The sequence below is a fragment of the Microchirus variegatus genome (genome assembly GCF_963457635.1).
Source record: "Microchirus variegatus genome assembly, chromosome: 22".
Lineage (NCBI taxonomy): Eukaryota > Metazoa > Chordata > Actinopteri > Pleuronectiformes > Soleidae > Microchirus > Microchirus variegatus.
The window spans coordinates 8,614,757-8,686,845 of record NC_139823.1 but is presented as its reverse complement, the minus strand read 5'-3'; the positions used below and the strand labels follow the sequence as shown (position 1 = coordinate 8,686,845).

At 41.2% G+C, this 72,089-nt stretch overlaps 4 protein-coding genes across 4 annotated transcripts in view; all 4 read right to left on the bottom strand.

Moving 5' to 3' along the window:
- LOC310943351 (polypeptide N-acetylgalactosaminyltransferase 3-like) overlaps window positions 1-1,470 on the bottom strand; it is a gene marked incomplete at both ends in the record, with an annotated part of 6,531 nt that extends 5,061 nt beyond the window's left edge. The window contains 2 exons of the mRNA XM_083908899.1: window positions 533-705; window positions 1,052-1,470. Of these exons, the coding sequence (XP_083765025.1) occupies window positions 533-705; window positions 1,052-1,470 (592 nt within the window). The remainder of the gene's footprint in view (window positions 1-532; window positions 706-1,051) is intronic.
- A 16,379-nt stretch (window positions 1,471-17,849) lies between these two features.
- On the bottom strand, window positions 17,850-24,474 carry galnt3 (UDP-N-acetyl-alpha-D-galactosamine:polypeptide N-acetylgalactosaminyltransferase 3 (GalNAc-T3); the record flags this gene model as incomplete). The annotated part of the gene is made up of 10 exons (XM_083908281.1): window positions 17,850-17,963; window positions 18,084-18,236; window positions 18,329-18,430; window positions 18,662-18,793; window positions 21,012-21,212; window positions 21,347-21,464; window positions 21,569-21,803; window positions 22,008-22,157; window positions 22,816-22,988; window positions 23,978-24,474. 10 exons carry the CDS (start codon window positions 24,472-24,474, stop codon window positions 17,850-17,852), a joined length of 1,875 nt encoding a protein of 624 aa, XP_083764407.1.
- Window positions 24,475-26,837: 2,363 nt separating this feature from the next.
- On the bottom strand, window positions 26,838-40,212 carry ttc21b (tetratricopeptide repeat domain 21B; the record flags this gene model as incomplete). The annotated part of the gene is made up of 29 exons (XM_083908925.1): window positions 26,838-26,915; window positions 26,998-27,065; window positions 27,149-27,269; window positions 28,054-28,278; window positions 28,589-28,784; window positions 28,870-29,031; window positions 29,101-29,251; window positions 29,389-29,470; window positions 29,567-29,677; window positions 29,901-30,089; window positions 31,856-31,962; window positions 32,081-32,219; window positions 32,303-32,413; window positions 34,385-34,457; window positions 34,747-34,985; window positions 35,068-35,292; window positions 35,545-35,702; window positions 35,792-35,921; window positions 36,047-36,247; window positions 36,453-36,550; window positions 36,635-36,827; window positions 36,927-37,025; window positions 37,181-37,265; window positions 37,778-37,935; window positions 38,400-38,522; window positions 38,617-38,783; window positions 38,867-38,977; window positions 39,722-39,851; window positions 40,189-40,212. 29 exons carry the CDS (start codon window positions 40,210-40,212, stop codon window positions 26,838-26,840), a joined length of 3,954 nt encoding a protein of 1,317 aa, XP_083765051.1.
- A 6,630-nt stretch (window positions 40,213-46,842) lies between these two features.
- Window positions 46,843-65,451, bottom strand: scn1laa (sodium channel, voltage-gated, type I-like, alpha; the record flags this gene model as incomplete). Its single annotated transcript, XM_083908460.1, has 26 exons — window positions 46,843-48,032; window positions 48,137-48,407; window positions 48,514-48,611; window positions 48,767-48,908; window positions 49,437-49,493; window positions 49,587-49,856; window positions 51,730-51,852; window positions 51,969-52,142; window positions 53,563-53,717; window positions 54,076-54,208; window positions 55,578-56,060; window positions 56,207-56,563; window positions 56,648-56,821; window positions 56,913-57,151; window positions 57,248-57,380; window positions 57,869-58,240; window positions 58,801-59,070; window positions 59,759-59,968; window positions 61,728-61,869; window positions 62,010-62,073; window positions 62,173-62,379; window positions 63,029-63,120; window positions 63,316-63,444; window positions 63,548-63,645; window positions 63,814-63,924; window positions 65,188-65,451. 26 exons carry the CDS (start codon window positions 65,449-65,451, stop codon window positions 46,843-46,845), a joined length of 5,958 nt encoding a protein of 1,985 aa, XP_083764586.1.
- Window positions 65,452-72,089: the final 6,638 nt, after the last annotated feature.

Sequence of the window (72,089 nt, the reverse complement as noted above, 5' to 3'; positions counted from 1 at the left end):
TACATACATGTACATATTTCCGATTCATTTAATGTTATATTCATTGAAAAAAGTGCTTTTCCTTAAAAAATGAGAACATTTCTAAGTGACCCCAAACTTTTGAACGGTACTGTACATGAGCAAGTGCTTCATTGAGAATGAACGATTTTCCAAAATAATAGGACGTATAATATTCGCAGCCTTCAGTAAGACCAAAGAGACCAGATGTGTTTTCCTAACATCTTCAGCAGGAGAACTGCAGGGAACCACATTCTCTGAAACCTCTCCCTTCTCTAGAATTTTGTTTCCTACCTATACCCAAGTTACCTCTGAGGCATTTTTTTTTTTTTTTTTAACCCTAACCCTTTTAAAGCAAAATCACTGGTAATTCCTCTAAGGAAAGTATTAATCCTCCCACTGCTTGCTGTAACCCACCTCAAGGGCCACAGAAGGAGCAGAGAGCCCAAAAAGACCTACCCCAGCCAGCATGCACCATGAAATGAAAACCCAATAGAGAACACAGCAGTCCCAAAAGGCCCCCATCAAGTTTTACCGTCCACGCTGGCGTCGTCCACCAGGATGATCTCCTTGAGGAGAATGGCAGGGGAGGTGTGGAGGACACTGTACACTGTCCTTAGCAGGGTGCTCCAAGCCTCGTTGTGAAACACAATAATCACACTAGTGGTCGGCAGGGGGGGGCACCGCTTGAAGGTTTGCTCGATACATCTGCGATAAGAAGGAGGAAAAAGGCACAAAGATGTGACTGTCCAGTACAGTTCCTGAGCGGCACAATAGTCTAGTTATTACATCTACACACTCTCCCCGGTGGGGTGTCCATTTCAAATGTGACACAGCATGTGTGTGTGGCAGCCTTTGAAATACCTGCCACACCAGATATGTTGAATTTGCTCAGGGGTTAGACGGCGAGTTCTGCCTTACCCTATTTATAAAAGAACATGAGTGAGTGTTTAAGTTACTTTTTGGGACATGAATCTATGGTAAATTATGTTCTCAATGGTATTCAACCTGACAGCTTTATCAAAAATCATGGAGATTATATAGGCTGACATACTCTGGTGGTCTTGTGTCTACACCCAGGTCTCTGCTTAAGGAGATGCGGTCACTGGCGAACAGGTTAAAGCAATGCTTCTCTTCTCCCCTCTCTTTCTCTTTCTGCTCCTCTGGACTTAGCGACTTTGTATGGAAAGGTTTCCCAGAAGCTCCGGGGGCAAGAGGGTGCTGAGGTGGCCGCTCCAGGGCCGGCCTGAGCTCAGTGGCGGTGTAGTGACCTGGCAGACAGGATGCGGCGTCTGCCTGGTCCTGCTGAAGCACGGAGGCTCTAAACTGCATCTTTGGCATGACGTCCTGGAAGTTATTCAAGCTCCCCACCTCCCATTGTATGAAGACGACAAATGTGACAAAGACGAGGGCCACGACCACCAGTTTAAGTGGGTCCAGTCGCCTCCGGAGCAGTCTGTGGAGCGCTGTCATTCCTTAAAGCTATACTTACCTTTCTTGCATGTCTCACAGCACTTCGTAAACATTTGAACATGAACAACTCCGCCTCCCTCAAAGTCCCACCCTCCAGGGCAGGAACAGCCATGCGCATGCAGGATTCATTAGCAGCCTGGAGGCGGAGTGCAGAGGTCGTCTCTGCTCTGACTGTAGGCTGGAACTGTGGAGGTTACCATGCTTTGGGAGGTGATCCCGGCAACACACGCTGCTTGTTGAGCACAGTTACTGCGGAGTGATACATGCTTTTACGTGAGTCTCCAAACACCACAAAAAGTCTGCAGATTTAGCGAGAAAGTCGCCGCGTTGGCAACACTGCTCTGTCAGAGATGCGCTGACTCGCAAGCTGTGACAGCAGTCGGCGAGGCGCGCGACAGGTGATAGACAGGAAGCTCGGCCAATTATTTTATTTGGTCCGAATAATTTAATTAGTCATACTTTTATCCAACACATCCAGCACGATCTCAAAGCAGGCCGAGCTTTGCCCAGGATGTCCTTTCTCATTTTTGGATAGTTTGGGTGAGCAGCCAGGACCTGTGGATGAACGCAAACAAGATTAATGGGATTAAAAACAGTTTAAAGCTGTTGAAACGCTAAACATCCTTAGGTGTCTCTCCTTATGACACACGTTTATGGCATCAACATGCCTCTTTGCTTTTAAAGTAGTTGAAAGCAAGCTTGTATCCTGATATATAAAGTACAGAAAGTAACGCGCGTTACCGCATGACACGTTTCCATGACGACTGACCGGAAAAAGACGAGCTCCATTAGCTGCATTAGCTCCTTTTAACGCCGTTAGCACGGCTACAGTCGAACTGGAGCTGTCTGTTTATTAAACGAAAAGAGCAGTGCTACAAATAACCAGCTTACCTGTGTACTGCGTATGTGTGCCTCTGTTTTTAAAGTTTAGCGTTACTTTACGGACTAATTTTAACAATCCGGAGTCATGTAAACATGACGTCACGCGGGTCTTTTTCCAGTGAGTCGTCATGGAAACGCGTCATGCGTTAACGTTTGACAGCACTAACAGAAAGTAAACAGTAAGTCGCGCAATCAATTTTTTTTTTTTTTTCACTCCCAGAACAGAATGGGTTTGACTCACCAATAGTTGGGTTAGTCTCCATATTTCCAAGTCAGTTCATAATTGAGTGCTACATCACTGAATGCCTGCTCTTTTTCAATTACGTAGCCCAGATATTCATAGGCTTGACAGCACGACTGCGGAGAAAAATACCAATATTATCGCTGTGATCAGTGTTGTGCAAGTTCACACTTTTCATGAACTCGTTCAAAGTTCAGTTCACACATGTTCAAAGTGAATTGTTCACGTTCATAGTTCACCATTTCAAAGTTCAGTTCATTTTGTTTAGGTGACAGATGAAAATGAAAGACTGAACTTGTTTTTCAAACTATGACTTCAATCACTATTTTTTCCTTTTTTCCTGTTAATATGACTTTTATTCTGGGATTTATTTACCTGTGTTTTGACTTGCGATCTGGAGGTGTGCTTTGTTTGACACTCTGGGTTTAAGTGAATGAATAAACGTGAGTGCTGTTCCTATCATAGTATTTAACTGCCTTGTTAACTAATTAATATGTGTACTTTCCTGTAACTTTAAAGCTTTTTATGTGTAGCTGCGCGTTGTTTATGAAGGTTAGTAGTATTCTGGTACGATATGTGCGCAGTCTGTGGTGAGCGCTCGTTTTCGATACCCACTTAGTCAATTGAGGGCGGTGTTAAATGATGTGCTCCGTGTTTATATTGATGTTTAGTGTGTGTTTTTTGCCTAAATTCCCTGAAACGAATCAGCTGTAGTCGCTTACCTCACAATGGGAGTCCGGCGTTTCTATGCTCGATGTTATGGCTTGTGTGCGCAATGCACGGGTAACGTAGTGTGAAGCCGTGTAGTTTAGGAGTAGTTTAGGTCATGTCACTCGACTCATTAGAAGAAAACAAACTCCCTATCGTTTAATTGGACCTCAAGATTGAAGTTCGTCGTTCATAATACACAATCTGAACTAATTCACGTCCGTTCTTTATGTACAAATGTGTTTCGTTCAGTTCAAAGTTCACAGAAAACATGTTCAATGAACGCAACACCGACTGCGATACATGATTAGAATGGCTTTGAGACGGGCTTTAAGACGGGCTTTGAACCCCCCCCCCCCCAATTAAACTTCATTTATTTTATTTCATTTGAATAATAATTCATATTGTTAATAGTATTATTGTTGTTTACATTAGTCTGGTAGCTGTGCGAGATATAGCAGAGAAGTTCAGGATGTAAGTGTACCAGTGGTGGAGGAAGTACTGAATCTCAGTACTTAAGGAAAAGTACAAATAACCAGAGAAATATTTACTTTCGTAAAAGTACCAGAATGACAACCCTACTTAAGCAAAGTACGTGATTTTAAATGTACGTTAAGTATTAAAAGTAAAAGTAGAAGCATTTTGCAAGGTTTCAGCATAAATACCACGTTACTAGCTAAAATAAATAGCACTACAAAAGCAGCGGGACATTAACTATCACATTACTAGCTTAGCTAACGTCAATGTTAGATAGCTAGCATAACAACAAGTTTGCTTACCTCGACATGCTTCTTCAAATTTGAAGGAGAGTTCTTGAAGGCCAGCAGCTCGTTTTTTTCTGAATTGGAACCTCCACAAGTCGTTTTTTGCTTCTTTAAATTCGAATAATTCTTGTAAATATGGCCACAGGTCGCTTACTGATTCAGGTTCTGACTCCATGTCTGCTAAGACACCGCACAAGACTGCGAGAATGCGACCTTTGTAAAAGCTGAAGGACTCTAGAACAGGGGTCTCAAACTCAAATGACCTGGGGGCCAATGTGCACCTATTGTGGTCAAGAGGGGGCCGGCCTGGAGAACAAAAGGTGGGGAAAACAAACTGTACAATATTATATATTATACAAAATAATACTATTTATAATGCAAAATTAATGTATTAATATCAAAAACTGAAATTTATTTTATATTACATAAATAATAGTGTGGACAACTAATTAAAATTCGTACCAGGAGCCGTTTCGGCCACCGATATGTGGCTCTGGCCCTAACAAGCGTATTTCTATATGTAATTGAATGTTGTATATGATATGATAATAATGGGATAATTATGACCAAATGTCTTATTATTACTGTTATAATAAACATTGCTAGCAAACATATATTATATTCTATCACCTCGCTGGCAGCTGTGCCTCAGCTACACACTGTGTTTAAAAGACTGTGAGGTCGTGGGCCATGTTTTCATTATAACATGATATTAAGTGGGGGGCCGTATGCAAACGATTGGGGGGTTGCATGTGGCCCCCGCGCCGCGAGTTTGAGACCCCTGCTCTAGAATCTTTGGGTAACAGGATCATACCTGATTGGGTCAAAGACTAGCGTTCTATATCTATGGCAACCAAACTTCACTGGCGAGTCACATGTGTGCTGATGGCCAGGAAGAAAGTAGAGATAATAAAAGTAAAAAGTATGCTCTATTTTATTATATATATTATTCTCCTGAAGTCAAGTACAGATAGGGGAAAAATGGCAAAGATAGGGAAATATTGCAGTTTATATTCTTCATTATTTGTATAATTATGTTGTGCAATGCAGAGAGGATTTCAGGAATGTTATTGAAACAGAAGTATTTGTGTTTCTTATCAGCGTAAATATGACAATATGTATTTTTGGTCTAAAGCGGTCATGTTTCTGTTTACAGAATAAAAATGATCGTTCAATACCTAAAGACTGACTGGAGACTCCTTTTCCCCCATTCCACGCGTGTAACACATTAAAAACAAAAGAGGACTTCATGGTAATGATCGTTTTCTGAATTGAAGATCTAGTGTGAACGTTACTGCCTAAGTACGTCTGTGTGAGTGTGCAATCGCTTTAAAATAAAACTTTTTAAAAGGCTTTTTGCTTTATGGAGGCCGCCCATCTTGTGCTGCCATGTTCCCGCAGCAGCCACAAATGGACATGTGGTTTTGTGCTTTGTGGAGTGGAAGCTTACTACGCAAATGAAGGAAAAGTGGCTCCGTCATAAAACATAAACCTGATGCTTAAACTAACAAAGAAGAAAGACCATCATGGTACAGTTTGTTTAGATACAGTATGGTGCAGTTTGGAACGGTAAAAGCCTTGGCCCAGGCTTGCGTTCCGACTGAGAACAGCATCTTTCACTTGGTAGGTGGAGTGTGAGCTGTGCCCGATGGCTGCGTCAGCGAGATACATAGTGTGACGTTGTAGACGCCAAGACACCAAGCTTTGTATGAGAATAGAATCCGGGTGTTGAATAAACACCAGTTGCAAGGGAGTGACACATCTGTGTCGCCGGATCAGCCGACTGTCATTGGTCTCGCTCTACCCGTACTGTAAAATTACTCAAATACCCCAAGGGAAGGAAAAAATTGAATGGTCGGCAGCAGTTATTTTGGTGCTATTCTATCATACGATGCGTACAGAACCCAACTGTTCCACTTCAATCTCACCATTAGATGCCTCTAATTGCCTTGAATTTTCAACACTGACCTTATTATGATTGAGGCACCTCTTTAAGAGGTCCCCGGCCATGTCGTACTTCCCCCAATGGATGTAGATGTCTGCCAAGAGCAGTCAGCTCTTCTCAAACTCATCAGTGTCAACAATGCTCCAGTTCATCTTGAGAGATGCGTTTGAGTTGGTTCCTGGCTCGGGGAGTTTGTTTGAGCATCATATGACGCAGGGACGTAGTCTTTCTAAATCCAACCAAAGAATTTGGTTTAGACAGACTTAATCTGAAAACCACACCGACATAATTTTAATACATGCAGTTAAATAAAAATGCCCTTCTAAGAAATAGAAAACTGAACTGCAGTAAGTGTTTGATTCAGCCCAACACAGTTGTCAGGTGTGCAGTTTAATATCAAATGGAATAACTAACATTAAGAGAGTGTAAATATACCTTCCAGTGTGGGTTTATTGACACAAGAGCGTCAGGGCGATATGAATCGTAGGCACTGTCTGTCTGTCGTTTGTTTACCTCGTTGTTTGTGTTGCACACTTGAGCACAATACTCTCACGCGCGCATGAGGTCAAAATCCTCTGCGTCTGTAAAACACAGAAACACAAACGTTAATGCAAACACAACATGAGCTTGTGCTCGCACCCTTAGCTAACACACTGGCAACATTTGGCACATTCACACAACTCATATCTCACTCGGTTATGCCAGGTGATGTCAGGTGACGCACATTTTCACAGTCACATTACTGCACACTCTATATCACGTGTCAAACTCAAGGCCCGGGGGCCAGATGTGGCCCGCCACGTCATTTTATGTGGCCCGCGAGTGATTAATTGGTCTTAAAAAAATCTGTGTTCAAATAGGTCTATGCTGCTTTAAGGCGTGTTGACCATAAACTACATTTCCCATAATGCATGGTGATTGCTTTACCCGCAAAGTGCCGGCAGCCTGCCACTAGATCACAGTGACATCGCATGTCATAACTTTATATTCCTATACTTTTAGCTCACCTGCAGTGGTGGACAAATATTACAATTACTTATAATACTTACAGTTGTGTTGAAAAAGATTTGAGCTTCAACAGTTCAGTGACGGTGACATCTGGTGGACAACTGAAGCCATAGCAACCTCTCACGAGCCCGACTGAAGCACTGACACTGTTTACAAAAGACTGTTTTGTTCATTCATGCTGGCCCATACTGTATACGAATACGTTTAAATGATATGAAGGATTAAATGTTGGTTAAGGGTTGATTTATTTGATCATGGTGTGCAAACTCAGAAAAGATAGTTTTACACCAGTGTCCAGATAAGTGTTTCCCAACCCTGGTCCTCAGGGAACATTGCCCTGCCATGTTTTACATGTTGCCCTATTTCAAAATCACCTGATTCACATAAATGGTCAGTTCTTCATCAAGCTCTGCAGAAGATAACTTGATATTTTTTTGTCATTTTCTTTTCGAATAATTTAATGTTTCAACTTTTGTTTAAATAATAATAATAATAATAATAATAATAATAATAATAATAATAATAATAATAAATAAATAAAATGTTTCAACTTTTGTCTAATAATTTAATGTTTCAACTTTTATGTAAAAAAAAAAAAAAAAATGTTATTTCAACTTTTGTCTTTTTTTTTTTTCTTTCAAAGATGTAACATTTCATCCGAATCAGGTGTGTTGGAGCAGGGCAACATCTAAAACATGGCAGGGCAGTGTTCCCTGAGGGCCAGGGTTGGGAAACAATGGTCCTGATAATAGTTTGTCATAGGCTGTTGGAGCTATTTATTTAGTTGTAGTACTTAGTGCTGTTTAGTTTATTATTTTGTTTAGTGAGTATTTAGTTTTTGGTTATTCTCAGTCAATTTGCTTGATTTCATTATGATTAGATTTCTATTAGTATTCTAGTTTATTATTTGTTTACTTTAGGTGTTTCTTGTTTATTATTTGTGTTTTGTTTCATTTGGGCACGGTAGGGGGGCACCTGAAGTTATATAGGTAGGCTGTCGGTAAGGGACCAGCATGCACCTGGGTGGGCAAATGGTTTTTTACCGGAGCGGGAGAGGCACAGGAATTTTCTTTGTTCTTTGTTTGCTCGCTGTTTGGTTAAATAAACCACGCTTTTTGTTGAAACTGGACATCTGTTTGGACATTATGTTTTTCCCATCCGCGTACACCACAACCCATGGTGCAACAGTGGCCCTTTGATTAGTATAATTTGAAGTTTGATTTGATACTTTTATCTGTTTGACAATCGGCTGCTACATAAGTAAAAAACCTGCCCTTGGACTCAAAGGAAATAAGCTTCAACACTGGACTTGTTGCATTGTGCGCATTATGGACGAATGGAAAGCAGAGATTGTTTAATCACCTTTTGGACTCAGCCACGGCGCGCATGCTGCTTCTGGCCCAGATCGACAAGACGTTCAACCTTCTCAAAGAAACCGGTATGTGATATAACTGTAAAAAGCTGTAATGGAAAACGGCCAAACGAGTGGAGTTTGACACAGTATCTCACAATACATGGAGTTCAATGAGTGCATGGTTGAATCGCTACATGTCTACTTTTACGCACGGCCACGGCGCATTCATTCATTCATAAAAAGCCGGCCGCAGTGTGTGTTTGTTTGATGAAGAGGATCTGTTGGTCAATAAGCATCGTGTGTTTGCAACTTGCTCTTATGTGCGTTTGTGGACTGTCATTGGTGTAATAAAAAAGGAAAGAAAGCAATTAAAAGAAACGGAAAAATGTCTGATGTTGCTGCAACGGAGGCTGAAGAGCCGTCATCAAAAAGAGTTGTTAAAATGTCTTCTAAAGGAATGGAATACAGTGTGATAAGGTATCAGGAAAAAAGGAGTGCAAAATGCAAACAAGCTAAAAGATGCATGGAACATATGAGTGCGTTGATGGCATCAATACAAAACGTTGATTCAGTAAAGAATGAGCTTGCTGTGTTCATGCAATGTTACCAAGACGCAAATGAATCCCATACATCTTTTATGAGTCTACCTTTGCCCAAAGATGAAGTTGAAAGGCAAAGCAAATACTTCTTGGAAAAAATGACAATGTTTTGTGATTTCACTGACAACGTAAAAGGCTGGCTCTTTGATGCGGGTCATCCATATGTTGAAACAAATAAAGACGATCCTGACAATCAATGTGTTGCTGATGGAATACATCCTGAAGATAGTGCCTCCAATGTTGCAAGTATAAAATCAAGTTCGCTAAGATCACACTCCCGACTATCACGGAGTTCATCAATATCATCTGCACGCATCAAAGCTGAGGCCGATAAGGCAGCGCTTGTGGAGCGCATCGCTGCGCAAAAAAGGAAACATCAAATAGAAGCGCAACAGGAAAAACTGAGGAGAGAAAAGGAACAACTTGAGCTTGAAACGGAACTGGCAGCAACAAAGGCAAAGCTTCAAGTCTTGGAAATCCGTTCACAGTGTGGCTCAAAACATTCAAACGGCATGAACTCTTATTTTGAAAGGAACAACTCTCATGGTGCGAGTGAATTAAATCCCCATGCCAACACCTTTGTGCCTGATAAAATGAATAAAAAAGATCATGCTCTTGGTTTGTCTGCTCCTGAACTCCAACCACCAGTGGTTAAGCCTAAACAAAAACAGATTAAACAAATGGATGAAATGACATTAAAGGTTGAAGCTCCAGTTCATGTGATGCAAACTGTAAATGGAACTCAAATGGGACATGCTCACCATCAAACTGCTCTGACTGACAACCATCAAAATGACATTGTGAACATTATGCAAAGACAAAATGACATTGCTGCGTTGCTTGTCCAACAAAATCTGTGCTCTAACCTCCCATCTAGGAATATCCCTGTTTTTGATGGAGACCCACTCCAATACAGGTCTTTCATCAGAGCTTTTGAAAATGGAGTGGAGGAGAAAACAGACAATTGGAGTGACTGTTTGCACTTTCTTGAACAGTACACCAGGGGGCAGCCAAAAGACCTGGTGCACAGTTGTCAGCACTTGCCTTCAGAGCAGGGATACCACCGAGCCAAGAGTCTTCTTGCGGAGCACTTTGGAAATGAACACAAAATTGCAGCTGCATACATGGAAAAAATACTTACCTGGACACCTGTAAAAAGTGAGGACATTAAAGGGTTGCAATCATTCTCTTTGTTTCTACGTGGATGTTCAAACTTAACAGAGCAACTGATGAACATGAAAGAGCTGGACTTACCATCTAACATGAGGAGCATCATTGTGAAACTTCCTTACAAGTTAAGGGAAAGATGGAGAAATGTTGCTTGTGATCTGCAAGAACGAAGAGGTAACAGAGCAATGTTCGCTGATCTTGTTGGTTTTATTGAAAGACAAGTCAAAATTGCTTCAGATCCAGTTTTTGGCAACATTCAAGACCCACAGCTCACCAACTCCAAAGCTTCCACTGTTAGTCACTTCAAACAAAGGAAAAAGGGAAGCAGCTTTGCTACTAACGTCACTACAGTAAAGGATGGAGTCATAACTCAACATACAGGAAACAAGATCAAGTCCTCCACTCTCAACTGCCTGTTCTGTTCACAAGTTAATCATTCAATGGACCAATGCTCACAGTTCAAGATGACAGTACACAGGGACAAGATTAATTTCATTAAAGAAAAAGGAATCTGTTTTGGTTGCCTGAAAAAAGGCCACACTAGCAAATACTGCAGGAGTCGTTTGGATTGCAACGTGTGTCACCAAAAGCACCCAAGTGTCCTTCATATAGAGCGTCAGGATAAAGCCACACCCTCTGATCAACAGTCTGTGAGCTCTTCAAATGTTTCACCTGCAGTGTTTCAGACCTGTGGCCATATTGGGGCCGGTCATGAAGATGCCTCCATTTTTTCTATTGTTGCAGTCAAAGTCAAGAGTCAGAGGAGCAACAAAACTGTGCAGACGTATGCTTTCTTGGATCCTGGGAGCTCAGGAACATTTTGTACGGAGAACTTGGCAAGAAAATTGAACGTGAGAGGTAAAAGGACAAGTATTCTGTTAAGAACAATGGGTCAAAAGAAGATAGTAAATGCTCATGTGTTGTCAGGTCTGGAAGTGTCTGGTCTGAATATGAATGACTTTATTGAGTTACCTGATGTTTTAACACAAAAGAACATGCCTGTCTCATCACTCAATATTCCACGACAAGAGGACGTTGATCAGTGGTCGTATCTCAAGGCTGTTCAACTTCATGACATTGAGGAAGGTGTTGATCTGCTCATTGGAACTGATGCACCAAAAGTGATGGAGCCTTGGGAGCTCATAAACAGCCAGGATGAAGGACCTTATGCTGTCAGAACCAGGGTCGGTTGGGTCATTAATGGTCCACTTCGTGGTGGGAGCAACAAGAATAAAAGTGACTGCTCTGCTGTAACATCCAACCGGATCTCTGTTGAACATCTTCAAGAAATGCTGGTTAAACAGTTTAACCATGATTTTAATGAGAGGTCATCAGATGAACAGATTGAAATGTCCAGAGAGGATGTCAAGTTTATGAATGTTATGAATAACACCACAAAGTTAATTGGAAGCCATTACTGCATTGACTTACCCTTCAGGCAGGAAAACCCTCTCATGCCAAATAATCGTCATGTTGCAGAACAGCGCCTCCAGAGCCTGAAAAGAAAGTTTGCCAAGAATGGTCAATTTAAAGGAGAGTACATCACATTTTTAAACAACATGGTGGCTCAAGGATATGCTGAAGTGGTGCCTTCTGATCAACTTAAACAGAGTGATGGAAATGTATGGTATATCCCTCATCACGGGGTTTATCATCCCAGAAAAGGCAAGCTGTGAGTTGTTTTTGACTGTGGAGCAGCATACAAAGGGACGTCACTGAACTGTCAGCTTTTACAGGGCCCTGACTTTACCAACTCTCTAGTTGGAGTCCTTGTTCGATTTAGACAAGAGGCCGTTGCAGTAATGGCCGACATCCAAGCAATGTATCACCAAGTTCATGTTTCTGAAAAGCACATCAACTTTCTCCGCTTTCTCTGGTGGCCTGGGGGAGACGTTTCACAGGCTCCAGTGGAACATCGCATGAAAGTTCATTTGTTTGGAGCTGTGTCGTCACCAAGCTGTGCAAATTATGCATTGAGGAGAACAGCAGATGACAATGCCGAACATTTCCCCCATGAAGTGGTCAATACAGTAAAGTGTAATTTTTATGTCGATGATTGCTTGAAATCAGTGGCCTCAGAGGAGGTGGCAGTGCAAGTGGTCAAGGATGTGACTGCGCTTTGTCACAAAGGAGGATTTAATCTTTCCAAATGGATCAGCAACAGCCGAACAGTGCTGCTGTCAATTGCTGAAGACTGCAGAGCAAAGGAAGTGATGGAGCTGGATTTGGATGTGGACCAGCTTCCGATGGAGCGAGCTTTGGGGCTACAGTGGTGCATTGAAACTGACAAATTCAAGTTTAGAACCTCAGTGCAAGAACAGCCACAGACAAGAAGAGGTATTTTGTCAGTGGTCAGCTCACTTTATGACCCCTTAGGTTTTTTGTCCCCATTCACCATTCCAGCCAAGCTGTTGTTACAGGAGCTTTGTAGGAGAAGCTTGGGGTGGGATGAAGCTATTCCCCATTCTCTCTCCAAGAAGTGGTTTGAGTGGTTGGAGGATCTTCAGAAGGTGGCTGAATTCAATGTGGATCGCTGTATGAAACCCAGAGACTTTGGAGACCCTGCCACTGCACAGCTTCACCACTTCTCTGACGCCAGCCAAGTTGGATATGGAACAGTGTCCTATTTGAGACTGGAAAAGGATGACAGCGTTCAGGTTTCATTTCTGTTGGGAAAGGCCAGAGTTGCTCCACTTAAGCAGACAACAATTCCTCGACTGGAACTCACAGCAGCAGTTCTTGCAGTTCGAGTTGACAAGATGCTTCAGAAGGAGTTGCAACTTAAGCTGGAAAAGTCAGTTTTCTGGACCGACAGCACAACTGTTCTTAAATACATCTGTAATGAAACCAGACGATTTCAAACTTTCGTGGCAAACAGAGTCTCCTTCATCAGAGGAGCATCAGATACTGATCAGTGGAGATATGTTTGTTCTAAGGAGAATCCAGCAGATGATGCATCAAGAGGAATGACGGCAGATAATTTCCTGACAGGCAGGAGATGGATAAATGGGCCGAAGTTTCTCTGTGAGCCAAAGGAGGTTTGGCCTAAATTGGATGCTGATCTTCATGTTATTCCTGCAGATGACCCAGAGGTCAAAAGGGAGTTGACTGTAAATTCTGTTGTTGTGGATTCTGAAAGTGCCACAGATCGCCTGCTCTGTTACTTTTCATCCTGGACGAGACTAAAAAGGTCTGTTGCCTGGTTGCTGAAGGTCAAGAGAACTCTTGTGTTATTGGGACAGAAGAGAAAGGAGCTGTGTGCCTCTAAATATCTCAGCCAGGACAAGCTGGAGCCAAAAGAGCAGGAAGTGAAAAGGAAAATTCAGAGCTTTAAAGCCACACTCAAAGGACAAATCTTGACTCCTGAAGATCTGGAAAAAGCAGAACAGTCAGTCATTCAGTATGTACAAGAACACAAATTTAAAGCTGAAATTTCCTCATTGAAGAATGGTTGTAAAAATGTTGCAAAAGGGAGTCCTCTGTACAGACTGGATCCGGTGATGGATAATGGAATCCTCAGAGTAGGTGGTCGGCTGGATAAATCAGCATTACCAACAGAGTCCAAACATCCAGTCATTTTGTCCAAAGATTTGCATGTATCCGTACTGATTCTGCGTCATATTCATCATCAACTGGGACATGTAGGAAGAAATCACATGCTGTCCAGGCTGCGGCAGAGGTACTGGATCATCAATGCAAACTCTGCTGCAAGGAAAGTTATATCTGACTGTGTTGTTTGCAGACGCAACAGAGGGAAACTCATTGAACAGAAGATGGCGGACTTGCCTGAGGAAAGAGTGGTGCCTGATAGAGCCCCTTTCACAGATGTTGGAGTTGACTATTTCGGGCCCATTGAGGTTAAAAGAGGCAGAAGTCTTCTTAAAAGGTATGGAGTGCTTTTCACCTGTCTGACTAGCCGTGCTGTGCATTTGGAGGTGGCACATATGTTGGATACAGTTTCCTGCATAAATGCTGTCCGGAGGTTCATCTGTAGACGAGGCCCAATCTCCACCATCAGGTCTGATAACGGCACAAACTTTGTTGGAGCTAACCGGGAGCTGAAGGAAAGTCTGGCTGGTTTAAATCATGGCAAAATTCAGAGAGCGTTGGTCCAGGATGGCATAAAATGGAGCTTTAACACACCAGCAGCTTCCCATCATGGTGGTGTTTGGGAGCGCCTGATTCGCTCTGTGAAAAGTGTTCTGACTTCAGTTCTCAAACAGCAAATTCTCGATGATGAAGGGCTCCAAACTGTTTTTTGTGAGGCTGAGGCCATATTGAATGACAGACCCATCACTAAAGTCTCTGATGACCCGGACGACCTGGAGGCACTCACACCTAACCACATTCTGATGTTAAAGGGCAAGCCAATCATGCCACCAGGACTGTTTGATCGCAATGATTTGTACATCAGGAAAAGGTGGAAGCAAATACAATACATGGCAGAACTGTTTTGGAAGAGATGGATTGCTGAATACTTACCAATGATGCAAGAGAGACAGAAATGGACAAGACCAAGGAGAAATCTCGTTCCTTGAGACATCGTCCTCATTGCAGACACTGCAGCCCCAAGAGGATCTTGGCTGATGGGGAGAATCTTGGATGTGAGAGCAGATGCAAAGGGCCTGGTACGCTCTGTGCGCCTTCGGACCAGGACCAGCATTCTGGAGAGGCCTGTGACGAAGCTCTGCCTGCTGTTGGAAGCAGGAATGTGACACCATGGACTTTCTCTCTCTCTCCCTCTCTCTTTTTCTCTCTCTCTCTCTTTTGTTGTTTCAGGTACATCATAAAAAAGAAAGTGAACTGAAGCTAATGCATGAACTGTCTTGTCATAGATTGGGTGGAGGGAATAGCTCCTTTGATAAATTAAAGTAATTGTGATTTAGTGCACAATTAGGGGCCGGAGTGTTGGAGCTATTTATTTAGTTGTAGTACTTAGTGCTGTTTAGTTTATTATTTTGTTTAGTGAGTATTTAGTTTTTGGTTATTCTCAGTCAATTTGCTTGATTTCATTATGATTAGATTTCTATTAGTATTCTAGTTTATTATTTGTTTACTTTAGGTGTTTCTTGTTTATTATTTGTTTTGTTTCATTTGGGCACGGTAGGGGGGCACCTGAAGTTATATAGGTAGGCTGTCGGTAAGGGACCAGCATGCACCTGGGTGGGCAAATGGTTTTTTACCGGAGCGGGAGAGGCACAGGAATTTTCTTTGTTCTTTGTTTGCTCGCTGTTTGGTTAAATAAACCACGCTTTTTGTTGAAACTGGACATCTGTTTGGACATTATGTTTTTCCCATCCGCGTACACCACAACCCATGGTGCAACAGTGGCCCTTTGATTAGTATAATTTGAAGTTTGATTTGATACTTTTATCTGTTTGACAATCGGCTGCTACATAGGCTCACAACGCATAAACACTACGAGCCAATGAAACGCACTGACACACTATGAGCCAATGAAACGCACTGACATACTATGAGCCAATGAAACGCCTCAAAATATTTTGAAGCAATGAAACACAACAGAGCAATGACAACAAAATAATCAGAATATAGTACTAAGAATGGGGGGTGTCCCCATATATTGCCTACATAACGATGAGTCCCACACTTCTCTGTGAAAATACTGAGGGCTCTCTCTACATTGGCCTTCTGCTTGGTTGCCATAATGCAGTAGTTCTGCAGGATGCTGAGCTGTATGTGTCCACCTGCTGTCTGAGGCTTTAACTCCTTCAGCAGTTTCTCTGCTGTTCTCACGGCGCGCAGCTCCAACTCCTGCTTCTCTGTGGAATTCCTGTTGAGAGACACAATTGAAAAACTAAACCTTGTGTTGAAAACTCTGTGGGTTGTAATAACATGTTTACTTTGTCCCACTGCTGCTCACCCAACGTCACCGTCGAGATTCTCAAACACCTCCCCTCCCGTGGTGTCATTTGTCAGGGTTAAGGATTTCAGGGTTAGATTTTGATCATGTTGTACACAGCATTTTGACCCCAGTCATTGTGTTTCCGTGCTTTGTTGAAGTGTCTCAAGGCATCGCTCGGTTCCGCTGTGTACCTGAGGAGTGAGCACAACTTTAGTCACATAATGAAATATACCAGAGGAAGCATACTTAGCCACACTTACCAGAGATAAAGCCCTTTGCAGTAGTTGAACCCTGGGTCAAACTTAGTCCTGGAAGAATGTTTTTCTGCCATATCAAAAAATCTGGGGATTTCCTGTGTAAAGGCTGGACACAATGACACAGCATCCATTTAGGAATCCGTTTAAGTCGAGTTTACACTATTTATTATGAATGATATATTGAAATGCGTATTTATTGTGGTTTTTCCCCCAATGTGTTGTTTTTTTGTAACGGCAGCTTCACTCTTGTTTGCTTTTGAAATGTTTCATTAAAATTTGATGTACTGATCATAATTGTCCCCGATGCAGTATTTCCACACAGCAGCATTGATGCTGTCACTGATGTGCCGTGTTGTATACGGCTCTGATTTCTTAGTGCAAAGCGCCCCCTGCAGACCGATAAAGCAATCAAACAAAGTGTCTCTAACCAACAGAATTTATTGAGCTCAAAATCACCTCTTAATACCAAGGCACATTTACAGAGCACCACGTCTCCATTTTCAGGAAAACACTCACATTTGACCCATTTCCTCAACCAGTCAAACAAATTAATTTACAATATTCCAGATCCATTTTTAACACCAGTGCCTGCACCAGAATTTCATCTGTGGATTCTTGTTCACATAATAGGAGTTTAGGTCTTTTAAATAACAGATTTTATCAGGTGGCATTCATTTCACAATGGAAGTTTCCTTTAACACAACAGCATTAAAATTCTTTACGCATGACTGCACGAGTGACGCAGCTGAAGCGTCACAAGAGATGCATTTCTGCAGCAACTTGGTGTGTGAACCGACTGTAACTCATATTTGTGGGTCAACTAATTCTGTCATAAAAATCCAAACACACGTCCAAATGACTGTTCCTTTCAGTTTTCAGGACTTAAAGAGTTAAAAAAATTGACCTCAGGAAATAATTAAATATATCAAATTCAACCCTGATTTTGAAGACCCGACTCCACCTTACTCCACCGTACCACCACCTGTTCCACCACCATTCCCCCAAACCACTCTTTCCACCCGGAATAATATTACATTCAAGGTACAGGACCTTAACAAAAAATATCTCTCATCTCAAAAACAAAACTTTTTTCAAAAGGACATCGCACACACCATACTTGTGGTTTGTAGCCGTTCACTTCACATTGGATATTCGAACCGTTAATATGTGATTATTTTGCTTTTGATTCGCGTACATGTCATACGTAGTAAGCGTTGGCTTTAGTCACTGTACCTAATACTGAGTGTGTGTGTTGGTGGTGAAGGCACAGTAGTGAAAACATCTCAAACACAAAAGAGGAACTTGTCAACACAGTGCATCTTAACTGCTCCATAAAGCTCAGTTCTGTCTATTTGGGGGGGGGAATCGTTTCAATGCTTCCTTCCAACAGTGAAACACTGTACTTGTTCCAAAGTCAAAACGTTCCAGCAGCAGCAGCAGCAGCAGCAGCAGTAGTTCAGTTCTTCTACATATAAAAAATAAATTAAAACTCCTTGTTATTGGTCTAAAAAAAATTAGCTGCGTACATGACCTAGTATGCTTACGCATACAAATAAGCTATTGGTAAAGTGGTCGTTTTCCACACTCAGATAAACGACCAGAGCTGGTATCTGTCTGAGGGATTACACAAGGCGAGAGAGGGATGCAAAAGACGGGCACTCAGACACATATTCAGTCCTGGAATGTAGAATAACTGGTTCTATATGAAGAGAAAACAAAAGCATGATTACTTTCGCAAACAGATATAAAGCAGACATCTGAAATAGTGTATATATTATTATTATAATAATAATACTAATAATAAAAAAAAAAGACTTACATCCTTCAGTTCCCATTTTTGCTCTGGTCCTACAACTGTTTTCCTGCCCTTTAACTGGCATTCTTCCAGCTTCACAGCCACCACACCCCCATCCAAACACAGCTCCTTCTGAATGTTGTGTCTAATCTCTCGATGCGTGGAGTACTCGAAATACTACAGCATACAAAACACAGAAATAAATCACTGGGATTAAATTCAATCTTGTCAGTCAGAGATAGGTGCCTTTTTTTTTCTTTCAACCTGACCTGGTTTCCTCCTTGTCCGTGACATGGGTACATGATCAGCTCTTTCCCCCCCTCATTGTTCTCTCCAGCGTCCAGACATGCGTCTTTGCCCACATTTTTCAACTGCAGAGAATGAGAAGAGAAGGGGGAACGCCGTGAGAGGAAACACAGTGAAAAACTAACATCCAGTACAAGCTGTTCAAACAACTTTAATCTCTGGAGTGTTTTTTATGGTGGTGTCGAATTGGAACGGCTCTGTGCCCTCTGGAGATCCTATGTGGAAAGCCACAGTGGCGAGACAGCTGTGAGGTTTGGAAAGAGGTGAGCACCGGTGTGGGGTACGTGCAGTCTTACAGAGCCAAAGTGAAGCGGGTTGAGATCGGGGATGAAGGCCTCTGGATAAACGTTCTTCAAATACCAGGAGAAGTCTTTGCACTGCAGTCGCGTCCGGAGCTCCAGGCGTTTGGAGGTATCTCCAAATGTCCTCTGTTAAAACAACGACAGCCAGGATATTGTTAGTAAAGAGTTAACGTGAGCTGCAGGTATTCTGGATATGAACATGACTTAAAGGAGGTAACTACCAGAAATAGAAAATAGACTTTTCTTAATAAGAACCCACACTTTTCTCCTTTGCTATTCAGAAATATTGAAAGCCTAATACATTTACAAGCAAAACAAGCAATGCTTAGTGAAAATTCCAATCTTCAGCCAACTTTGAATTTAATTACTCACACATTCTTATAACCAGACCCGGTGTACACTATTAACAGCCATAATGTCCCTAGACACCAAAGGCGCCAGGCATCTGGACCAGATACACTATCTCAAGTCCTCTATGTATCAGACCTGGCACGCTGTTCGCCCAGAATCTGTGATGATGCCTCACTGTTCAGATGTCAGGGACTGTCTCAGTTCTCCTCAGATCTGAGCTGTCTACAATAAAATCTTTCAATTTACCGACTCCAGAGGTTCCATCAACGGTCATCTCATCATGAGGTTGATGTAATTTAGGTTACAACTTACAGTAAGCCCAGGAAAAAGGTCAAATTTAGACTTGATAAAGGAACTGTAGGGCTGAATTATATGTGTAGAATATCAAATTTGAGAGTTTATTAGATTATGATTTGAGTTGCAAAATAACTTTCTATATCAAGTCTAACCCTTCTCTGCAGTTGGATATGGGTTGACCATGGCCTGATGGTGTGCATCCTTGACTTTTTCACACATTTTTGGGAGGAATTTTAATTTTCACTGATTTATCATGCTTCAGCGGCTCATCAGCAGCAGCTGTGCTGTCTGAAGTGGGGAGGTGGGAGTGAAGAGGCTGTCCTCATGGTGGGTGAGATATTTTCACTCGGTTCATCGCAGAACATGGTGTTATACTGAAACGACGAGGTGTCCATTCACCAATATGCGAGTACATATTTATTTTGCATTAACATGCTACTACTTTGCGGCTAACTTGGCGAATCCGTTGCCAAAGGTAAGCTAGCGAGGTTATTTTAGCATTAGCGTAGGGCTAACATAATACAAACACTGTGCAACCTCATTAGGCACAACGCAAATGTTTTCATTTTCGATTAGCATTAGCGTAGCTAGATGTTGCACCTGTCAACACAACACAAAACAGCATAAACAGCTAAAACATTCCTGATCATGCCGTACTATAACTGAAAACTCTTCTTCAGCTCCCACTATAGGAATACATACTTCCTACAAGCACTGCACTAGTTGTATAAAAAACAAAATTGGAGTAAAGCATATTGAGATTTTATTGAAATTTCATAAATGTTTGCACAATTATGGTCAATCCACCCAAAAGTTGCGATGTCACCTGCATCGGTGGTCGACAAAAGTGAGTGAAAAAGTATGATAGACCACACTAACAATCTAACAGCAGAAATAAACACTGCAAAGTAGGATAATCAGCTAATGTTTCACTTTACTTTGACCATTGAGTGACGGTGTCCTAATGACTCCGTTATTAAACAAATGAACAGCAGCTAAAGGAGGATTCCATCACTGCTCCTTTTAAAGTAGTGAAGTGTTGACGATTTGCAGACACCTCACACCACCATTGGATAAAGAGAGCTCTTATCATAATGACAAGTGAACACTGACGGCTCTTTTAGTGAATTCCTTGGAAGCTGTTAATGACGGTGTGTCGGGTTTGAAGACAACAGAAGAGGGCTGGCCCATTTTGCACAGTATAGCCCTCGGGGGAACAGTTTATGGCACTTATGGGACCACAGGTTGGGAAACACTGAGAGTCTGTGTCATTTACTAGAGCGGACTTCCTTCAGGCTACTTTTCTTGTGTCGTTATGCAGCGCTCAGCCCGTAATCTACTTCTCTACTCTACGTATTCATGAATGTGTGTCATTTCTGCAGATTAACACTTGGAAAAGGGGCCTTTCTGCATTAAGTTTGCATGTTCTCCCCATGTTCTCCGATTTCCTCGCACAGTCCATAATTAATATGGGGATTAGGTAAATTGGACAATCTAAATTGACCGTGAGAGTGAACGTGGAGGATAAAGCGGTAGAAGATGGATGGATGGAAGTGCTATGAAGTAAATCAGTAACATTATGATGGACTTCAACTTTTTTCCTACTCTCAAGAAGTAGGAAAAAAACATCTACATGTAACCGTGAGGTAAAGGAAAGAAAGAGAATGCTACAGAGAAACTTAGAGGTGGTACATACATCGTTTGCTATCTGCGCAGCTTGCTGGTGTCGCCGGTAGAAGATCTCCTTGTAGTCGTCCATCCACACCTCGGCCAGCCGCACCTGGTTCCGTGCAATCACTTGCGTTCCCTTGGGGAAAGTGTGAGGGCTCTTGGTGCGGAAAACATGACCAACAATGGAACAAGGGATGATCTCCAGCTGTCCTCCACACTGCCACACCTGCAAGTTAATGAGTGACCGCACATGCAGTGCAATAACACAGTTAAAAACTTCTGTAATGGTGCAATGAGCAAAAAGGCCAAAAATGATCAATACTGCTGTACATCCAGAATGAAACATTAGTGATATCTTACCCTGAAGGACATTTCAATATTCTCCCCACCCCAGATTTCCATTTCTTCATCGTAGCTTCCAATATGGTAGAAGTACTCCTTTGAGATGGAGAAGAGTCCGCCAGCAAACGTGGGAGTCCTGAAGAAACATTTAATGGAATTTTTCAATTATGTCCAACAATAAACTTTTTTTTCTACTGAGCTGTATTTGTACACCATATGTGTTTGTTTTTTTCTGCTCACTTGATCGGGTATGTTTCATCTTTCCTCCTCCGTCTCTCATGATCTGGTAAACTCTCCCAGCCGAAAGCCAGGCCCCAGTCAAAATTACCCCGGTTGTGGTTCTGGCCATATGGAGACGGCTTCATGAACTCAAAGGTATTCAGATCAATAGTTGTGATGTCAGGACTGACGACTGCCGTGTAGTTCTCTGCAATCCTTGCAAGTAGAGGCTCCAGCCACCCATTAAAGCATTCACCTGTTAAAACACACACACACACACATACTCACAAAGGACACTGCATAACATCTGCCTTAACTCAGGCTAAATAAAGCATGATAATCCATGGCAGCCATGCCTAGTTTTTCAAGATGAACAAACATTGTATTGTGAATCTTTGGGCATGTAAGTTAGGGTGTGGCTGACTTGTGAGTGTTTCAAAGACAATAGAGGTTGACTAACAGTGGGCGTCCAGAAAGGTGAGCGTGTCACCGGTGGCCACGGAGGCACCGAGCAGCCGAGCCGTGATGAGTCCTTTCCTCTCTCGCTGGCGGACGACTTGCACGTTGCTCAGCTGCTTCAAATACTCGTCCAACTCGTCCTTCAGTACATCTGCAATTATAAAACATCCAGGTGTAAGTTGTGGGTGATGCATACACTACCGGTCAAAGGTTTGGGGAATTTATTAGAAATAATGATTTTAATTCAAAATAATAACTTTGCTTTCATCAAAGAACCAGCAAAGCTGATTTCACCTGTGCTAACATTGTATGACAATTACATCTGGCCCTAACCATTATACTGATGTGGCCCTCAGGGAAAATGAGTTTGACACCCGTGCTGTATAGAGTGTATTTCTGATTCATTTTATGTTGAATATTCATTGAAAAAAGGTGCTTTTCCTTCATTTCTAAGTGACCCCTAACTTTTGAACGGTACTGTACATGAGCAAGTGTTTCATTAAGAATGAACGATTTTCCAAAATAATAGGACATATAATATTCGCATTCGAGACCAGATGTGTTTTCCTAACATCTTCAGCAGGAGAACTGCAGGGAACCACATTCTCTGAAACCTCTCCCTTCTCTAGCATTTTGTTTCCTACCTATACCCAAGTTACCTCTGAGGCATTTTTCTCTCCTTCTTCTCCACATGAGGAGCAGAGAGCCCCTTCCTGCACTCCAAAAGACCTACCCCAGCCAGCATGCACCATGAAATGAAAACCCAATAGAGAACACGGCAGTCCCAAAAGGCCCCAATCGAGTTTTACCGTCCACGCTGGCGTCGTCCACCAGGATGATCTCCTTGAGGAGAATGGCAGGGGAGGTGTGGAGGACACTGTACACTGTCCTTAGCAGGGTGCTCCAAGCCTCGTTGTGAAACACAATTATCACACTAGTGGTGAGCAGGGGGGGGCACCGCTTGAAGGTTTGCTCGATGCATCTGCGGCAAGAAGGAGGAAAAAGGCACAAAGATGTGACTGTCCAGTACAGTTCCTGAGCGGCACAATAGTCTAGTTATTACATCTACACACTCTCCCCGGTGGGGTGTCCATTTCAAATGTGACACAGCATGTGTGTGTGGCAGCCTTTGAAATACCTGCCACACCAGAGCGCGATAGACTTCTCTAAGTCATGCCTGTTTGATAGCCGTTACATGGACAGGCTCAATGTGTGTGTGTCATGTACCAACTGTGTACTGACATGTACTTGGACTGGTGTGCGTGGATGTTTCTGTAATTAGCCAAACATAACTGTGCTTCTTCCTGCACTGGCCACAGTAACTGGGCAGGCATGCTCAAACAAAGTCCCAGTCAGAACAATCATCGCTGCGGTTTCGAGCTGAGATTTTTCCCACTTGTGCAAAGCAAATATGTTGAATTTGCTCAAGGGTTAGACGGCGAGTTCTGCCTTACCCTAATTATAATAAAAGAACATGAGTGTGAGTGTTTAAAGGTGCCATATGTAAGAATGTGGCCAAAAACGGTTACTACATTCAAATTCAAAATACAGGGGTCTGTTAGGTTTCGTTTTCTGACGTAACTGACAACCCGTGGTTGCTCGGCAGCTGAGACTCTACTCACGGCAATGATTGGTAGATGGCTGTAGGTGAACATGATTTCAAAACATAAACATGATTTGCAGTCTGCAAAAAAATTTTTTAAGGTGAATATTTTGTCTGTACTGTTGTTGTTGGTGAGTTCAGTTTGTTATATGAACATTTCTCCTGAGTCTCTGTGACATATTAGGAGGGCCAGTTTTATGGCCAGTTGCTTTAGATTTATTACATAATGCACCTTTAAGTTACTATCTATGGTGTATTTCAATACAGCAAATACATATTGTTGTCAATCCAAATAAGAGGGGAAATTAAGTTAAAAAAAAAAAAATAGACGTAATCAAAAATCATGGAGATTATATAGGCTGACATACTCTGGTGGTCTTGTGTCTGCACCCAGGTCTCTGCTTAAGGAGATGCGGTCACTGGCGAACAGGTTAAAGCAATGCTTCTCTTCTCCCCTCTCCTTCTCCTTCTGCTCCTCTGGGCTCAGCGACTCCGTATGGAAAGGTTTCCCAGAAGCTCCGGGGGCAAGAGGGTGCTGAGGTGCCCGCTCCAGGGCCGGCCTGAGCTCAGCGGCGGTGTAGTGACCTGGCAGACAGGACGCGGCGTCTGCCGTGTCCTGCTGACGCACGGGGGCTCGGATCTGCATCTTTGGCATGACGTCCTTGAAGTTATTGACGGCTCCCATCACCATGCCCAGCATGGAATCCCGCTTCACTGCCATGTCCTTCAGCCAGGGCTCGTCTTGTTGGCTCGGGCTCCCCACCTCCCATTGTATGAAGAAGACGAACGTGACAAAGACGACGGCCACGACCACCAGTTTAAGTGGGTGCAGTCGCCTCCGGAGCAGTCTGCGGAGAGCGGTCATTCCTTAATGGAGAGCAGACGGCCTTGGGATTGAGATTCAGCTGGAATAAAAACAGTTCAGATTAGGGCTCATCATTCACTACATCAATACTTATTTTGATATAATGTTGGATAATTCATTGTGGGGTGTTAAAAGTCTTTATGAAGAAAAAACAACAAACACTAAGCACTTGTCAAAACACTTAACAGCATTGTTTGTCAAAGTGTGTTTGCACATTATATTTATATTTCATAATGATATAGCAATACACTAATTAAATATTGCCCAGCCCTAATTTAGATAATGGGTGACTATTATTGTAGCATAGATGGAGAGACATTTATTGTTATTAAGTTTTAATTCATTCAAAAGCACTCAAACTGTCCCCTCTTGTACTGGTCATGTCATTCAACACAATCCCCTTATCTCAAGAGATCACTGAAATGTTTGGTCGCTAAAGTAAAAACAGAACTTCCTGATGAATCTAGGATTTGTTTACTGTTATCTAGAAATCACACATTTCAAATCAGCAAACAGGATTCCTTCCTCTGGATTCCCGACTGAGGAAAAAAAAAAAAGGAAAAGCCCACGTACCATGAGTCGCTGAACCACACAGGTTAAGGTTGAAAAAGCCTCTTTAAAAAATGTCCCTTTACAGTTCAACACATGGCTTCCTGCTTTGCCTCGAGCTTCTCTAGTTTGTCGCCTGAACTGCAAAAACGAGCTTCGCGTGTGGACACAGAAAACAGATTCTCCGTCTTCTTTTTCCTCACAAAACTTCCGTCTCGTTGGATCAAGGTGCGCTCCCCTCAGGTAGAAGGAGGAGACGTGGTGGCGCGCCTGCGCACTTCCTCTAAGGACTTGTGTGCGTCAAATCCATACCTGCAAGACAAATGCACGTGTCCAGTCAGTGTCCACTGTGCACAACTAAAGCGTTGTCCAGTGATAATTTACTAAATAAATAAAAAAAACTAACGAAAAAGTCGCCGCTGAATCCCAACATTGATCGTGGTAAACTCCGGATACACAGGCTGCAGTGTCCTGCACTCACGCTGTTCTCCGCCGGAGCTGCTCACATTCAATAATGGTGTCATTAATGGGATTTGTTCAACTGGTCATTCACCGGCACAGTTGCTGGGTTACAAATAACGGAGGAACGCACTTTACCCCACACACAGCCCACCGCATCCAATCAGGCTCTGTGAGAAAACAGCGCACAGACTTGGGACAAAAACTGAAAAGAGAAACGCGCTTGCGTTTTCTGGGAGAAGAAGTTAACATTACGCAGCGCCTTCGTTGGTAAAAAAAATAAAATAAACAAAAATCTGTAAAGACGAGCACTCACTTTAAATCCCTGGGTGTCATGCAGCGTGGATGCTTGAAGGAGCCACAGCGCGTGGAACCAGGCTGCGCTCAGGCGCGCAGTGTGAAGCCTCTCTCTGCATTTGTATTAACTGTGTTCCCCGGTACTTCTTATCCACGGCGGGTATCCCAGTTTATTATGTCCATCAAAATGTCCACTGTATCCCACATTTTTCCATGGAAGTGAGGACTGTTTAAATTGTCTTGTCAGCTTTTACATCCAAGCATGGTAAGGCATTTTTTTGTATGGCACATAATTCAGAAAAAAGTGATTCACAGGAAAACAGAGCAGAGATAAAGCACAAATGTTAAAATGTTATCATAAAAAAAAGGAAATAAAACAACACACAAGATTCTTAAGATTTCCAGGGTGTTTGTTCCAGGCTGGATGGAGTCGAGTTCTTCATGTTTTGTTCTTATTCTGAGTGAGAGGTCTGCTTGGTTATAAAGCTGAAGAAGGTCAGAAGTGTATTTTGGTCCTGGTCCATTAAGAGCTATAAAACAAGCAACACTATTTTAAAATCAAGTCTCATTGACCCTGGAAGCCAAATGTAGCGATAAATTATACAGAAAAAAAACATTCAGGCCAAAAAAAACCAAAAAACCCCACCATATTTCTAAATAACTTTATTTTGTATATAAGTAAACAATATTTATCCTAACTAAAGTAATCATTAAAATTAAAAACAGGCTGTGTAACAGGCAACATTACAGATTTCATAAATATACTCAAATGTTCTTCAGTGCCTTTTGTGAGGAAAGAAAAAACCTGCATGAGCCTGAAACCCCCTTCCTCCTCCTCCTCCTCCTCTATTCTGCACTCTGTGGTTTTCCTTCAGGAATGTCAGTGCCCCACTATTTATATACTCAAAAAAATTTATATCACGTTTAAGAGGGTTTCCCAAAGAAATAATAGTAATATCTGCACATTCTTTGAACCGAGCGAACGCCAAACTATCTAATTAAATTTCATTAAAAAACACACATTGGTTCCATCTCCACACACACACACACATCCAGCACTAGGATCTCAGCGCAGACCGAGCTTTGTCCAGGATGTCCTTTCTCATTTTTGGATAGTTTGGGTGAGCAGCCAGGACCTGTGGATGAACGCAAACAAGATTAATGGGATTAAAAACAGTTTAAAGCTGTTGAAACTCTGAACATCCTCAGGTGTCTCACCTTATGACACACGTCTATGGCATCAACATGCCTCTTTGCTTTTAAGTAGTTGAAAGCAAGCTTGTATCCTGATATAGAAAGACACATATATACAGTAAGTCTCTTAATTCTTTTTTTTTTCTACTTCCAGAAAAGAATGGGTTTGACTCACCAATAGTTGGGTTAGTCCGATTTCCATATTTCCAAGCCAGTTCATAATTGAGTGCTGCATCACGGAATGCCTGCTCTTTTTCCATTATGTAGCCCAGATATTCATAGGCTTTACAGCACGACTGTGGAGAAAAATACCAATATTATCACTAAGCATTAAAAACAAAAGAGGACTTCACCAATCTAAAGAATGTTGATGATCATTTTTTGAATTGAAGAGCTAGTGTGAACTACCTATACGTCTGTGTGAGTGTGCAAAAATAAAACGTTTTGCTTTATGGAGGCCGCCCCCATCTTGTGCTGCCATGTTCCCGCAGCAGCCCCAAATGGACATGTGGTTTTGTGCTTTGTGGAGTGGAAGTGAAGGAAAAGTGGCTCCGTCATAAACCATGAACCTGATGCTTAAACCAACAAAGAAGAAAGACCACCATATGCCGTGTTTCCATCATGGTACAGTTTGTTTAGATACAGTATGGTGCAGTTTGGAAAAGGAAAGCCTTGGCCTAGGCTTGCGTTACGACTGAGAACAGCATCTTTCACTTGGTAGGTGGAGTGTGAGCTGTGCCCGATGGCTGTCAACCTCAACTTTGTATGAGAATAGACTCCAGGTGTTGAATAAACACCAGTCGCAAGGGAGTGACGCTTCTGTGTCGGTCTCACTCTACCCGTACTGTAAAATTACTTAAATAACCCCAAGGGAAGGAAAAATGGTTGGTGACAGTTATTTTGGTGCTATTCTAGCGATAAGATGCGTACAGAACCGAACTGTTCCACTCTGTGGAAACTACAGTTCCCTGCCGCGCTTGGGAAAGGGAGGGAAGAGTGATGGAGACCTCTGTTTGTCACAATCTACAATCTCACCATTAGACTCGCCATCTTTATTTGCCTTGAATTTTCAACACTGACCTTATTATGATTGAGGCACCTCTTTAAGAGGTCCCCGGCCATGTCGTACTTCCCCGAATGGATGTAGATGTCTGCCAAGAGCAGCCAGCTCTTCTCAAACTCATCGGCGTCAACAATGCTCCAGTTCATCTTAGCGATGCGTTTGAGTTGGTTCCTGGCTCGGGGAGTTTGTTTGAGCATCATATAAGCTGTCGCCATGGCCAACAGCGCAGGGACGTGGTCTTTCTAAATCCAACCAAAGAATTTCGTTTAGACAGGCTTAATCTGAAAACACCGATCCCCCCCCAACACACACACACACTTCATGCCACTGTGTTTACTCCAAAACCACACTTGACAGTTAAATAATAGTTTTTAAGAAAGCTGAACTGCAGTAAGTGTTTGATTCAGCCAAACACAGTTGTCAGGTGTGCGGTTTAATATCAAATGGAATGACTAACATTAACAGAGTGTAAATATACCTTCCAGTGAGGGTTTATTGACACAAGAACGTCCGGGCGATATGAATCGTATGCACCATCTGGAATTTAATTACCTCATTGTTTGCGATCTCTGTGAAAATACTGAGGGCTCTCTCTACATTGGCCTTCTGCTTGGTTGCCATAATGCAGTAGTTCTGCAGGATGCTGAGCTGTATGTGTCCACCTGTTGTCTGAGGCTTTAACTCCTTCAGCAGTTTCTCTGCTGTTCTCACGGCGAGCTGCTCCGACTCCTGCTTCTCTGTGGAATTCCTGTTGAGAGACAGGAAACTAAACTTTGCGCCGAAAACTCTGTGGGTTGTGGTAATAGTGTTTACTTTGTCCCACTGCTGCTCACCCAATTTCACCGTCAAGATTCTCAAACACCTCCCCTCCCATGGTGTCATTGTCAGGGTTAAGGTAGATTTCGATCATGTTGTACACAGCATTTTGACCCCAGTCATTGTCTTTCCGTGCTTTGTTGAAGTGTCTCAAGGCATCGTTCGGTTCCCCTGTGTACCTGAGGAGTGAGCACAACTTTAGTCACATAATGCAAAATACTGGAGGAAGCATACTTAGCCATACTTACCAAAGATAAAGCCCTTTGCAGTAGTTGAACCCCGGGTCAAACTTAGTCCTGGAAGAATGTTTTTCTGCCATATCAAAAAATCTGGGGATTTCCTCCAACTTCCCGGCTCTCCTCAACAAGTCAATAAGACGTGACAGGGTTGCGTAGTTGTCTGAAATAACAGTTGGGAGGTTCTAATGCATTTACATTTCGAGAAGGTTCACACCACCAATTCACAGTTATATTGAGCACACTGACTTGTGGTTTAAAAAAAAAGAAAAAGAAAAGAGAAACGTGACTCTGTTGCACCTGGTTTGCGCTCCAGGAGTTGTTGAAAGTGGAAAACTGCCTGTTCATAGTCCTGCTTCCTGAACATAATGTCAGCCATCATCTGAGGACAAACACATGTGAGAAATTAGCGATATATACACGCGAGTTCCAAAGAAAAGGTCACACACAACTGCGGTGGCAGGCAGACAGAACAAACCAGAGTTGCGTCTTCGTTGAACTGGTCATTCTTCAGAATGACGCTGCATTGCTCCTGGCACGCGTCAACCTCGTCCAGCGTGAGGTACAACCGAGCCAACTCCAGCATGACCTATGAACAGGGAGCTCATTCATTTTAATTAGGTTTGTGTGACAAGATCATTTGTGGAATAATGTAGGGCAATTGAACCTGCTTCTTTTTTTTCCCCCCTCTCTTAAACTATAAACAGCTAAGATCACGAAATCTTCGAAACACAGGGACGCGACACTAAAAGATGCCTGTTAGTCACAGCTGCAGTGAGTACACAGGACGTTTTTGATTCGGCTGCACTGACCTTTCGATCGGTCTCACAATACACAAGAGCTTCTTTGTAGAATTTCACTGCTCTCTCATAGCCCCTCTGACTCGTGTAGTGTTTAGCGATCTCGGCGCAGATCTCTGCGGCAAGCTGCTTCTGCACGGGGACAGCGTCAGGCTGCTCCAACTGCACTCGCTTCAGCACCTTGGCCTGCACATCCCGAGCCTACAGACAACAAATGCACAGCCACGTAATGGAAATAACGTCAGTAATTATCATTATCATCCCCGAATAAACAAGAAGATGAGTAGTGCTATTTAAAATGCTTGCATCAAAGACACTACGCTGCAGTGAAGAAGACATGCCTTCTCCTGCTGCAGTTTTGTCTCTCTCTCTCTCACACGCAGTCTGAGTTCCATGACTTCAGAGGACGTTACACTGACCTACATTCATTACTCTAACTTTAACCCTACAACAATGTCTTTACCTTAAAATGTAATAATTTATGTTAAGGTGACTTTTTCTGTCCCCATAAGGAGGACATGTCTCCTTTATGTGACTGTGTAAATAGATGTATGTCCCCACAACATGAGTACATTAGTACAATCATAGATATAATGCATTCCTTCGCCCCTTTCCCTATTATTAAAGGTCCCATATTATATCCTATTTCTCCAAGTTAACCTAGTTCCCTGGTGTCCTAATGAACATGTCTGTGACGTGCTTTGGTCAAAATACCATAAGGATGAGGCACCACAGCAGTTCAATCACCCTGCCAAAACGGACCTGTTCCGAACGCTCTGTTTAAAAGTAAAACGGAACTCAAGGGACAGGAATGACATCAGCCACAGAGGCTACTGGGAGCTAACAGCAGTTAGCATTTGGAAAAAGTGATCAGTGCAGGCTCTAGCAGGCACATTGCCGTCATATATAACATGTATCCACTGGACAGATAAATCCTCTGAGGCTGGAAGTTTGTGTAGAACTCTGTGGAGCCAAGAATAGAACTTTTTGCGGACTTCCGGTTTTCGGATGCCGTTGTCCTCTCCAGTACTCTCGCGTGTTTTACGGACAAAGCGGAGCTCCGCGAGACAACAACTCCAGGAATTTAGCGCATTGTGACGTCCCAATGAGCGCGGAAGTCAACATTTCGTGTGTTATCTCCTGTACTTAGACTGAGGAGGACCACAAAAACATGAGTGAGTCATCTTTTTTTACACTTTGGCGACTGGTAGGTCCGCCAGAGTCCCAAATATAACTATTAAAATTATTAAAAAGTTGATTTTGCATTATATGGGACCTTTAACCGAAACCCAAGTCTAACCCCAACCCCCAAAACCAAGTTTTAACCCTGAAAAAGCCCTTTAAAGGAATGACAGGACATGAGGACCAGACAAAATGTCCCCACTTTCCCAAAATGTCCTCACTCCCTTAGGTTTATACGTTTTTTGGTCCTCACAGATACCCATATAAAAACACAAACACACACACAGAGGCTGTCTGCATGAGTCAGGACTGTTAGGATTAGGAGGAAAATGTTCGTGGGTGCTTCTTGGCATTTTCAGCCACAGAGAAGGGCAGTGACATCAGATTTTCCCCACTTCTCAGGTGAGGCCGCAGAGCGTTCTGAAAAGATGACTATAGAGGTCCACGGTCCAACAGGTTGCTGCCATCTCGATTTAATGGCGTCGCTCTTATGCCTTTTCGTCAGTCGTGACTTGAAACGCGTCAGTCTGTGTGCGCGCGCGCATGGTGTAAGGAATGTTGCCGGGCAACCCGAAAACAAAACACTGCTATACTGAGAAAGACAGAGGAGAGTTGTGTGGAGCTGATAGGCCTAATCAAGATTGTGTGAACTCATTTGACAATGGTTTGAATGTCACGGACATTTGCAAATATTCAAAAGTTACATACTACAGCTTTGGGGAAGAAGAGTCGGTCATTTTTGGAAATAATCAATATATTTGACACAGATAACTGAAGTAACTTACTCTTTGAAGGGAGAGTAAAGCCTCTTCGTTTTTGCCAACCTTATTTTGGACTTTTGCCAACAGGACCTGATAACGGCAGTCATCTGAGAGCACCGGGAGTTCATTCACTGAGCAATACAGAGAGCAATACACCATTAAACAACATGTAAATACGATATTTTGCTGGTACAGTTAGCATCACTTTATCTGTGCATGTGTCTGAAAATACTGTGACACAACAAGTACCTGGTTCATGGGTCAGAGCCTCGTGCAGGACTTTCTCACAGCGCTCATACTGCTTCATCTTCATCAGCAGCTCGGCCAGGTCATAGCGCAGGAAGTTCTGTTGCTCCGTTTTCAAAGCAGCCTCATAGTAATTTATCGCCTGTGTACGAGCAGCACTTGCATCAACACCGGTTTGTCTCTGCGTGAACTTTGTTTATCTTTCAAACGAATACACAAACAAACCTTGACGTAATTATGAGTCTTGACCAGGGCTTTTCCAATCTTGCTGGCTAAAGCACCGTCTTTGGGGTTTTTCTTCAGAGCGTGCTCGTACACTTCAATGGCTTTCTCTGGCTAAGGATAAACAAATGACAATAAGCGGTGTCAGAACCTCTTGCTTGTTTTAGGACTTTGTAAATATTGCGTTGACGCACCATATCTCTTTCGAAATGCTGTAAATATTTGGTCAGCAGTGCATTAATTGCTGCTGCTTGCAGAGCTGGTGGTAAAATGGCTTTAAGATAGCATATCTGACTGTTGAGTTATGCAACCGGAGCATGCGTCAACATGACTGACCTCAGGAGGAGGCTTGGGTTGCTACCCATAAAACCATGCAGGTAAGCAGACCTCATCATCTGTGACTGAACGATGCAGCTGAAGCCATCTCTACAGTCAACAATACGTCACTCACACACAGGGGGGAAGTTGTGTCCCTTTTTCCATTTTTACATCATACTCATTTCAGCTTGGTTACTGGGTCCAGCTGTGCATGAATACGTGTAGTGTTTCCTTTAATGGTTTCATCCACGGTGCTTAGTTGATGTACTGTACATATTTATTTTCTTTTATACCAATTGGGTAAAGGGGATGGGTAAAACAGCTCACTCATTTTTTAAAGCCTCCATAAAATGTTGAGTGACATCATATTCCTCTGACCTCAGTACATCATTTCCAGCAGATTAACTTTTTCTTTCGTATTTGAAAGGCTGTAAATCTTCTGGGTGTAAAGGACATGTAGATGAATGCTCTTTTGTAGCTTAATTTATAATATTGAGAGGGTTTCCAAACCCCAGTTCAGGTATTGAGCATTTAAATCAGAAAAAAAACATTTGCCATCCACACTGCTGTCACAGTAAGAAGTCACAGAAAGCACCCAATCTAGTCTTACGACACATTACACCACTATGTCCCATACACCATTATCACCAGCGTTAAAATACAGTGGTGTAAATAGGTCGCGCAAAGTAAGCTGAGCAGATTTATTCCCAATTAGATAATTCGCTCTCCCATCATCTTCACACACAGGTATAGCGAAATTAGATTAAGGAGCGAGAGACAAGGTGACTCTAATTATTATTATTTCATTTTCTTGTAATTTGTTTCATTTACTTACACATTCAGCCCTACTCTAATCACATACTGGTACATAGAGTAGAACAGTATTTCAGATTTTCCTCCAAGTACCACCAGAGGGAGCTTTGAGATCCATGGGTCAAGACAAAACTTTAAAATTTGCTCTTATAAATATTAGGACATTGTCCATTAAAGCAGACATTTGACTGGTCTATGTGATACCTGGTTGAAACCAAATGTATTCCTTCCTTTCAATTAAGCCAGTTATTATAAACAAGGAGGTGGTGTTGCCTTAATCTACAGATCTCTTTTCACTGAAATCACAAAAACACCCCCGGTCCAGCACACAGGCTTCAATATTGTGGTGCTTTACAGACCACCTGAAACCTATTCAAAACACTAGATTTCAATATCCATTTAAATAAGTCCACTGACTCCTTTGATAAGGCATTTCTGGCCTTTATCGATACAGTTGGTTTCAACCAATTTGTACATGAACCTGTTCATTTAAGCGGAAACACCGAATATCTTATACTCTCCCTTGGAACAGAGTTTTTGAGCTTGAATGTAACATTATTACCTTCTGCTGTGTCACATCACTTTTGATTACATTTGAATATGGTTGCAAAGGGGTGGAAAATTCCTGGGAAATTTCCAGAAACTTCACATGGGAGCTTTTGTTTGGAGATTTTGGAAATATTCCAAACAGGAAACTAATTAATGAGAATTAACTGTAACTGTAATTTATTTTTGAATAATTTAAAGAAACTGTGTCATATACAAATGTCATAATCAGGCATACATGATGAAAATTAAAAAATGAATTTGCATATATACAGAGTACACAGGTAAATGACTATAACTAAAACAGTGATTAGACAAACTACAGACAAGGATTTTGTTATTTGAAGCATTTTGGACCATGAAAACTGCTCTTGATTATCATAGGAAAACATATTATTCACTACTTACTTCTTGAATGTTCATGTAGGCATCTCCTAGTAAGAGATATGTGTGAGGACTGGGCAACTTCTCCACCATTTCTCTGGAGAAAACACAAAGATATCACAGTTAGACAGCATAGAAGCGTCTGTGGGCAAATGAGGAAAGAGCACAGCGATGTGTGTAAATTACAACATATCTAGTGTACTGAAACTACAAATTACAGGGTGAAAACTAAGGCTGGGGTTGCAAGTTCTGGTTCTATATCAATGTCATATTTGTCAGAATGCATTGAAGCCAAATAAAGATGGAGGGCAGTAGCATATGGAGTGGGTAATTTTTATAGATTAACTTTTTTCTTGTGTTCATTTGGATCTGAATTTTCGTCTCACCTGTAACAGCTTGCATACAGACGTTTCTCTTTCCTGTGATTCAGATATATGTCTGCCATTTTCTCCTTGGCCTGGATGTAATAGGGCTGCTCCGGCGTAATGTTTCTCAGCATACTCAGTGCCAGCGAGGTGTCGCCGCGGAGCAGGGCCAGGTCCGCGTTGGCAATAGTCACGCGTAGCTCCTCAGGGGTTCCCGAGAACTCGTTGATGGCATCTTGCATCACCTTTGCTGCTTCATGCTGAAACATTAAATCAAAACATTAGCAAAAAAAAAAAAAATCAAGGTCAGACATAGGTGGAAACCAAACAGGACAATCATACCTGTTCACCATTGAGCCACAAGGCTTCAGCTAACTCCAAGAACACAGAGACACAGTCAGCAGGGCTCAGCTCAATCTTCTTACTCTTGGACTTGGAGGAGGATCCAGCTCTGCGGACACCTGGGAGACTCATGGCCATCTGCAACGTCTGAATAGCCTCGGTCAGTTCACCCATTTTCTTCTTACTCTGGGCCTTGATCAGATGGTACAAAGGATGTTCTTGAATCTGAAAGGGGTGAGAAGTAATGATATGTTATGAGATACTGAGATTAGGTTTTTAACATGACTCAAACAACAGCAGCTTTTATTGAGCTTACACCTCTCTACTATGTTAACCAGACATTTCAGTACTACATTCTTTGCTATATTCGGTCTAGCTCAGGACAAGCTGACAGACTTTTAACTTTATTTTCTAAGGGTCAAATACAAGCCTGGACACACACTTCCTCATTACAGCAACTATATATTATTATCTTACCTCAAATTTATGGCTGAGGCAGAGTTCAAGAGACTGGGAACACAACGTGAAGTTACCCTGCTGCATGTGGATCTGTGCCATGAGTAGGTGAGCATCTGCATGGGAAGGACACTGCTCCAAGCAGTGGGTTAAACTGCTCTGAGCAGCCTCGGAGTCACCTGGATGAACAGGGACAGTGCAGTTTGAATCAGAAGCAAATGTAAAAAAAAAAAAAAGATAAACTGCTATTATATAATGCAATACTCACCGGACTGATATCTGACTTTGGCTAACAGGAAGACCCCTTGAAGGAGACCTGGCACTACCTTGACCACAGTATCCAAGAGAGAGGCACAGTGCTGGAGTTGGGGAGCAGGAGCCTGGCCTTGGACTGTAGGCTTCAACATTATCAGTACAGGTGTTATTTGCTAGAAAGTTTCTCAAACATTTCAAATGATGAGCAATCATTAGTGGGAACAGGATGCACGTCAGACTGAGGACACACTAGGTCTGGATTTTGTACCTTGGTTGGACAAAGTGCAAGATACTCTTTAACAATGTCCAAGAGGAAGTCAGGGTTGAGCTTCTCAAAGTACTCCACTCCCAGCGGCAGACCCTGCAGCGTGGAGAAGTGTGTGTCTACTGCATCGTTCAGAAGGTTGGTAATCTCGTCCTGTGGTCGGCGCTTCTTCGCTGCCAAAACAGCACGCAGGTACAATAGCTCCTAATAGAGTGGAATAAAAGAACTAAATACAGGGATAAAAGCTCAAATCTTTGGGCAAAATAAAAGTGGTCGATAGCAGAAGGACACAAATATTCTGTGTTTAATCATTAGTCATGATTCTGAACAGCCAATTTTTCTCAGGATATTCATTGTAAAAAATATTCAATATTCTTATGTTCCAGCATTTATGGACAGATTATATTACCCCCGATTTTCCAATAGACTGTTGAATCTCTGTGAGAAATTCCAACTGTTGTTGAGCATCCTCAAGTTGGCCCTCGATCAGCTGGCAACAAATTATGCCTGAGAGAGAGAGAGAATAAGAAAATGTTAATATCGTCTTCACCACCCTGACAGGTCAACCGATTAATCATTGTAACGTGTTACCGGTCAAAGCAGAAACACTGGTCTCATCCAGAGTCATGGCAGTCTTGTACCACTTCATAGCCTCCTTGAGTCTGCCCTGAAGAACCATCTGATAGCCCAACTCTGTGGCTAAATCCGAGTCCCTTGATGTGATAGAGAAGGCTCTTTCCACCATCCTGAATGTCTGCTCAATCACTTTCTCATTTCGTCCACACTTCAAGGAAACGTGAACAAAGTTAAAGACAATGTAAAGGATCCTTAATCTTTAGTGGCGAGAGTTAAGAATGAGAGAGAATCGTGAAAATTGCCTTACAACACGAGTGAATGCAAGAGACATTCTGTAGAAAAGCTCCGGGTTGTGAGGTTCCACGTTATCCAAGTTGCTAATGAGGTTTGAAAGCTGCTTTACTGACTGTTAAGAGAAAAAAGTAAAAACACTTTCTGTTAATTGACAAGCACCACTTTTAACAGCTTAATCAAAACTCAAAAATGATGTGGCATTCAAAATTATTGTTTGGTTCCTGCTGAAGTGTTGAACGCACACACTAGAAAAGGGATGAACTTTACCTCAGTAATATCTCCATCTCTGCACAACGAATGTAGAGCCAACATCCGCACCGCCTCCAGGTTATTTTTATCCTTCTGTAAAAGCCTGAAACATAACACAAGGTGCTGTGAATGTAGTCCATTTCCTACACGTAATAAGCTTGGATTTCTCTGATTGATAGCAAGAGAACATACGATACTCCTCCAATGCTTTTGAGCATCCAGACAAATACAATTACAACTCAAAGTGATTCATTCATAACTACCAAAGAATGGGAAGTATCCTGTACGATGGGTGAACCCTTGGAACTACAACTCCTTGAATTTGTGATAGACTTTAGCATCTGGACTCAAAGGCTGTGTTTTTATGCTGTGTGGCTGACTGTGGTCCAGAAGGGTGAGCACAAACAATGGCTTAGTCAGTATGCACTGGTTTGAGGCGTCACATTTGTGTTTCATTTGCACTTGAATGCTAAGCCATTTGTAAAGGCAGACTGTGTTTTTTTGTCTGATTACAAATGGTTTTGCACTTACCGATCGCACCAGAGACATTGAAACCCCTTCTTCTGTGACTTGCACATATCTGAGACATGTGACCCTAACCCGCTCATAAATTACCTGTGTGCTGCCTCTATGGTTTGCTCCCAGTCTTGAAGGCTAAGCAGCAATTTCATCTTCTTGATGAGAGCAGGCACAAACTCAGGAAAACTAACAATGACTTGGTTGACCATCTCCAATGCTCCAGAGTAGTTCTGACGATATTCATAGTATTGTGCCTAAGACAGAGCAAATAGAACTTAGGTGCCATTGTAGAAAATAGTCTCTTATTGTGCAACATGTACAAATATCCCACATATCTTATTCTGAATCTGAGGATTCCATATGTCCAAGGCTATATTCAAATATTCGAAATAATTTGCTGCCCGTGCAACCAGTTCATGTGGTGAGTGAATTAACTGAAGAGGAGAAATATAAGAGCTAGAGTGATGGCAAGGATACAATTACCGCACAACAGCAATTACGGACACAACAAGAGAAAGCACTCACTGGTGGTTAACAAGGTGAACTGACTATAACAATGGCTTCCTTGTGTCATAACCTCTATCAGACTAACAAACTAAAACATAACCACATTGGCAGAGATAATAAAACTGTATGAGTCATAGGAAATGGGAGAAATGACAGCGTCATAACATTTTCAGCTGGACGATTCACGTTGAATGTGGAGTTCCCATCTTACCTTTCCCATCAGGGCGAAAACATCCGCTTTCTCTTTCAGTCCTTCGTCAAAGTATTTTCCAGCCTTCCTGGCATAGGCGTCTTTACCAGATGTGACATCTATCCAGGCTTTGAGTATCGTCCCCTGAACAACAAATGCCACTTCTAATTTTACAAGTCCTGTCGTAGTCGTACACATAAATGCTTTGCATGCTTTCACGTTGCATACATTGTCTCACCTCTCTGGAGCCATTGGAGAGTTTGATCATTCTCTCGGTGTACTCCCTTGCCTTATCATTTCGCCCCAGCAGCCAGAGAAACAGCCCAGCGTAGTAAAGACTCTTGGGAGACGCACTTTTACGATCTTCTTTGACCTTAGCATCAAGTTGTTGAATGACTTCTCTGTCTGTAAATACAAAGACACTTTATCAAATATTATTATAAACAAGTGTGTCCATGTAATTTAAGTAGGGACTAGTGTTGAGTTACCTGGGTTTGTCTTTTTTCTCTCAGCATAGACAAGAGCCATCAGTGCGCAGAGAGATACATCTCGACTGTCTCTTAATGTGTCCAACTCTACAGTGGCTTCTTGAATTTGATCTGTAGTAAGAAAGTAACATAATGGCAAAGACACAGTCAAACATCATTAATAGCAGTGTTTCTTGCATGTTACCCTCAATACCATAAAGCTTTTTTGAAAGTGGTTATTTTTCAAATAACAATACTTTTGCTCAATTCAATTAAGACACTTTGGAGATATTTGGGAAAATAGGTTTGTCTTTTCCAAAGGTTTACACAATACTTGTTGATGGAAGCTCTTGCTGCATCTTTTTTGTCTTTTTGATGTATGTCAGCCTGAATTTGCATTGGATTCTTAAAAAAGATTCCTCTATTTTTCAGTATGTTTTTTTTCTATGTTCTTTTTCCCACGTGATTGTATATTTTCTGTGATATTTATCTAATAAGTGATGCATGTATACGTACGTAGTTTTGTTTATAATATGTTGTGTTTGATTAATTTAGTGTATCTGCCTTTTTAAATAGAGGCATATGGCACCATAACATAAATTAACATTTACTCGATAGACAGGATATTCATCAACGATATCTGCAACGCCATTCTTACTCATCAAAACAACAGTTCCAGATATCGGCAATTGAGTTTTTACTCGTCAGAATGATGTCCTTTTTACCATTTACCTAATTCCAGTTAGAGATTCAGATTGTGTTTTCATCTGGAATCCATGAAAGGCTTCCTTTCCTTCTTGTTTGTTACAGACACAATCATCTGACCAGAACAATCTAATGCCATTTGTTTGTTTTGTTTGATTCTTTCAAGCTTACCCTGCATTAGGGAACCATATGCATGGAAAAAGCTGTAAATGGGATCATTGCTGAACCTCCTCTTGGCAGCTGCTGCAGCATTTACAGCGTGATTGAAGAACTTCTCATAGCAGTAGTACCGTATTAAAGCCTGTGAAGACACATAGAGACAGTCAGTGCAGTCAGGACTGGCTAAGGAGGCGAGCACAGGAAAATCCACGCCTCAGCCGATGTTACTTTATAAACACAATAATGTTAGCATACAAACCAAACAGACATTAGCTTGTGTTAGCTAGGTGTAGCTGCTGAAATTCACACAGGACGTTTGTGGAATAGACTGCCGTTCAAACGTCGCATTCTCTCACCATATACAATAAAGTATATATATAGCAGTCGAGACTGTTCACACTGTAACAATGTTATAATGAATTATAACTCAGCGCTCACTTGAACACAGTGTCGTGTCACTAATAACTATAGACACTTACCAACGTTGTCTCTTCGTCCTCCATTTTTGTTGAGGCGCTTTATTTGCAAACCTGAAAATAAAATAACGCACAATTCACATCTTCTAAGCAGTAGTTTAGGATAACAACGATATGTATTATTATTATTATCGCCGTCTCCGTTGTGTATCCGCCATCTTGAATCAACTCTTTTAGCGTTGTCTGGTAACTTAGGAACGATTATACGTGCGGGTATTAATTTTGCCCCACGTTTTGAATTTCAGGCACAACCTGAAACGCAAACTGCTCGTTTACCACCGGCATCTTTTAGCACTTGTTTAGTAACCATACTCCCAACACTGTTCACTAATTCGAAAACATTTTATTAGTGGAGTTGTTCAGCGTCGGCTGGTAAAGTATTTTGTACCTGTCAGATTTGAAACCGGGCAGACTAAACCCACGGGAAATAGTAATATTATAGTAATATTATGTATGTTTAAATCAGTTAGTTCCGCTCTGAAACTCTAGGTGGCAGAGTTACCCTTTTATAAAATGTGATTACTACCAGCCACCACTACTATTAGTACAATCTCTAATAATAACACTGTATTAGTATCAATAACAATTATTATTTAATAGTTGTTTAATAGTGTTTTAAGTATGTATACTGCATATGCTCAAAGTCTATCTGTCTAGGTAATAACATTAATAATAATAATAATTGTATATATATATATATATATATACAATTACTGTCACTGTTACTTTTCACTGTCAGTCACTATCATATTTTAATATATGTTTATCATTCTTGGTAATGCAAGTGTTTACAGTAGCTCCTATACCTTGTGGCTTAGAGCTTGTTTCAGCCTGGAAACAACCATTGGAGTTGTAATCACTCAACGGTAAATGAAAAAAAAAAAGGGCATGTTATGGGTTTTAATTGGTTGCAGTGGCTCTTAACAAGTATTCTGATGGGTAATAAACACGAGGTAGTCTATAATACGCCACATACAAGCCTTGTGAATAAAATCAAATCTGAAGAAGCTGCAGTCGAAACTTGGTGTGAGTTGGTTGTATTGACATTTCACGGATATCTCAGTAGGTTAAAAACATTGCATGCCAGAGTGACTTTAATTATTTCCATATATTCAAAGTAAGTTAAAGGGAGCTCAGTGACTTTGGTTACATTCACAAATGTTGCATTTGTGTGGTCAGGAGGCTTAGTGTTGGATTTGTCTGTTTTTTTTTCTCTCCAACATGATTTAAAAATGTTCTATTTTGTATTTAAAGGAAAGGATGCTTTACCCAGCCACCACCGTTCCCTGACATGTGCTGGAAACACAAAGATTATATCCACCCATCTCATCATATTTTTTGTTATCATGTGATATCAAGCTTTGAAGAGTGAATCATATACATCAGAGACATGCTTCCGTCTCGCCAGCTGTAAACTGTGCCTCAATGTTACGCAACACGATGCATTGACTGTTAAGTATGAAATCCTGATGTCTACAGTGTTGAGTCCATGGCAGAAGCGGCCATCATGTCCATCATGGGTGCAACTGTTGCAGAAGAGACCTTTCCATGCCTTGTCAGATACTATTTAGCACTGACTCTGGCACATAATCATTACTCTCTGCAGCACACATCAATGGAAGAGTAAATCAGGTTGGTATCGAGCTCGGAGCGTGTGCAGCAATGGTAAATGTCTGCTGTATTTAGCTCACGACTTATTTGACCATATAAACATGCATGATTCATAATATTTACTATTTTGTCTTTATTTATTTATCAATCCGAGCGAAATAAATTGCATTCTCAATAATACTGGAACATAGTAGTTGCATGGGAGATAAGCAAGGTGTGGTACTTAGCAAAGAGCAATAAATACTGCATGTGTTGTTGCACTTACAAAGAATGCATCTAAAAACCTATTAGGGGAAATACTGTGGAATATCTACCCCTTGGGATATACTGCTATAGCATTCTAATGGCTATATCCATTGTGGTTTGTACAAGCCATTATTGATCAAAGAGCCATGCCCAATAATACAAGCAGCACACTTGAAAATGAACTCTTATTTTTTTGTTTTTCATGTGTTGCAATAAAAGGAGTTGTTTGTACTAGTTTTAGTTTTTGCAGTAAATATATGTGCATGTGTGTGTGGGACTTCTCACAGAAGTGTGTTGTGTGTGAACCGCTGGGGTATTTGTGAGTGCGTGTGCGAGCGGAAAATTTAGTGGCTTAGATAAAAAGTGAGTGTGCGTGCATGTCTCTCTGTCAGTCTGAGTGTTTGTCTATTTGCACATCGGGAAGGTGGGTGGGGGCGGGGGTGGGGACTCACCACCACCTAATCTAATAGGATTTTCTTCCCATCTCTGTACAGCAAATAAAATTACAGAGCTGTTATAGTTAACGTTCTCAGATTTCTCTCAGAATTGTGTTTCATATGCTCCCCTCCGATGCATGCCCCGTGGCGAGAGCCCAGCCAAGTAGACGTGCTTTCGCGTCTAAAATGTCCACGTACAGTGTTATTGCCCACCTTGGCTCCTGGCTGGAGACAGCAGAGCGACTTCCAGCCTTCCACTCTATAATACAGGCAGCCGGTCTGAGGTCTGTGCTGCTGCTGCTGCTGCTGCTGAGCATCCTGCAACAAGAAGAATCTGCAGAATCACTCTTGATTTACAAGCAGTTCTGTAACTCCACCTGTTGCCATGACATAATGTCCACATACATACTGAGATACTGCTTTCACTCATTACTTTTCTTACATTAGTGGATAGATGGTTTTTTTTTTTTTTTTTACATTTTCATATCAACATTCACCCATTTGTTTCCGTTACAGTGAGTGATTTTTCCCAACATGCTGACATGTGGACATGCATTAAGACAAACCACAACTGCCGAATGTCAGAAAAACAACATATGAGCCATAAAGCCCAATGAGTGGATGTGGCAGTAATTGATAATCACATCTTCTTTGTGAGGCAAAATGGCAGGAATTATCAGCACTTTGCCTTCCGCCTCCTAAGGATCCAGCAGTCACAATGGGTAAAAGCAATGCTGGACTGTAATGAACATTTAGACTGTTGTTAATAATTAATAAAAACATCTTCCACTCACTAAAGATGCTAATAGTTTCCGGCAGAAGCCACAAAAGCCACTCAGAAGTCGGATACCGGGCTTCTTGTGCAAATGTTTGATCAACCAAAAAGCACACACAAATTTAAATATGTGAAATATTGAGAGGACTATAGTATAATGAAGTTTTTTTTTTTAGTTTTTTTTTTAACAAAGTGTTTTGTCATTTCCCTCAAGATGATTTTCTTAAAGTCATACATTCACGAGTGCCTTCAATATCCCAAGAGACTAAAGAAATCCATATAAGACCATTAACAGTTTGAGTGCTCATTACATTTTGTACAAGAAATGGACACTGATAGCTTCAACATTTTTACAGTTTCTGAAATGACACTAATGCTGAGTGTGGTTTGGTAGCTATCAGCACTGTAGCAGTCATGGAGCTCATCACCATCAAAGAGGATATTTAATGCCTGCTCTACACGTGTGTGGTTAGTTCTTTAGATCTTTTAAGATGAGTTCTGACAGCCTGGTATCATAACATTATGAGCATTGCTCATCAACATAATTCAACCATCATGATACAATTCTTGCCTGTCGCTCTCAATGACACGACTATACCAAACAAAGGCCAAAGACAAGAGCCAAGACGATGGCTCAGTGCAGCTTTAGGATTTGATAAATGATTATCACATTGAAATTGGAACAAGTGTCAACATAAGGAAATAAGCATGGGTCAATTTTCCAGTAAAAATAAAATAAAAATAATATGGATATTTGAAAATTATAATGGTAATACAACTTCTAAAATGCCATTCAGCATCACTACATAAAATATAGAACTAAAAAAAAGTGATGTGCACTCAAAATATTGGACTAGGCTACACACTTAGAAATAAAAGTGCTAAGTAGAACCATATAAGGTTCTTTGGCTTGTCCTATAGGAGAACCCTTTTTGGCTCCTTTTGGAGGGTTCCACCAAGAACCCTTTAAAACCCTTTATTCAGGAAAGGGGTTTTAAAGGGTTCTCTGGATCAAACTGGTTCTTACTGGAACCATTAGTGTTACCAAGAAATCTTGAAAAACCCTTTCCTTGGGAAAGGATTTTTCAGAAGCAAATGGTTCCAGGTAGAACCTCAGCCCATATTGGAACCCTTATTACTAAGAGTGTACACTCTTAGAAATAAGGTGTACCCCCTTAGAAATAAGAGTGTACGCTCTTAGCCCTTGTAGAAGGACCCTTTTGGAACCCTTATTTCTAAGAGTGAAATAAGGGTCACTCTTAGAAATAAGGGTTCCAAAAGGATCCTTCTTCAAGGGCTGAGGTTCTACCTGGATCCATTTGCTTCTGAAAAACCCTTTCCCTAAGAAAGGTTTTTTCAAGGGTTCTTGGTAACACTAATGGTTCCAGTAAGAACCATTTCGATCCAGAGAACCCTTTAAAACCCCTTTCCTAAATAAAGGATTTTAAAAGGGTTCTTGGTGGAACCCTCCGAAAGGGTTCCAGGTAGAAGCTTTATAAAAACACTCTACCTGGAGCCAAAAAGGGTTCTCCTATGAGGACAAGCTGAAGAACCTTATATACTTAGCACTTTTATTTCTAAGAGTGTATAAAGCCAGACAGGTAGACTTCTTATTAAAAATGACTCTTTTCACAGATACAATAAGAAAAACAAGGGAAACAAAGCAAATATATTATGTCCTCTCTGTCTCTGGTGCTGTTTCTGATCAATCAAGAATCTAAAGAAGAAGGAAAATGGTATTTCACACCAAGACGAATGAAGGACAGAACTGGTGACAGGCTCAAACCATTGACAATGTTATTAATGATTAATGAAGCTTATGGGCTCCCTGACTGAAAAACAAAAAAAGTCAACGTAATCCAAAAATCCATAGATAATTCTTCTTCTAATCCACCATTAACTATTTCACTCAGACCTCACCATATAAATAAAAAGATTCTAGGCATACTTGATGTACATGTTATCTTTATTCTTATGGCTTTCCAATAAAATGGGTTATAGCAGTCTTGCATGCAGTTTACTTATACACTACAAGCATTCTGTATTTGATTGATGGGCGATTTTCAAAGTCTGTTTAATCAAAACATTCTTCCATAATGCACAACGTACAGTGTAAGTATTGAAAGTTGTAATGACATGCAAAATATACTCATATTAATGGAGCTATACCTTTATAACATGGAACGACAGATGGAGCCGTGACACAGTTTCGGGTGGAAGAAATGGCAAAAAGTAACACACCTAAATACCCCTTTGAAAAATGTAAACAGAAGTAGAAAACAGCCAAGGGCATATGAGATGTGTGATGCCATGTCCTTGAGATAATCATTCAGAATATTCCATGCCATCTTTTCATCCAATTTAGATATTTATAGTGATAAGGATTGAGAGGTAAGCTGTGTAGAAATATTTCACAAAGCCCACTAAAACATAAAAACGTTAACTTTCTATTTCCAAATAAAAAAATATTCCGGTGACCTCGTCTTACAGAGTCCATATGACAATTTACATTCTTCACCACGCGGCTCCGGTTGGATATTTATTCTGAACGCAGAATAAATCAGGTTTTCTATCACACGCAACACAATGCAAACTGCAATAATGTTCGACAAACGCCATCATTTCCTAATCCTTGCAAAATGCATCATCAACAAAAGATGGAAAAAGTAGAGACCTGGAAAACAAATAGACCATTTGACCTATGATTTCCTCCTGCCAAGCGAACTGCCATAGGTTTGTGCTTAAGCAAGATAACTTTGTCAACAGCAAAGACAAACCCTCAGTTGAGGATTCAACTTTCAGCACTTTAATGATAAAAAAAAAAAAAGTATGTGCACAAAAATCAAAATTATAAAACAAAGAGCATGTATTTACATGAATGATTTCTTGAGCTTGAACAAAAGTGAATGTGCAAAGTATTTCTGCTGCTCTGACGTCCGATACTCAAATATACTGTACGTGAGTATGACTGGATTCATGTGGATCTTGGACAAAGGCTATCGGCCATTTTGTGATGGACATGGAGATTAGCCAGGTGGAAATAGAACACGAACATGCACAATCACGATGGAACGTCCATGCAGGTCTGCGACAAAACCGACATCGTCTCTTAGATTACGAGCCTGAAAGCAATTTTTCCTCACTGTAAAGCTCACCCCCTGACAGAACAACCCTTTTGAAGAGTAAAAAAAGTGTATAAAAAGTCAATGAAATAAGCTACGAATCCTTAAAGTAATAAAACAGTGAGTGATATAACAGTAATCCGAGACACATCGAAAGCAGAACTCGCTGCAGTTGAAGTCAAAGCGTTAACTAACGTGTCTTTCAGAACACTTTGACGAAAAGTTGCCCATCATTACAAACAGTTCGCCTGGCTCTTGAACACAGCCAACCATTGTAGTCCCATTATAGTCTGAATGAGCAACTTTTACATTTAGGCACCTAAACCTCAAGTAAGCATGGCCACTTTAGCAAAGTTATCCACACTGAGGATGGAAAAGAGTCCAGAAGACGACTTAGTCACTTTTTGAATGTTGTAAACATGTTTGTCATGAACTCAAATGTCTTTGTTGCATCTCCAAGATGTGTTCATTCATCTTGGTCTTGAACATCTTTGCCCACAACCTCCTTTTCACTTTTGTCCTTTTCATATTTGTGTTTTCCATTTGTCGTCACACTGTTACATGACGACTGAGAGGCAATCGACGGTGCTAGTTCACTTTGATGAGTGTTTTGATTTTTTTTTAGATCGTCTGTGATGACAATCTCATTGTCAATGAGCGCTTTATCCTTTTGAATGACATCATAGGATGTGTCCGAGTGCTTACCGGCCGCAATCGCCTTAATATAGTGCCTGAAAGCTCTCTGGATGACGACGGCTGACATGTCCTCCTGTTTGCGACGTAAGGTGGTTGTGATGGGCTCGTAGGACAACTTGGAAGGGTTGGAGGCCATGAAGCGCTCCTCCATCTGCCCCCTGAGGACATCCATCTCGCCACCCTCGCCTAAAACACGTTTCGTGAAAGCGAACAGGATGTCCAAGCAGTGAATGCGCTCGCCACTCACCATGGGTAGGTCCATGGAGATCAGTTCAAGCCTGTTGGGCATGGCTATGCGTAACGGCGCTTCCAAAGCATCTGCAAATTCTGCCAGCTTGTTGTACTCCATGAACTGTGTTGCATGAGGGTCAAACCTTTCCCACACCTCGTAAAACGTTTCAAAATCGTCCTCGCTCAGCGGGTCGGCGCTCTCCTCGGTGGCCACGCTGAAGTTTTCCAGGATGACTGCAATGTACATATTCACCACGATCAGGAAACAAATGATGATGTAGCTAACAAAGAAAGCAATCGCCACAGGAGGGTTTCCACAGTCTCCTTTAACAGAACTGCCAGGGTTCTCCTTCTTAGGGTTACAATCTTCGTCTTTGTTGAGAAGGGGAGCGAGGAGGCCATCCCACCCTGCTGAGGTGGTGATCTGGAACAAACAGATCATGCTGTTGCCAAATGTCTCGAAATTGAAGAGGTCATCGATGCCCGACTCTCTCTTGACGTAAGCAAAGGTTGACATGGCAAAGATGGCGTAAATAAACATCACCAGAAAGAGCAGGAGACCGATGTTAAACAAGGCAGGAAGTGACATCATCAAAGCAAACAAAAGTGTGCGAATTCCTTTGGCGCTCTTAATCAGGCGGAGGACTCGGCCGATCCGAGCCAATCGGATGACTCGGAACAATGTTGGTGAAACAAAATACTTTTCGATCAGTTCAGAAAGAAACATACCTAAGGAAAGAAAGCAGAATATATTTAAAAAAAAAAATTACATACAAAAACATGTATACTGATAAACTGACTGATGAAGTGCTATCAGCAGTGCTGATACATACCAATGATGGAGAGAATGACGACGATGAAATCAAATATATTCCAACCATTGGTGAAAAAGTAATGGCGAAGCGCGATCATCTTCAACAAACACTCTCCGGTGAAGATGGAAATGAATAAGACGTTTATATAGTAGAGAACGTCTATCTTTTCCTTTGACTGTTCATCAGTTTCCACCATCATTGTCACCATATTGAGCCATATCAGAACCATTATTATGATATCAAACGCCTGTTTTGTTGTGAAGTCAAAGATGTATGCTTGAATCTTGTTCTGTAACAGATATCAGCGTGGCAGAGGAACAGAAATGGATATTAGATGCCGTGACATTACTGTAGATCAGTGATGCAAATGTAAAGTCGTGAATAAAATGACATACTGATGGTCTAGGAATAGGTTTTTGTGGTTTCTTTGAGCCCAGCTTTTTCATGGCATTGTAGTATTTCTTCTGTTCCTCAGTCATGAAGATGTCTTGACCTCCAAAGTACAGAGGGCACGAGAGGAAACGTTAAATCACAGGAAAAATAATGAGGAGAAACTGCAGGAAGATAAAGCAATGACATTTCTATTTGAACACTGCGCAAAAAAAAAATATATATATATATATATATATTTGAAAGCAGATTTGATACTCATCTTTTTCTTTTGCTGATTGAAATTGTCTATGATGACACCAATAAAGAGATTAAGTGTGAAGAAGGCCCCAAAAATGATGAACACAACAAAATACAGGTACATAAACAGGTTGATCTCATACTCAGGTTGCTCTTCTTGCTATAACAATGACAGAAAGTGGACATATTAATATCATTCAGTTGGTAGTTTGCACTCAACAACATGCAATTGTCTCTCATAATCTGCTGGTAAATGTAATGCTTGTGTTTTAACTGTGTTGAGTGTTTTGTATTTGCTGCTGCCTATCTTGGCCAGGACTCCCTGGGAAAACAGGTTCTTAATCTGAATGGGATGTTCCTGGTTAAATAAATAAATAAATAAATAAATGCAGGTGTGATTTTATAGGCCCCTAAATGCTGGAGGAAGCAAACACTTCTTGAAAAGACCTCTGGTGTAGCTATACTGAACAAAAAGTCACACTGATGACTCATCAAACAGCAACGTGTTTCATTACTCACACATTTCATTACTTCACAAAAAGCCAGATTAATATTATTTAGCGTTCATAAACCCTGTACCCTAGTGACGCCAAGAACCTCTTAGTTGTGATTTGACTTCAATGTGCCATGTTAATGTCACAATACTATGTTTCAAAGAACAAATACAGGAAAATATACAAATACTTACATTTGGTTGAGAGTCCACAGCAGCATACATGATTTCCATCCAGCCCTTGAATGTAGCCTTTACAGAAAAAAAACAACAGATATATTATACTATACCTTTAATCATTCCATCATTTCCAACCTTTAAAAACTAAATGATTAAATCACTTACCACTTGCAGCAGTGCGAGATAACCAGCTCCGACATTGTCAAAGTTGATTTTGTGAATTTTCCAGCGAGTGTCGTTCAGTGCTCTGCAATCTGTCCTATTTTTGACCAGTGATGAAGGTATAGGCTCATCTGAGCCGTTGTAGACACAATAGTAGTACTTCCCCGCAAACAAGTTGACTCCCATGATGCTGAAGATGAGCCAAAATATGAGACATACCAGTAGCACATTGAAGATGGAAGGAATGGCGCCGAGCAGGGCGTTAACAACCACCTGCACATCAGCACACACAAAGAAAAACAATGTGGACAATGTGCGGAGCCCTCAGTATGTAGCCTGCAAGTGATATATAACACAGTATGCAATGGAAAGAGAAGGACAACACGAGCGGAAACATTTTAGTGTCAATGTACATGTCTGCATCAGCTCATCAGAGAGATCTGATAAAATGAGGATTGCACGGAAAATAATTTAAATAAGGCACAGTTAAAGGTGCCATATGTAAGAATGTGGCCAAAAACGGTTACTACATTCAAATTTAAAAATACCGAGGTCTTTTAGGTTTCGTTTTCTGACGTAACTGGCAACCCGTGGTTGCTCGGCAGCTGAGACTCTACTGACTGCAATGACTGGTAGGTGGCGCCACATGCCAAAACAGGATTTCAAAACATAAACATGATTTGCAGTCTGCAAAATATTTGTTTTTTATGCAAATATTTTGTCTGTACTGTTGTTGTTGTTGGTGAGTTCAGTTTGTTATATGAACATTATTCCTGAGTCTCTGTGACATATTAGGAGGATTTTATGGCCAGTTGCTCTAGATTTATTACATAATGCACCTTTGAGTCTGCTCCAGTATATGTCTACATTTTTTAAATAATTAAAAGAAAACGCATGGTAAAGGAAGGAGTACACCACAAACTGTGCTGACTGTAAACAGAAAAATGGAATAGAATACACTTTAATTAAATAAGGTACGTGACGTAAAAAAGGTAAAATATGCAAAGAAAATACAACATTTAGAACATCTGCACTAAACTGACACACTTAGCAAGTAAATAAACCTGCAAGATTTGTGCAATCAAATAAAGTAGTGGGGGGGGGGGAAGTGGAAGGGCAAGGCCTTGTTACTGATGCACTATTCATGCAAATAAGTGGGAGACATGCTACTGTGTGAGGAAAGACTATCATCATCATCAGCAGCAGCAGCAGCAGCAGCAGTGATGTAAATGTGGACCGTCACAATATGAAAGCGACTAATCGATAAGCTACATTGATCTCAGCAGCTGACAACTCTGCCCTGGATGCTACATAAGTTATCAACCCCTGATTGGACCATGCCTGCGTTGCACGGTAAACCACTGTAATGTGTGTGAGATGTATTTTCCTGTGAAGTTAGAACAGACATGTCGCAATAAATAAAAGGCAATAGAAATCTGTCAGCGAAAGATAGATAGCATAGTTTGGGGTGTTTTGGACTAACGCTAATGCTTAATAATGCACAACTTCTCCCTGCAGGCAATACATTAAGTACACCGTATTTAACATGTGTGTGTCATATCTGTAAAGAATATTATATGTGTGGTAAATGCAGCATGTACTGTAATGTAGGTGGATTTGGCAAGGCAAATCTAAACAATCTATTTGATTATATTTAAAGTACTGGCTTCTCTATATTTAATGCATGTTATATTTAACACATACGCAGAAATTCCTTAAATTAGGACCCTGCTTTTGGTAGTAGGGAGTTATTAGTTATTTAAAGGTGCTATATTTAAGAAATGTATTATATTAAGACATGAAATGACAATGATATATCGTTAGAGATCAAGAAAACGTGTTAAATTGAAATACTGCCTTCGCTGATAACAAACTATGTCTGTGCTATGTCTCAGAGGAGAAGAAAAACAAGGGCCCGTGTGGATACTTTTCTCTGGACAGGGAAGCAAAATGGGGGACTTCAGTGAAAGGATTCCTTTAATAGCTACAAAAAGAAAATTAAGAAAGAAGAGGAAAACTTAATGTACATGCAACACATTCTGGGGGTATCTGCTGCTGCTCTTTTGGATGAATCTGTATCAGTGCATTGAGCCAACAGAAGTCAGTGCACCATGACCTAGAATAGATTGAGGAAACCAATCCTTACCCTCATGCCCTCAAACCGCGACAAAGCTCTCAGAGGCCTCAACGCTCGCAGGGTTCTCAAAGACTTAATGGGGCCAATTTGAGAATATCCCAAAGCATTGGCTATCAGACTGACTAATGACACCTGGAAGGAATGCACACATGTCAAAAGCAGAACGGACAGATCACACTTCATGTTACTGTGATGTTTTTTGTTTTTTTCGAATAAGACAAAAAACAACAACCTGTGAGCAAACCTACGTCAACAATGAGGAAGTCCAACCAGCACCAGGCATTTGTGAAGTACTTGGCAAATCCATACGCCACCCACTTCAAGAACATCTCAAGAATGAAGATGTAGGTGAAGATTTTGTCTGCAAACTCCAACACAGTTTTGATGGTCTTCCTCTTCTCAATGTAGACATCTTCAAAGGCCTGAGAGTAAAAAAAGTTCATGTTTATGTGTGATTTGAGGTACAACTGCTTGATAGTTTACGATGCCAACAAACTTAGCTGCTGTCATAAAGTCTATTTTACTGTTTGTCAGAGACGTTTGTTACCTCTACCGGGTTCTTTTCTTTCTTATTTGTATCATTATTATTTATGGACAACGGTAGCTTGGTGGTAGAGCAAGTTGTCTTTCAACTCGAAGGTCGACGGGTCCTTGGGCAAGGCACTTAACCCCACGTTGCTACAGACGGCAGCGTGTGAGTGGATATGAAAGATGAGTGAGAGGAAATGCGCTGCACATAGATGAAATAGTGAATGGCAAAACTGTAGCGTGAAGCAGCTTTGAGTGGTCATCAAGACTAGAAAAGTGCTATATGAATACAAACCATTTATATGTGGATTTCTTTTAAAACTAATTTGAAATTTGGTATAAATCCAAAATAAATAGCTGGATTTCAGTGGTGGCATGTGCTCCTCGAGCACATGGTATGCATCTATAGTCATTTTCAGACATATACTCCAGGTGTTGTACACTGCGTTCTCACATGACATGACTTGGACATTAAGTGGAGATTACACATGGCAGCTTGCAAGAGAATTTTTGAAGGATAACCGGAGAAACCTTTGTAGACAATGGCGCAGCTTGTGAACAGGCAAGGCAGGCAACTGCTTGGGGCCCCGAGCTGATAGGGGGCCCCCGCCACTCGGAGCCTGAGGGCTGTTTTTACTGAAATGTGCAGTGACCCCTTAAACAACAATGGCCGATTTGCAATGACATCTCAGTAGGAAACCTCCCTAAAGGGGCCCCACCTCACTTTAACCTGTGTGAAGTTATCGTTCTGCAAGTTGGAAAATGAAGAGGATTATTTACAGTGTAATGCATATCTTTGTTTACTCAGTTTATATATGTTTTTTTTCAGTTATTTACAGTATTTTCTTGTTCTATATATTTATATTGTTTTAAAATGTGGGTTCTTTACAGTGTAATGTATTTTTTGCTAAGTTTATATAGTTCTTTAAAAGTTATTTACAGTATTTTATTGTTCTTTACATTTATATTTTCACATACTTTTTAATTACAAGGTTTTTCCATGTTATTTCATTCATTTTGAAAAAAAATATTTTGAACTCATACATTTTTCGTTGGTGTCAGATTATTTGTAATATAATGGTGATGAACACATGGTTGGAAGGAAGGGCCCCCTGGGAATGTTTGCTTAGGGCCCCTACAGACTCTAGAATCGCCTCTGTCTGTAGACATTTGCGTTACAGCTCCTTTGGAGAATCTCAGGGGTTAGTGCATGCTCTTCAATGACGTGAACTGTTAAACGCTATAAATGGTGTTTCCCATTTGTTGAGGTAAACGTATAATGTCGTGTAACCGAACGATCCCACAGAGACTAACCAGTGCTCCGCTGCTGAGCAGGATCATGAAGATGATGAAGCTCTCAAACCAGTTGTGCTCCACTATCCGGTAACAGGTCTTTCGTAGTGTCCACCACACCTTCCACCATCCCACCTCCACGTTCACCTGACAGCACTGGAACTTTTGCACGCAGCCTGCATCGAGAAAAGAGGGAGATTTAGTCATGAAGCGTGGAGTAACTGGTTAACGCTGCAGTGCGTAACTTTGGGTGAGTTTTGTTATTGTTGTTGTTGTTATTATTGTGCCCCTGAAATTATTTTGAATCTGAAAACAGGTTATGTCAAGCAATACTATCAGACCTGACTGAGGGAGCATTTGTGTTTACACCAACAGCGCAGGGACGGGCACTGTTTTTGAGCAGTAGAATTCACTTCTGAAACTTTTTCTGGGTGCTTTTTTTTTTTTTTCCTTCATTCGTGAGTCACGTGGAACCGATTGGCTTTCTTTATACTGAAAAGTTATGGCATGCTCAGTAGTGGAAGCAGTATTCACCATCAGTAAAGCACCCGTCAGGATCCATAGCTTCTTCAGGTTCAAAGTCATCGGAATCTCTGCGTTCCCCGGGTGGCAAATCACACACTGTGCTGCCCTCTGAGGAGCTGAGCTGCCCGTCGTCATCTACAATCTGTGGAAGAAATCACACAAGGCTCGTCTGACAAGAGAAATACAACTGCAAATGTAAAGAAAAACAAAGAGAAGACACATTTAATGCACTCCATCTCTCGATTATTTATGTTACTTGGGACAACACTTATTATTATTGACATACAGCTAGTTTGAATCAATATATGTCTGTATGTACTATATATATGTACTATATACATCTATTGCATAGCAACATAACTACATGTCTTGTTTCTACAGCAGGTGAGTAAAACAATATATATTTTTTATTATTATTATTCTGATAAAAAAAAAATATATATATATTATTATAATAATAATAATAATAATAATAATAATAATGTATATTTTTTAATCGGAATGCAAAAAAAATAGACCCAATAGTTCTTTGCAGCCAAATGTATGAAACACAAACGGTAATTGTGATTTGAAGGTACTGACACTGCTGTATGGATGCCACATGTTCTCTCCTCCGGCCAGTTGCTGTATGGCTTTCTACAGGGTGTGTCTGCTAATAGCTGTTGATGAGAACAGCTCGAATGCCTTACTGGAGAATGCAGAAGCACTGATCTGTCCTGGGACCAGCTAATGCAGTGCAGGGAATGATGTAAGCATGTTGCTGTGAGCACTGAAGTCAATTTGTTTGTGTTAGCTCTCCGTACAGCCTCTGGCAGGAGGGCCTCATGCTAAATTTGCATTGTGTTTGAAGACACTATGAATCTGAATATTAGTATGTTATTATTCTAATTATTCTAATTATTTATGAATCAGGAAATGGAAATTCATGAAGGTCATTTGTGATCCTTGTTAGAGGATGCATCATACATATATTTGGTTTCACAATGCAATAAAGACTGAAAAATAAATAGTTTTAAAATGTAACATACTTTAAGTGATTCAGCATAAAAACACCAAAACAAAATGTACATTTTGAAATATTTGTTTAGTAGTATCAAAGTAAGTGTTTTAAAGTATCAAATAAATGAGTAAATTACTTAAAATATAACACTGCAACAATTTATGTGGACACTTTTCCCCACTTTTCAGTGTAAGAGGAGGGTTTAGTTCACCAGCACTCAGACTTAAATGGCACACACTGTAATGTAATCTGCATGCTAGTATTTCCTTACATAAGGCCTCTCCTCACTAAAGTGTCATGGTAAATGGGCTCTTTAAGGGAAACATCATGTTGTACGCGTATACCTTTTTGTCATGTCTCAAAGCCACAACTGAAACACTAAAATCCTTTGTCATGCATCACACATTATGGACATTATTCTGCCTGTGTCGGACTTGGTCTCAAGGGTTTATTATCACTTACAGTAAAGGCAAAAAGATCGATCGGACAGGGTCCACAAGAGCATCCTTACCACATGGCATCCTCCTGGTTCAGAAGAGGCACTGCTGAAGTCCTCCGTATTGAGGTTTTCAAAGTCAGACTCCCCAACAGCAATAGGAACCGTGATAGTCAGACTAGGATTGTTGATGAAAGACATTATAGAATCATCACTCTTGCTGCTGACTACTATATACTTGTCTCCAGTCTTGTCCACTCCAGTCACATCTCCATTGCCATTCTTGGGAAAGTCTTTGATGGTGTGGTCGGGGACACCGTTTGGTCCGAAAGGTTTCTGAAGCACATCGAGCGATTGGTCCTCAGCCTTCCTTTTCTTCTTGCTCCGGAGGCAGACACTGTTGCAGCTGTTTCGAAGTATGGACTTGGTAAAAGCGAAACCTCTGTGAATCCGAGCAATGGCGATCTGCAAATTGTTCGTATCGCTGTCGTCCTCTGTCGCCGCCAGGTTGTCGGCACTAAAGGAACTCAGCAGCAAGGCCAGGAACAGGTTCAGCACCTGGTAGATAATAACAATGCTTAGCACAAGACTGTGTTGACCTTCAGAACAGAACAAAACATGCAGCTATTCTTACATCCCTCATCATCATTTTCTAAGAGTGTGTTAATGGATTCATGAAATGACAAAAAGAGATAGTGATGTACCACAAGGTTTCCAATAACCATGACCATCATGTAGACAATGATGCACATGGTCGTCCCAGCCACCTCCATACAGTCCCACATGGTCTCTATCCACTCTCCACAAAGCACTCGGAAGACAATGAGGAATGAATGGAAGAAGTCACTCATGTGCCATCGGGGCAGAGTGCAGCTGGTAGAGATTTTACACACACAGTCATTGTATTTCTTTCCAAACAGTTGCATGCCCACCACGGCAAAGATAAAGACGATGATAGCCAGCACCAGGGTCAGGTTGCCCAAAGCTCCCACTGAATTACCAATTATTTTGATGAGTGTGTTTAGAGTGGGCCATGATTTGGCCAACTTGAAAACTCTCAGCTGTAAAGAGAAAACAAATGATATCATGTTTCCACACTTAACATGCCATCGATAATGTTGGAAATGAGACTCATCTAGACTCACCAGTCGGAATGATCTCAGAACGGACATGCCGACCACATTTTCCAAACAAAGCTCCATCAAGCTCAAACTGACAATGATTCCATCAAAAATATTCCACCCCACCTGGAAGTAATGGTACGGATCCATCGCAATGATCTTGAGGACCATTTCCGCAGTGAAGATACCAGTGAAAACCTTCACCAAAAACAGGAATTGGCCATTAATAAACACAATACCTATTTTGCAAAATCACACCGACGTTAAATACGCACTACAGTCCACTGACCTGATTTCCCACTTTAAGCATATAGCTGAAACCCAAACTCATTTTATGATGCTCCATTGCCATAAACAGTGTGTTAAGTACAATGCATAAGGTGATGGCGAGGTCTGCAAATGGGTCCGTGACGATTAGATTAACCAGCTTCTTGATCTTCAGCCATGTTGGACAGAAGTCCCAGATGAGGAAAGTGTGGGCAAACTTGTTCCAGCAAGGCGGACATTTCTGCCTCGACTCTTCGAGTTCTGCACAAATTGACAGCAAACAGCACATTGTATATTTTACAACTAACATTACATATCCATGATGTAAAAATGCATGCCATGGTGCAGAATACCCACCCTCCATTGTGCTGGTAATGACACTAGCTGTGCTAAGAGCTCTCTGTCTGGCCTCTGGGCCATCAAGGAAGTCCATACACTCCTGGTTTGCTCCTCCACTGGCCTGTCTGTACTCTGCGTCATTGTCATCAGCCTGAAGGGTAGAGATGATAGTTACAGATCCAACTTTGTTAGAGAAAATAACAAAACACATTTTTTTTTTACTGTGAATGCCTCTGTGACAACTTGGCACAATAAGGTCTTATGGTCAGAAGCCACAGCAGTCATAATGGGCTGGGAAACAAATGTGTGATGGCAAAAGCTGTTTTTATTTGTCTGAATGCACATTAGAACTAAATGCACCACGACAAAGAATTTCTTAAAATGGCCCGTGAATGAAATGGCATTAGCACAAACACTCCCAACACTAAATTAAAAATAAATATGATACCGCACAATGAATGCTTTGACAAATGTTCAGCACTATTGTCGAGTACAGTATCACCTATGTCGTTTCTGTTCTTAAAAGTGCGACTTAGAGAATAAAAAGACAGAGAGAGAGAGAGAAAAAAACCCAATGAAAGCAAGGCTACAATATGCAAATAAAAACATGGCCACCTGGAATTGACAACCCTTTCTTACATTGTCTGTGATGGAAGCCATATCCACTGTCACTTTAGGCAGGTGGAGCCTCACAGGTGATGATGGCAGAGAATTCCCACCCACCAGAGACACTACCCCATTACAGTCTACTGAACTGTGCTTGATGCCGCTGGCTGGAAAACGGAGATGTGACAAGAAGCTGCACTGGCTCATACTGCTGCTTCGTCGATCGAACGTTCGGGGAAGAAAAACAGAGCCTCGCTGGTTCAGGTTGTCCTCAAAAATACTGTTCTCGTCGTCGGCGAACTCATTCTCTGAGCCCACGTCCTGTGTTTGGCTTCGGAAACTGAAAAGGCTGGTCCTGCTGTTGCGTCTCGGTGAGAACGGCGGTCCACGAAAACTCAGAAAGGACTAGAAAAGAAGTAGATTCTTCAGTGGGTACAAGGTACATGCTGATTGTGTAGAAGAATGAACGGGGGATGACGATGACTGACTGAGCAAATCAAAAAAAAATGATGATGATGATGGTGATGATAATAGATGGTGCGCAATTAAAAGAAATTGCAAATTATCACGACTTACAATGATAAAGTGGATGATTATGATGAAGATTAAGATTAGGATGTTGATGGAGGTCACCATCGTATTGATGACAAACGCTGTATGATGGAAAATGAAAAATGCATCTTGATGATGTTCATCCGCGACAAGAATATAAGAAGCTGATGAGGACAGTGAGGAAGATAACGATGTTGATGACGCTGGCGATGACACCGAGGATGATGATGATGATGGTAGAAAATCATGGTGATAGCAGTTAAACAAAATATTGTCTAATTTCATGACATGAATGGGATCACAACATTAGTTAGCAACTCATGAAGCATGAGGACAATTAGCAAAAATAAAAAAGCATGGTGAGCATTTACATGTATCGAATACTGTTCATGAACACAGTGATTGCAATGAACCTGATGTGCAGAGGAGCATTTCATGTTGTAGTTGAGCAGGTTGGGATCCACAGAGAAGCGACAGCGAGTCTTTTTTATGCTGTCCTGCGACTCCGATTCGGGGAATTTCTCATCAGCCCCTTTGCCCTCCTCCTCCTTTCTTTTCTTGCGCCTGTTGCGTCTCTCCTTGGCACTTTTGGAACTGAGCTTGGAGTTTTCAGAGGAGCTCTCAGTGCCGCCAGCTTTGTCACTGGCCTCCCCAGTGTCAGTAGCAGCCACGATTGCTGCTGCCTGAAAGAGGAAAGAGAGGTCAGTGGTTCTTCGCTTTTTCTGACACTGTGGGGAAAACATGTCCAACTGCATTAGATATTCTATGATGGATCACTGACACATTTCTAATCTGTTTGCCATCAGTACATGTGTATCTTTCAATGCTTTACCAAGCAAGAAAATGTTCAATGCGCTACAAAAACGTAGACAAGAAGGCAAAAATAGTGTTATTTGTAGAAATCACATGTCAAATATATACTATAATGTATGAAATCCTAATTAAAGGTGCCATATGTAAGAATGTGGCCAAAAACAGTTACTACATTCAAATTCAAAACACCAAGGTCTTTTAGGTTTCGTTTTCTGACGTAACTGGCAACCCCTGGTTGCTCGGCAGCTGAGACTCTACTGACTGCAATGATTGGTAGACGGCGGTAGGTGGCGCCACATGCCAAAACATGATTTCAAAACATAAATATGATTTGCAGTCTGCAAACATTTTTGTAATTGCAAATATTTTGGCTGTACTGTTGTTGTTGGTGAGTTCAGTTTGTTATATGAACATTATTCCTGAGTCTCTGTGACATATTAGGAGGATTTTATGGCCAGTTGCTTTAGATTTATTCCATAATGTACCTTTAAATAACAATCATCATGATTATTTCCATATGTGCCATCTAACTTAGAGTTTTTAAAAGCCTCCGTGTACCTGAGCATCCTCTTGCTGTTGTTGTTTCAGCTGCTCCATCATGGCCTGATACTCCTCCTCCTTCTCCTTAGCCTCTTTCACGGTGGCCTGGCTCTGCTCCTCGTAGGCCATGGCTACTACAGCCAAGATAAGGTTGATCAGGTAGAAGGAACCAAGGAATATCACCAGCACAAAGAACAACATGTACGGCTTCCCTGCTGCTCGCAATGTCTGGGGGAAAAAAAAACACAAACAATCTGGTCTGAGCAGATCATTCGTAATGACTTGTGCAAGTAAGCTATTCTTTCCTTCTGTTTGTCTATCTGTTTGCTTGTGCTCAATGCATACACACATGCAGTATATCACACATACATAAATCATGCTATTGTCACCCTCAGGTCAGGAAATGGTCTCCAAAGTTTCCAGGCCATTACTGACAGTAAATGCAACTTGGTTTGTGAGATTGTGGTAAATATATGCAGTTATATCATGTTTCTATATCATATGCAGTCTACTCTTGGTTTGAATATGTTGTCTATACTCTTAGAAATAAGGGTTCCAAAAGGGTTAATCTACAAGGGCTGAGGATCTACCGGGAACCATTTGCTTCTGGTTTTCAAGGGTTCTTGGTAACACTAATGGTTCCAGTAAGAATCATTTTGATCCATAGAAACTTGGTTCTTGGTGGAACCCTCCAAAAGGGTTCTCCTATGAGGACAAGCCGGAGAACCTTATAGGGTTCTAATTAGCACTTTCATTTCCAAGAGTGTACCATAGTAAAAAACATGAAAATAATTATCACTGTTCCAAAATCTGACCATGCTGACCCAGAAAAAAGGCTAATTACACACACACAGAAAAAATATTTGCTCACCCGACCTTTGTTTGCTTTACTTGTTCATGTTCCAAAAGCTAAGCATTGGCCTTTTCATTGAGGGCATTCACACGGTGTTTGCATGAGCGATAATGGGCCTCATCGTTTTTTCATTTTGGCCAAGATGCACCTGCACTTCATTTCGCGTGTTGTTTGAACAAGATGCTCCAAACACTCCCATTAATGCAATGCTGTAATATGAGATTGCTTTGTCTTTGACACAGCCCCTCCTTAACCGATTGTGTATTTTGAAAAGCAGACATCACAGACACAGCACCCTGTACGATGGATGCGCTAAAAGAATTCACGAGCCTGCCACCAAACATGTTTTTAAAAGGGTTGCTGAGAAACCAAAATAACCAAAGACTCTTTGTCTACTGCTTTATCCTCGACATGAGGGTCACAGGGGAGCTGGAGCCAATCCCAACTGGCACAGGGAGAAAGGCGGGGCACACACTGGACCGATCGTAGGACCAACATCTCTCACATTCACACCCACAGGCAATTTTTTAATTGTCCAATCAACCTCTGCATGTTTTTGGACTGTGGGAGAAAATACACATAATATCACTCAAGTTTACATAATTAGCCTAATCCCAAACACAGCTACGCAGAACCATCAAGACTACTTCATGGTGGAGCCACGTGACATTTAGATAAGGTTTATAAGCAGGAATTGAATACACGACCTATAAAACATGTTTGCATAAGTGTAACCGCTTTAAACAAAAACTCGTTTGGGTTTCGTAGCCTTAAATTTAGCCTTTTATATGTACTTTATGGAGGGGGCTTGCTTTTACGGCGGCCACCATCTTGCACTGAAGTGTTTCTACAGCAGCCTGAATGGATGTGCATTACTGTCCAAATGAAGAATATGGGTGTTGTAATGAGGGACATGTTCAGTCAGTGTCACTTATTCAGGAACATGAGTTAAAATCAAGGATTGAGGTGTTAAAGGAACTTTTCCTGAACATTTAACGGTATTCTCACCACTGTGTCACCATGGGCTCTTTTACCTTGAATTCAGGTTGATAATAAAAAAGTATAAACTGAAAAGCACTGCAGTAATATTGGTATTCAACGTCTTCTTCTATTCTTCCTTATTTCTCTGCCTACCTGTTGATAGAGGTTTTCCCAGTAATCCTGAGTCATCAGTCGAAACAAAGAAAGGAAGGCCCAACCAAATGAGTCGAAGCTCGTGTAGCCATAGTCGGGGTTCCTTCCCACCCGAACGCAAACGTATCCCTCTGGACACTGCCTGCAACAAAGAGAAAGTCTGTGAAGCACTGACGGCAATCAATCCACCGGCTATTCACAAGGGCACAATGCAATACATGCATCATACAGACCATTTTTTTTGTCTATCCTATGTACAGAGCAGTCAAGGAATAAACATACCCAGCTACACTGCCGTTGCCACAGAGCAGTGGATCTCGCTTTCCGGGAAGGTAATAATGATTACCTGGGTGGGAAGAGAAAGAAACTCACAGTTATACTTTGTAAGGGGAAGGTCGCGGTCATGAATATGTAATCGCTTTGCTCAAATGAATCAAATACTCACTGCTGTTGAGTCGGAATACAGTCAAGTTGAAGCCGCTATGTGATAATGTTATGTTTGTTGGAATCTGTACACACTTTTGCTTTAAATGGCCCATGAATAGTTGCAACCCTATAAGGGCGAAGACGCTTAAGCAGAAGACCGTAAGGATCATCACATTGGAAAGCTTCTTCACTGACTGGAACAACGCGCCAACGATGGTCTTCAGGCCTGCCAGATATAGCGTCATTTGTTACTCTATATTTAAAGCAACACATTCATTCTTTCATTTTTTTTTCAACATATCTCAGAAGCAAAATTATAAACATGGCAACGCAACTTTTGTATTTGTAATTTTGCTCTCAATTTTCACAAAATGAAGGCTATTCATCAAGACGAAGTAGTAATCACATGGAGGTAAAGTGATAGGAAATTAGGATCATGGACTAATGTGATGGTGTATGCGCAACAAATAATAAGACACTCCTCTGGGACCGGATACATGATTATTATGTCGTAGTTATCCACAAGTAATAGAGAGCAAATGGTAGTTCAGAGTAGTTAAATCTGCCATAGCTGTGATAAATGTGCATGCTCTTAAAAAAAAAGATAAGCAAATAATGGTACAGATCTCACAGAGTAAATATGCAAATGACTAGGTAGACGAGGGAAATCAACAAGAAAATTAAATCTGTCGTTTTCTCTCAAGACTGTAGGTGTTCAGATTGATATATATGTGATAAGAAGACAAACAGGTGGGGTCACGGAGCGTCTTGCATACATGACAGTTGCAAGAGGAATGGTAATTGGAGAAAGAGGAGATTGAGGTTCAGGTGCAACGTGCAAGAGGGACGAGCATGCACTTGCTCCCATGGCTTACCTGGTATAACTGAAATAGCTTTGAAAGCTCTCAGCACTCTGAAAATGCGAATAGCTGAAAAATTGCCTAGGTTTACAAACTCCGTTACGTACCTGCGGGGAAACGTACAATTACTATGGCATATCAACTCAGATAATGCATCAATGTCAACAATGCAACTGTTCTGTGCTAATGATTATTATTTTGGGGTTTAATGACAGATAAATATAGAATGACACCAGCCTTGTCCTTTGATATTTGGAGACACAGATGTATTTTTGCTTTAATTTGAAAGTGAAAGCACTCACGCCAAAACAATGACAGAGAAATCCAGCCAGTTCCAGGGATCTCTCAGGAAGGTGAACTTTCCGATGCAGAACCCTTGAGCTAAAACTTTAATGAGGAATTCAGAGGTATAGATTGCAGTGAATGTGTACCTGTTGGTGAAAAAAAAGAAATGCATCAAGAAAATATACACGGCTTCCCAACCAAACTGTGAGTGATGTGTGCGGTTCAGTGAGCAACACGTTGACAACTTACTCCACATTCTTTGTCCACTCCGGCGGCTTAGTCAGTGTCATGAACACACAGTTGGCAAGGATGGTGCACATGATCACCACGTTGAACAATTTGCAGGTTATAGTCAAGGAGGTTAATCACTTTACTGTAAAAAACATTTATATTATATGTATTCTCAGATATGAAGTGACTCACAAACCAAATATTTGGATTGGGAGATTTGGCAGCATGTCAACATCATTAATGCTTATCATGATCAACATCTCGACCAAAGGATATGAGTGCACCAAAATCTTGATTGATATTTTCCTTAGAGGGTTGAAAGGACTCAGGAGGTACAAGGCAGGAGAGGCGTTGAAGCGGAAGATGACCTTTCCTTTGTTTAATACTATAAAAGTCTGCGAGACAGAAGAGATGTGATTACTGTATATTTCAATTAGACTGACTTGCAATATCTGAAAAAACAAACGAAAACAAAATCCTGATTTTTTTTCCCTTCTTACCAGCCTTTTCTTCCTTTCAACTAATGGCATGTTTCCACTAGCTTGACTCGAATTGGAATGGCACAGCGTGGTTAGTTTGCTTTTCCATTAGTGACAGTACCTGGTACTTTTTTTTAGTACCGGCTCAGGTGAGGTTCCAAGCGAGCTGAGGCGATAAGAAACGCGGTGTCGTCAGAGGTCAGAGCGCCGTCACAGGAAGAGGCGCAAGAATCAAACCGAACAATGCCGAAGTGTAGATCAGTTAAAAAGACTTAACAATCCTAGAAACGTGGGTTAATCTCCAACATCAAGGAAATGTCTCAAATCTCATCGTCCGGTGTGTTTAGCGTCAGAACTGCTGAAAGTCAGCGATCGCGGGCAAACTCGGCCGTTGTATTTCAGTTCAGCGACGGTGTCTGACAGAGTCTGTGCTCCGGTCACGCAGGAAGTACTGAACAAATATTTGTTTTTGTGTGTCGCGTATAAAACAAAGTCAAGTGAGTTTCGTGCGGATGTGCTTTGATGGAAAATTGTGCGGGGCACTAGGTTAACGCACGTTAACGCATGACGCGTCTCCATGGCGACTGACTGACCGGAAAAAGACGCGCATGACGTCATGTTTACGCGCCGCGACACCGGAGTCCGGGCACCTTTTACCAGTTAGCTCCGTTAGCATGCATTAGCTCCTTTTAGCGTCGGTTGGCGCGCCTACAGTCGCAATGGGGCGCTCTGTTTATTAAACGAAAAGAGCAGCGCTAAGTATAGCTTTACTTTAGAGACTAATTTTAACAATCCCGAGTCACGTAAAACATGACGTCACGCGCGTCTTTTTCTGGCCAGTCGTCATGGAAACACGTCGTGCATTAACGTTGACGCCGTTACCGCGCCCAGCACTAATGGAAAACCAACCAAACTGTGTTGAGTCGAGCCGAGCCAGGGCGGTACTATATAGTGGAAAAAAACGCCATAAGACTTAAAGCCACAGCAGTCATTATAGATGCATGCTGTCCTGGACCTTAAGAGAGCCTTAAATCATTAAACCACACACAATGCCTACATATGACATAAGTCGAGATAAACTGAAACTGCAGTAGATTAAAAATCATTAATCATGATAGGATGCAATCGAAATCTAAACAGATTTCCATTGGGTCTTTACACTAAAGGAAACCAACCTACTTTCTGATTACTGTAGTAGGGGTCCAGGTCCTCCAGTGGTGTCGACACCATGCCTTTAGGGGTGTCCCTGTACAGGAGAGGGAGCGATTTGCCTGTTGCCAGGTCACGGCTGGGCTTGGGCGCATTCTCATCCTTGCGTTGTTTTTTCTTCTCGCCTTTTGGTTTCTTGGCTTTCTCCTCAGCGATCCGTCTCTCAATGGCATTGAGGGACTCGCGGGAAAAAGGACGGAAGCTGTCTGGACCTGGCGGTACAAGTTGTGCCATTTTTTCATCCTGCACCTTCAGAGTGAACAGCTAGCCCTCCAGCATGAGAAAGGCCTGAGGGGGTGAACACAGATATAACGCTTCGATTAGTGTGCTGACCGTGAAATATTATTTAACGGAAAAATGAAACTGAACAATTTGATGCAGCAAAACCGTCTGTATTTCTGGCAACAAAGTCCTCCTGACAATGAGGAGGGTGGGTGCAGTTGAATTTCTTGGTCAGAGATCATCATCTCAGGAAGTGGCACGATATAATGAGCCTAGCGATGACTGTCGTGCACATAAATTCCTGCCAGCTGTGGTAAAATTAGATCTAATTATCTGCTGCTCTGAGGATAAAATTAAGATTTGATATGACAATGATCAATTTCAGGTAAGACTGGAGCTCCTCTCCTCCATCCCTCAAAAGGAAGAGTGTGTGCTTCTCTCAGAGCTCTGTCTCAGACTCTGAGAAGGAAAGATCCATTCTACTAATAGGCCTGACTGGTATGATGTGTTAGCCAGACCTATGCAGTATTAAATATGAATGCACTACAGACTGCAAGGCATCTCTGCCCCCGGCTGCCACCGAGCTCTTTTGCCCGAGCTGAGAGTGCAACAGTGTAATAGAATACTTCCACACGTTGCACTGCGATGCAAGCAATCAATCGCAAAACACACTGATCAATCAGCTGCCCTCAGCAATGAGTATGCACATGCGTGTGATGCAATCGCAACAACAGGGAGTTTCAAGACATGATCTTCCGAATCGAGTATGAAAATATTGCTGACGCAGAACATTCACGAAGACAGGAAGACAACAACGCGGCCTAGTTGTGTAGATATCCATCATCAGTGATCTGATTGCATGTGGACAGAGTGCTAAAAGGGACTGTTCACACTGGGCATTAAAATGCGTCCTAGATGCCTCTCTTGTGCCCATATATATATGATCAAATTTGGCCTCCTCCGCCCTGGACTCAAATACATGCTGACGTTATGCCTGGTTGTGACAACTAATGTATGTTTTTATGGGATCTGACTGTACTGATGTGTCTGTGTGTGTATGTACATTGATTATATGTACGTGACTGACAGAGAAAAGAGACAATAAGGACAAGAGGAGCTCGAGTTGCTCCAAGCTCTACTCACGCTGCTGTAACATGAAATGAGATTTTAACCATTGCAAAAAGAAAATAATGTAATGAGGAATGTTAACATCACAGCAGTGGCTAGTTTTAATTGCTTATGATAATGTAGTGGATCAGACGACATCAGCTGCAGTCTCTAATCTGTTGTGAGGACTGACTACATCCATAGGATTGCAGTGTTCAGTGGATTTCACTTTAAACTGGGGCTAGACCATATGGCAATAAATAAATAAAACAATTAAAAAATAGATAATTGTTGTGATAAATGTCAAGTAAATTTAGATTGACTGTTGCTCCTGGGTGAATGTTAGACCCAGTTAACAGTGGCTTTAAATGTCTTGGTGGGCAGAAAACACCTGGTCTGTAAGTTCTGTTAGTGAAACTCTATTATATCACATTCAACGGTATACATACTATGGACTGTAGGCTGCTCTTTCGTCTAACAAGATCAATGATGCGCTCGTGTTTCGACAGACGTGAACTAAATAAGTCTACTGTGCCTCTACTTTAATGCATGTGGAGATTAACCCTGATAACAGCAGGCTGCTATTAAAAACTGATACACATCGTCTCTGCTGTCTTCTAGTGGGTCGTGCTGTTGTCTTGCAGCAAAAAGACCCCGGTTCAACAGGGACTTTTCTGTATAGAGTTTGCATATTCTGTCCATGTAAGTGTGTGTGGACAGACAGAAAACCATTGACTGAACTGCTGAGTAAGTCATACAGTACCTAGACCTTCAGTTACCAATATTCACACTTCTTATATTAATTATTTTATATTAAAATCAATGTCAAATAGTATACATGTGAGGATTTTTTTTGTGCGTTTTTGTGGAGTTCTCCCTTAGACCCTCGATGTGTGTCACTTGTTGTGCAGACTGTAAAGCCCTTTAGAGGCAATTGTGTTTGAGATGTTGTGATGTATAAATAACTTGACTTGACTTGGTTAAGGATGAGCTATGTTGCTTCAAAATGTAGCCCTTTTGAGAGATTATATAATGTAGCTTGTACAATGAAGATAGAAATACTGTAGAACTGGGGCCTTATCTTATCACACAATATATGAACCATTAAGGACCAGAGTTCAATATAATATCCAATAATATGCTTTAAATTATGTTTAATCGTTGTTTGTTTCAATTAAGATAATAAATGTGATTAGTCTATGCATCTTCACAGTTTAGAATAAATTAAGTGTAGCTCTTTGTTACAACGCACCATTGTTTACATAATCCAGCAAGTGTTGGAGCTCATATCTTTATTCTCCATCAAATGTGTTGATACTAGAAATAAGGGTTCCTAAAGGGTCCTTCTTCAGGGGCTGAGGTTCTACCTGGAACCATTTGCTTCTGAAAAACCCTTTCCAGAAGAGGAAAGGGTTCTTGGTAATGCTAATGGTTCCAGTAAGAACCATTATGATCCAGTGAACCCTTTTAAACCGATTTCCTGAATAAAGGGTTATAAAAGGGTTCTTGGTGGAACCCTCCAAAAGGGTTCTAGGTGGAACCTTTATAAAAAGATTCTACCTGGAGCCAAAAAGGGTTCTCCTATGAGGACAAGCGGAAGAACCTTACATGGTTCTACTTAGCACTTTTATTTCTAAGAGTGAAACGTGAATACAGTCACTCCATATATATGTGGCATGTGGGAATACAAGATACTCTCCATAAAGGGGAAAATAATAGTACAGTATTAAAAGAACAGTATTTCCTCCAAGTACACTCTTAGAAATAAGGGTTCCAAAAGGGTCCTTCTTCAAGGGCTGAGGTTCTACCTGGAACCATTTGCTTCTGAAAATCCTTTCCAGAAGAAAGGGTTTTTCAAGGTTCTTGGTAACACTAATGGTTCCAGTAAGAACTATTTTGATCCAGAGAACCCTTTAAAACCCATTTCCTGAATAAAGGGTTTTTAAAGGGTTCTTGGTGGAACCCTCCAAAAGGGTTCCAGGTGGAACCTTTATAAAAAGATTCTTCCTGGAGCCAAAAAGGGTTCTCCTACAAGGACAAGCTGAAGAACCTTATATGGTTCTTCTTAGCACTTTTATTTCTAAGAGTGTACCACCAGGTGAAGCTTGCGTACCACAGTTTGAGAACCATGGCTGTAGGCGACTGGACTTGCTTGAGTTACAGCTAACTACTGAAGATGACTATGACCTGGGTGAATGAGAACATTCACAGACAAAAACAAACTACACAATGACCTGATAACTCCAGAAAAACCCTTGAATATAGGCTCACCCAATGAGGTCAACCAGCAGTGATTAACCTCCAAAGAGACATGCATCATTCTCACTCTGTTCCCAACTCACACACAACTCGAGATATGAGCCCAACACTTTGAAACTTCAAATAGCCCTACTTCAATTTATCTGCAACCTGTCGGCATGGTGGCCTCGCCGACCGTGACCTAAAATGGCTGCATTTGCGCTTCCGCCGACTCTCACTGTTCGTTTGGCATTTGTTGCTCAAAATCAATTCATCTGGCTCCTCTCCGTGACGAGCATTAAGTGCCGAGTGACCGTGGACCTCAGGTCACCTGATTCAACGACAGGTGTGCCAAACACTGCTGACATAAAGAGCCTCTCAGTATGAATATTAAATACTATAACACTCATTTAAATGAACAAATAAGATTATTATAAGTAATAGCTGATTTGCAATAGTCTACCGCCAAATTGTTCATGCTTTAATTTGATCATATGAATACCTGGTTCCCTTAGATTAACAGCAGCATTAAATGGAGGCGTAAGAGGCAGTAGGTTTAGAAATTACTTGACATTATGTTTTATTAATTTAGATAAAGGTTGTTCTGTACAGTATACAGTACGGTATAATGTACTGTGGCTCCGTTTTAGACAACACCCTCAGCTGTTGTTTTCACGAGTCCAACAGGCCGACAACTCCTGAACGGTACAACGTTTAAAAAAACGGCAACCGCTGGTTACTGGGATGACATCCACTAATGAGTCTAATGTAAAAACACAGCATTGTGTTTCAAACATACCTGTAAGCAGAGTGATCACACCTCAGTATCTGTAGGCTCCTGAGGGACCAACACTCTCACAGCTCTTAAGTGCTCACAACTAATGCTCGCTGCCTCTTACAGACTAGACTCCAGGATCAGGATTAGATCTTGCTCATTCAGGGCGTTGGCAAAATAGCTGATGATACAGTCTTTTTTTTGTGTGTGTGTGTGTGTGTGTGTGTGTGTGTGTGTGTGTGTATGGGGGCTACAAATTGCCAGGCCACACTGTGAGTGTGTACAGTCTCTACAGAAGGCAAAAAAATAGACGACAGGATGATACCTAATTGACAACAATCTAATAACAATGCTGGCAATTATATAAGCAGGAAGTCATCTAAGATGGAGTGTGGGCTAATAATTACTGTCACAGCCATTAACTTGTCATATACATTGTGCACTCTGGTCTTTGCCAAGAACAATTAAGAGGGTTTTTTTTCTTCTTCTTCTTTCCTTTCCCAACACTGTTAATTAATAAAATATTTAATGGTAAGACAGATAGATAGATAGATAGATAGATAGATAGATAGATAGATAGATAGATAGATAGATAGATAGATAGATAGATAGATAGATAGATAGATAGATAGATAGATAGATAGATAGAACTTTAACATATTCTTTTAAACTCACCATCAGTTTTCCATCCTCCAGGTGAACAACACTTTGGAAAAAAAAATACAGTGGATGAACTTCAGAGTATGTAATGTGTTTTTTTTTTTTTTTCCTCTCTCTCCCTTAGAATAAAGCCTGTCCTTTCGTCCGTTTATGAGGTTTGACGCGTGTCCCGAGCGCAGATCTGGTTATTTCCACGATTTCAAATGAGAGAGAGAGAGAGGTGGAGAGAGGGAGAGAGAGAAAGAGAGAGAGAGAGTTCCATCCGCCCACTGTGTGGTAGAGTCAATGAACTCTGCAGCCACGGATGATGATGATGTGGAGATGGCGCGTCGACTCAGTTGAGTTGCGGTGGATGGACATTTCCGTGTGTAATTGCCGGGATGTTTGCAGTCAGGCATCAGAAACTAAAAGCTTAAGCCACAACCATACATACACAAACTGTGTGTGTGTGTGTGAATGGTTTTTGGGTCAGATGGAGGACGCATATTTGACCATGTGTCCCGGTTATGATACTAAGCTGCAGCAGCCGCATCTGTAATGCTTTTAAAAAGTACTTCGAAAGTTGGGTGAGTGAGTGACTTATTGCCCGAGATCAAAACAGCAACGTGCATGAACGTGCGTGCTCCGCCACCTGGTGGACACTGAGAGCATTGTAAAGTCAAGTCTACAGTCTGAAGATGACCCATAATCTCAAAAGGTGTCCCTCCATTCGTTGTCTAATAATAATAATAATAATAAAAACAATTATTCAATTCTTTATAAAGCATTTAACTCTCAATGTGCTAAAGAGGAGGGTTTAAAACACCCATAAAACATACATTAAAAGATACATTACAGTGGTCAACACCACATTTATTGTTTTTTTTTAGCTGATTTAGGATAATTTTGATGTGCTGAATCCAAAAATCACATTGGTTTTGCTCAATCAGGTCAACTTTCTGAACAAAGCTACATATTTATTTATTTTTTTTAAATTTATTTTTGTAACGTTTTCGTTTACATATACATATATTTTCACGTCATATGATGCAAAATTATTCTATATTTCTTGCGATAAACAAATTCTGATGATTTTGCATGTGCCAGCTTATGACTTATTGTTTGTTTTATATTACAAGTGAATGAAATGGCTTCGACTAGAAGATCTTGCAAAAATAAGCCTGACAGGAATCTGTTTGAAAGCAATTATTTTTTTCGGGGTGACAAATATTAACGAAAATCAACTGATAATGTCAAAAAAATTTAATCAATTTAGTCAGAAGATCAGATTTTTTAAATATCAAATTAGCATAAAAACCTGACCTGATTGAGAAAAATGGATGTCATTTTTGGATTCAGTGGTGCAAAATGGTCCTGATTCAGTTGAAAAGACAGAGACAACTTACATTCTATTTCAAACCCAGTGTTATGAATCAATAGCAGCCCTATTTGTATGATTTCTGAAAAAGAAACATCTTTTTATAACGATTTCCACATCTACTACTGCTCTATCCTCCACATGAGGGTTGCTGGTGCCAATCCCAGCTGACATAAGGCGAGGGGCTCATCCTGGACAGAGCAAACACACAAAGACAAACAACCATTCGCTATATACACAACATTTCAGCTTGAAGTTTATTCATTCATTTAACAACATTTATTTTAATTTCCCTTCATGAAGTAGCTGCAGTTTACAAAGGAAATGAATGATAGCTTATAAACGGTTGTGGGTCACATAGTGTACTGAGTAGACGGACTCATAACTGACAAACACTGACCGAAAACAAATGTCGTGCTGGGAAAGCTGCACATAATTGCATTACAAATGTTGTTAAACGATAACTCGGTTGTTAAAGTGCACTTATAATTATACACAATCTAATTAAGCAGG